Raw genomic sequence first — 72,089 nt, forward strand, 5'->3', positions numbered from 1 at the left:
TATAATGCCCTGCCCTGTGCACACTAATTCTACTGTGTTTTTTTCAATAAAATAATAATTAAGCATTTTTTAAAAACTCGTGATTGTCCAAATTGGCAAACCCCAATGGATGATAAGAGAATGTCACAGAAGAGAAAGAAAGCAAAAGAAAAGAGTCGAAGAAAGAAGAAAGAGAGCCCCCCAAAAAAAGAAAATTGGAGGATTCACAGAGGCTTTAAAGTGAAAGCTTGTAACTTTAAAATTTCCCACCTACAAAAAAAAATGGATTTATGTAGGATTCCCATCCCATCTTGCAAAATTCTGTCAGCAAAAACATGAAACATATGTACAACGTACAACCTTAGCTTGCCTGAGGTTTCTTTCCCATCAGTTTCCAATAATCCATAACATCACACCGACTTGTGGCCCTTTTGTTGTTGAAAACAAAATGAGCGAAAGATAATAAACAGTAAAATGAACTAAAATCATTATAAGCATACGGCTTGATTTTTTGTAATTAAGAGTATGACAAGAAAGAGATAGAGGGGTTAAAAATAAGGATTGAAGTGTATGAGATCATAAATTCATATCTTGAAATTTTAAAAAAATGATGATTATCATGGGAGAAAATATTCTTGTGGTTATATGGTTAACAAACATGATTACATTAGAATATAAAACTAAAATCATAGAATATATGCTTATATTATAACATAAGATGGTTATCATGCAAAATATGCTTACATTATAGTATAGGAAAAATTAATTTTTTGGTCCTTATAGTTTTGACACGTTTGTAACTCAGTCCCTATACTTTGACTCGGTGCAATTCAGTCCGGTTATAACTCAATTTCTGAAATTTGACTCGTTGTAACTCGATTCCTATATTTTTATCCATTTTATAATTTAGTCCCTCTTTTTATTAGGCATATAAATTCATTTTTAAAAAACACAACGACTAAATTATAAAATGGATAAAACTATAGGGACTGAATTACAGTGAGTCGAATTTCAGAGACTGAGTTACAACTGAGTTTAAATTATAAGGACTGAGTTGTACTGAGTCAAAATATAATGACTGAATTATAAATGAGTGAAAACTATAAGAATCAAAAGATCAATTTTTCCTATAATATATGATGACTATCGTCATATCATGAGAAAGGTTATTCATATGAATCCTAAGAATTGAGGCAGAAAAAGATCTAAGTAACTAGTTTAAAGATGTTGGGGGAAAAAAAGTAATTTGTTCAAATAAAAAATTAATCTGTAAGTCTGCATAATCTCATATGATTTTAATTAGATCTTTGTAGCTTTTTTTTTCTTTTTATCAAGTCTTTATAGTTTTATTAAGAAAAAAAATAAAAGTATATTTGATTTGATATTCTTAACTAACTAAACAACTTCCCCTAGTTAATAAATTTTATAGAGTACTATTAAAATTTTATAAAATCCACTCTGTGTTACAATATAAAATCAAACAAGGGAGATTGATTGGTCTGCTGAAGTGAATTTCGTATGTCATCATTCTGTCTCTCCACCTTTTCAGCACTCCATGCCTCCCCCATGTGCTTCTTGCTTCAGCTCATCACTTGAATTCTACTTTTCTCTTTGTGCTTTGCAGAGAAAATGATATCAAAATTTTAGTTTCATAACATGTCATTTCAAATCATTTTAAAATCACTCCAAAAGAATATACCTTTGACCACAATATTCTCTCTTTCTCTCACTATAATTCTATTTTTATGAATTTTGTTGATATTATGCAAATTAAACATGTCTATTTCTAAAATATCCACTAGTCTCATTTCAAAATTAAAGGCAGGTAATTAAAAAATCTACTAATAAAATTGTGGGTAAATTATTCTTGTTTGGAGAGAATATTAGACAAAAAAGAAGGGATGAGGCTATAATTATTGGAAGAATAGTAACTCTTGTACATATAATAACCTAATTAGGAAGAATTTACCTTTATACTTATCAGAGGAAATTTGACTATGCTCATGTATTGGAAATATATTAACCTTCATCTACTACCTTGAAATATTTTTCCTAATATATATCGTAGCTTTAAGTATTTTGTGACTTACTCAATACCTTGAATATTTTTTTTCAAGTAGATGTACCGTGAAAAAATAGTTTATGGCATTTGGCGAAACTTAACACTTTAAGAATTTATGGAGATGAGGATATACTTTATTTATTTATAAATATATTTAAAAATTGTTTACTACTCCCTCCGTTCCTTATTATAAGAGACGAATAACCGAATTACGTTGATAAAAAATAGTTAAAATTAGTTAAGAACAATCAATGTGTAAAAAGTATAATTTTTTTTCTAAAATACCCTCATTAATAATGAGAGAGAACAATGGTAAATTATTAAAAGAAAGAGAAGTGGGAAGGAGAGAGAGTGTGAGTTGGAGACAATAAATATGGGTAAAATAGGAAATCAACACAAAAAGTAAAGACAACTTTTAAGTGTCTCTTATATATAGGAACATGTCATAAGTATCAAATGTCTCTTACGGAACGGAGGGAGTATTTAGCTTCCTATATTCATAGCAAAATTTGAAATCAGGTTAATTTATCCGCGAGACAGAGACAGTAAAAGACAAGTTTGTCAAGTCCAAGCGTACGCTGTTAGCGAATGCATGATTTAAGCTCTGTCCCTCCCCTGTTTCTTTGATGTCATGATCATCATGCTTCCCTGTTTTCTTTCTTTTGCGGGCTTCCAACGCATTATGATCTCACACATTTCACAGTTTTACAGTTTGCCTCTGCTCTGAGAATCTTCCCCTTTCCCTTTTATCTTCTTCCGCCTTAACACTATTCAGGAAACCTGGGAATCTCTCTCTCTCTCTCTCTCTCTGTTTCTCTCTTGTCCTTTAATCCTTTTACATTGTCTCATAAGTTAACTAATTCAACAATAGTGGGGTTAACATTAATGGAGTCATTTCAGTTCTGGTGTGTGGGGCCTTGCTGAATCACAAACCTGATGCAGAATATATTCATCACAAAAAGGAACCCATTTAATAAAGGGTTTTTCTCTGTTTGATTTGATTTGATTTGATGCAATGACACCAGCTAAGTCCTTTTTATCAAAAAAAAAAAATTACCCCCTTGGCTTCTTGTAATGAAGAGAGATTAATGATTGCTATTAGATTCTTGGCATGATAATGGATTGTTTAGGTGACCTTATTGTTGGGCCATTTCTGTGTCAATGTGAAAATTATGTGATTCTTTACATTAAGAACTAGGTTTGTTTCTTTGAAATTGTTAATGAGATTTGATCAGAAAGTCACGGACTTGATCAGAAAGTTTGTGACTTTCAATTTTCTCCCGCAAGAAAATGGGGCATGTGGGATTCCCATCTTGTAAAATCATGTTGTGTCACGCTTTGAGCAAAAAAAACAAGTACCATAGAACCAAGTACAATCTTGTTTGCCTGGGCCTCAAACAACCCTTGCACTGTCACTTTGTATCTGCCCCATGTGATTCTTGTAATCTTGTTGCTCCTCATCAGAATTCTGACCTTCTCTTCCTGGACAAAACTTTTACTTTTGAAAAAAGAATTAGAGTGCAAATATACTCCTGAAGGATTTTTTCATAGGCACCTAAAAATATAAAAGTTTCTTGGACATAAAAGTACCATTGAGATTTTAAAATGGTCTGAAAAAGGCTATAGCCATTAAGCCAACTAATATTGATCATTTAAACAAACATGTTAGTTAAGAAAATTGTACAAAAAATATACATGAAGGTTCAAAAATAATGCAAAAATACTATAACTGTTAAGTAAACTAATATTAACCGTTCAGTAAATAGTCTGTATAGCATTTTCGCTTCTAACAACCTCAACCCCACTACAAATTTTTCTGCATGAACCCTCTCATTTTTGGACAAGGCTTTTATACTTGAAAAAATTAATGTAAAATTAGCATAACAACTAATTCAGGTTAGATAATTAGCAAGTGAAGGAGCTTAATGGTTATAATATTAGGAGTCATGAATGATTATGATGCAGCTCATATAGATTTTGTAATCTATACTAATAATATAACAATAATGATGGTGATTTATGGTGTGAAGAGAATGTTTGGACAAAGAGGGAATAGGCTAAAGCAGGGAAAGAAACAAGTGGGGCAGAAGGGGCAATATTCCAACCATATTGTGTTTGGCAAATGTAGGATTGGACCTCTCTCTGTCCCTACTCTGTTTCTTTGATGAATTCTCAAAGTACTGTTGCCTTTCTTTTACAACATGATCTCACATTCACAGATTTTCAGTTAACTCAGTTTCAGAATCTCTCTCCCCCTCTCTCTTCCTTTATCTTCTTGTTCCTTACATTATTCAGGAAACCTTGGAATCTCCCTTCTCTTTCTCTTTGTACTTTTTACTTTTGCATTCCCAACCTCTTCTTGTCCTCACCCAAAATTATTGATTTTTTTTAATCCTTGATGAACTGGATAATTATTGTGGGTTAGTTATATTGGGACTGGAATTACTTAATGGGGTCAGTTGATAGTGATGTTTTATTTTATTTTACTTTTCTGTTTGATTTGATCTCTCATATGGTGAAGTCATGCAAGCCTCTTGCTTGTACTGCGGAAATTAATTATGATAATTGGATTCTTAGCATAATTGGATTGTTTTAGTTGACCATATTGTTGTGGCTATTTTAGTGTCAACATGAAAATTATGTGATCTAAGAAATGTGTACATAAAAATCAGTGTTCTTTTATATGCACCGCTAATTTAAAGTAATATCATCTTTCAACAAAGGCAACTAAAGATAATGATATGACATTCATTATAAAAAGTTTATCAAATATTAGTCTAATCGTTTTTTTGGTAAAATATATTGATACAATCCTTTGATACGCAAAATAAAATACCCCTTCAATTCTAAATACAAAAATTAGATAACTAATTTGAAGGTACTAAAAAATAATTAACAAGTAGTTGTTTGTTAAAAAATTGTATATTCCCTCTCAACTATTTGCACAAAAAAATCACTCCTTTAATGAAAAATCTCCTTTGCATATGCAATTAATAGGGAGAGTTTAGGGGACAAAATTATAAATTTAAGAGTAGGGAATTGATGTCTTACAATTTATGATTAAATCAAATCCATTTACTTCTTTTCATATTTAGGGCAGGTGGGAGTGCATTAAAGTAATACTTGTATTATTGCAAAAATGTATTATATCATTAATCTTTTACTTTACGTATACCAAAAATAAAATTTTCATGACTCTAATCGAAGACCCTTCAGGTGTATTATATATGAAACTAATAAATAGCCTATTACTACGTTATATAGAGGAGTTTTAATCACTTTTCTTAAAGGATAAGATCTTGATCAAGAAGTTGTGTGGTCTCAAAATGCTTACTTAACAAATATCTGTAAAGTTCTCCCATCATATTCTCATATACCAAACCCCTTTTTTTTTTTGGCGGACAGAGATGCTTGCCATTTGGGAATCATCACAAAGAGGATTAAAAAACCAATGTTAGGCTTTATTTTTTTTATTTTGTATTTAAAAGTTAAGAGATAAGAACGAGGCCAGACGCTCTAAACTTAATCTAATATCAAAATTAAGAACAAAAAACTTATGCAAATATCATCACATGAGCCTCTGTTGTGTGGACCCTTTGTTAGGCTTTAAAGTCCCCAACATGCTGAGATATGCCCAAGCAGAGCAGGTCTGTAAGTTTCTAAGTAGCCCTATGATTTGGATTTTTGTGTTTTGAACTGATTATATTATTGAATTCTATATTTCTATTCTTCATTATCATGTTCTTCTTTAAATATAAATACAATAAAATAATTCCAAAGATGAGTCCACCTTTCTCCACCCACCTATGAAACATTGATTCACCTTGTTCTCTGTATTGTCCCCATCATTTACCTTAAATCGGACCGGCTTTTATTCATATATCGGGCAAGGCTATGAAGACCAAACCTATTGGTACTAGTAACTTGTTTTAGTTTAATGTGACCTTATTAGTTTTAGGTTTCACTTCCGTGTGGTTAAAAAATGTCACTTTTTAAACTAAAATATGGCTTATAAATTACTTTAGTCTTTCTTTAGTGTGGCAGAAAAAAGATTATTGTGGGTGAGTTGGTTGATTGAAGCCTTTTTAGTCTTTCAAGATTGATTTTGTTACTCAAAAGGTTGGTGATTTGGTGTTTGATGGTGGTTTGGATTTATGTTTATTCAAATTAAGGTGGAAGAAATTAATCCCTCATACTGTAACAAATCAAGGTCTGAATTTCAGCTACAAGAGGTGCCTTCATTTAGCATCCGAAAGTATTTCAAATAGAATTTTTTTTAAGGAGAGGATATCTATGCATAGGGGAAAAAAAAAAAAGTCCTCGATGGTAAGTTGTGTGCTCATGGAAGACAAAATTGGGGGGTTGGGGGGGGAATAATTTAGACCTAGATTTGGCATCAATTTTTAAACTAGTCCCTAAAAACATTTTTTCTTTAAAACCCAATCTCTCTAGTTTGATTTTGTTAGGTTAGGCCTTATAATATTTAAATTTTATAATTTGCTCTTTGAACTCATACATGCGGATAGACAACATCAAAAAATTTTGATGTATTTAAATAAAAGTGGCTTCTAACTCAACATAATCATGAACCTGACATACCTTTCTAAACACAATAAAGGCAAAAGCAAGCTCGAAACTCAAACTCGAAAGGAATCAGGGTTTGATCCTGCTCGCAAGTTCTGTGAGCTTGCCTACTCAAAAAAAGAGAAGGCAGCGCCAACTGGATCATGTTAAGCTTAGGAAGAAAAAGAGGACAAAGCATATATGAGATGCAGATAAAAAAATTGGCACTTGACTGGAGTTGGAAGATGTTGGTTTCTTGTTAGAAGTTTTTCGTTTGCTAGAATCATTTGCCACTTTGGTTTTGTGAAAAACGGGCTAATTTTAGTTTTGATTATTCATTTGGGAATGCAATTCGAGCCCACTAAATAATTTTAAGTGATGTTTAAGTATTTTGGGCTGGACATGTGTGATTTGGATACTGTGGGTAAAAGTGTTAGCCCAAGAACATATGCCCAACAGGATTAACTCTAAATCACAATGCACTGGCAAAACATAGGGACTAATATAAAATGATTTAAATTATAGGGACTGATATAAAAATTGAGAAAAAAAAATGTGGCCAAATGATTAGTTATTTCAAGAATAGTCCGCGGGTAGAACTTTTTTTCTTTCTGCTAAGCATACGTTCAGTATTTTTTTAATATACAATTACACAATCCAGATACGCATCTCTCAATTAGGAAAGAAAATGCATGCTTCAAGAAAATCTTCTAAGGATGTCTTTATTTTTTTTGTTTCGTAACAAAAATTTGCGTTCCGAATATAGCAATTTATATAGAACTATACCATGCGATGTATTTTGAAAAAACAAAGCAAAACAAAAGCGAGCAGCAAATTTCATTTCTAATTAAACACGCACTGAATTGGTTCTACAAAAGCCCTAGCACAGTAGGGTAACGAATATTAGGGCAAATCTTATTTCTTTCCACCCTTAGCTTCACCCAATAATTTGTCCGCTACTTCAGCAAGCGTGCCACAAAATTTGGCTTCATCTGTCAAAGAACTAACAACGTCGTCTGCTAATCTCAGCTCCTCATGGAATTCTGGATACATCACCAATGAAGCAAAATTCACATCAAGCACCAAACCAAGACATTTCCCAATGACTTCAAGCTTAGGAACCCAATCGCAAGCCTTCAGACCCAATGTTGCTGAGGCACTTGGACATGGCCCCACTTGTGGAAACCTCTGATATTTCCTCAACCACTTTGTTAAATACCGAATCAAACTCATCATCTGTTTGCCATTCAACTTGCTAAATGAAGGAGATAATATATCTCTATTGGCGTTAGATGATGCAAACAAATAATGCAGGCAAAGCTCAGATCTAGAGAACCCATCATGTGCCAGCATAAGCAAACCAGCAGCCTCCTTTGCCAAAGGCAAATCCCTTCCCTTGCGATCCTTTGCTTTCTCCAGAGCTAACAGAGCTTGGCTCTCCCACTCTTTCCTCACAACTTCCATACTGTCAAAAGCACCTTTTGGTGGAGAAAGAAAATACCTCAGAATGCAGAGCATTTCAGATGATCCAAGATCCAATGCATGCTTGATGCACAAGCAGAGCAAATCGGACCTCCTCTTCTCCATTAGTTTAGAAACCAAGTTTGAATAAGCAGAACGTTCAATAATACCATTAACAATCAAAGTCTCAACTAGTTCCCATATCTCCAAAGAAACACACCCTTCCAAAATCAGGCCAGCTACGTTTTTAGCAATGAAAAAATGAAGTTTGTCAATCAAGATCTTTGTATAATCACTATTGGACGAATCAATCCCACTTGAAACTCCTACATTGTCTCTAATGTTTTCAAGGTATGAATTCAAACTACTGACAAACTTGCCCTTATCAAAATCACTTGTCTTGAGCTTTGTCTTTAGCTCCACAAAGAACTTATTGCCAATAGCAATTTGTTCAGCATCAGTCTGCGAGATATTCCATCCAGTGAGGGGTTTTAGGATGGATGATGAGCTTATTTCTTCCTCTCGTTCGGGCTTTAAATTTGGGATAATATTATCTGTGTTTATAACAATTGGGTAGTCTGGTGGTGAATCATGCAGCTTCGGATTGACTGAAGCATTCTTAATGACCTCCAGTAAACTCATGATGCAATTACAAGGAAAACACAGCTGTGATGGAAGCAAAAGAATCAGCCTCTAAGTAGTACAATTACTCAAATAAAAGAGAATGAAAAAACTATATCAGAGTTTGATTTCATTTAACAATCTGCAAAAATTAGTTCACTATATATCTTGTTATCGGCATAAATATTGGCAATCATTACTTACGCTTCCAACTTCAAATCAATTGAGTTTTCGATGTTTAACAAGAGGGATTGAAAGTTACGAACAATTTGTTCAAAACATAATCTACCGGGATGACAAAAACAAGAAACCCAACAATGTTTATCATACACACATGTTTAAATCAATAATGTGATAACCCAGCAATAACCACTTCAATTAGTAAGTGAAAGAATAAAATGAAAGACCTTTTTCCCACAGGGTTATAATGAAATGATTTCAAGGAGCTTCCATGAGATTTCCATCATGAAAGTATGAAGTTACAACTTCCATTAACCAATTGAGCAACTCCACATATTAATAGGTGATAAACAAGCAACACAGAAATAATTCATTGAGCTAGAAAAGGCTCCCTCTAGAAACAAGCTCTTGTCTCTCGTGAGAATTATGACGTTACAACTTCCATGTAAAACTCCAAGTTTCAATTCGTCGAAACAAGTTCCAACCAAATTTGTGAGTTTCAGAATGCCCGACCAATTTCAATAACCAGGAGAACCTAGTCCTGCTACAACAGAGCTAGAAAAGACTGAAAACTCCCAAACCAATAATCTAAACAAAGATCTTGTGCCTGTTTTTTTTATTTACATTTTTTTTTAAATCCCTTTAAATCCCCAGCTGTAACCACTAAGTTATTTGCTAAGCCGTTAATTATTGACACATACTAGTCTCAATTCATTCTTTTTTCCAAATTAGTTCCCACTGGTCAAGTAAACCAATCTAGAAGACTAGAATTGAAGTGAAACAGAGTTAATTGATATGGAAAATCAAACCAATAGAAATCAAGACATCCAATTTTGAGCTTTCAAGACAAAGAAAAACTATTCATGACTTCACACAACTTTAAGCATTCCTCAAAAGTGCAACTATTTGATTAAGAAGTCAATTCATGCACTCCTCGACTTTACACTCCTTTTGGAAACCGACACAAAGGACAAAGTTAAAAGGAATACATAGCAACACCACATTCAAAAGCTTACTGCGAATATTGAGAATTTTTTTTCTGGCCTTCGAATTTAGCTACTATGAATCAAGCCCATGGTTCACTAAGCACAACAGGAAAGACCCAACTATTGCATCAATAGCATGATTGAAGAAACAATAGATAAAATCAAAACCCAGCTAAAGTGAAGCTGTTGCAGGAAAATGGAGAAAAATATTGCAGTTTTTGGGGGGATTGAAATAGAGTTAAAAAAAAGAGGCTGTTGAAGAGGAGGAGGAGATGGAGCTCTCGCCAGGCAGACCCCCTTGTACGCTCACTAAATGTTTCACATGGTGAAATTAAAGTAGGAAACAGGGGTTACTTCAATTCAAACTTAAAAAAAAAAAAAAAAAAAAAGCATCCTATTCTCAGGTCAAATGGAGGTTGTTATAAGAAACTGATTGCAAGCGGAAAAGTTAGGAGAAGCATCTAGAATACTCGAAATTCAAAGATAACCAGCAAGCAGAGAAAACCAAAAAAAAAAAAAAAGCAGAGAGTGACGAGCAGAAAGGACGAAGGAAAAGATAACGAGCAGCAAACAGAACAAAACAAGAGTAGAGAGGCGGAACCTGAACTGAAAAATCGTTTGCGATGGCAACTGGTGGCGGCGGTGGAGATGATCGCTGGGCTAGCGAGCAACGGACAGAACAAGATGAAAGCTCAGTGCGATATTAGGGCGTGAAGTGTGAGGGTGTGTTTCTAAAAGGTTTAGCAATCTATAGAGAAGAGGAGAAAATCCTTATTTCCTCCGCTCTCCTCCCCTCCCCCTGTATGAAACAAGCTAGGAGGGGAAATATGACTGTTGAATAAGGCTAATTTTGTAAAGACAATTTTTATCTCTCACACACAAGAAAAACGATTTTGGAGGAGAGGCTAACTATGAGCCTGTTTGGCTCATCGGTTCGTGTGCTATAAGTTATTTTTCTGATTCTAAATATAAAATTTTTATACAAATACATATAAGGGTTTTATACCGTTATGTATAAGAATTTTATACTTAGAACCGGAGGTATAAGGGTTTTATATTTAAAACTGGAAGAGTTTTTTTTTTTTTACAGCAAGCACATTTGAAAATTCTATAGCGTTTGGATCCGCAAGGCAATTTGATTTTTACATAAAAAACTATAATAAATTATAAGTAGAAATTAACTGCTTATGATTTATAGCTTATAACTCTTGAAATATAGAGAGAGAAAAAGTTAAGAAATTTACTACCACTTCTAATTTTTATTATAAGCCTTAAATAACTAATTTGTAGATAATGAAAAATCAGTTAAAATTAGTTGAAAATAATAAATAAGTTAGAAATATAATTTTGTTTTAAAAATACCCTTATAATAAATAAAAAAAATAAAAAAATATATGAGATAAGTCATACTCAATTTAGTAATTTTACAAATTAAAATTACTTATTCAATTATAATCCAAACAACTTATTTTTACAAACTAACTTATTTATAAAAGTCAATCCAAACATAAATCATATTACCCAATCTAACTTTTACGTAATCATACTTTTCTAAAAGTTATATTATAAATAAATTATTTTTTCTATCACTAATCCAAACGGATTCATGTTTGTTGGTCTAATAACCCAGACATGGCTTCATGTTTGGGTCCGAAAAAGTTGTGACAGTGCATTATGGGAAAAGCTTATCTTCTTTTTGGAAAAAATTACACTCAGGTTCCACAAAAGATAATTAAATTAAAAAAAGTTTTTAAAAATCCAGAAATGATTTTGAAATCCTCAGGGACTTGTGTGTAATAAATTATAATTGTAAAATTACTTATTTACCCCTATTAATTTTATTGCAGCAATTCAGAGTGGAATGCCAAGGGCATTGCTGAGGTTGTCAACCATCTCTCCTCGAGTTGTCAACAGTCACTGCTGATGTTGTAAATGAATTACATTAGATTCAAATTAATGGGGTAAATAGGTAATTTCACAATTACAATTAATTACATACAGGTCCCTAGGGACTTAGTAATCATTTCAGAATTTTTAGAGACTTTTTTAAATTAATTACCTTTTATGGGACCTAAGTGTAATTTCCCTTCTTTTTTTGGTCCAGGCGCAATGGAAAAGATCTAAATGCATTTTTAAAAACCTCAATTGGACCTCAGTCCATAGCCCAACGCGTCAATAGTCTTCTTCAATGCGTGATAACATAGCAAAATTACTATGAAAGGTTTTTTTAAATATAAAAGGGGCAAGATTACACTTGAAATGTACAAAAAACCATAAAAACTACACTAGGTCGTTCCTAAGGCGAGAGAGATAATCAGCTGGTGGGTGCCACATCATGATCATTTCTTCTGTGAGCATATGTGCCTCCTTGGCGAGGTGGTCAGCGCATTTTATATTCATCCGAGATGTATAGTTAATCTTGATATCCCAATCAGAGTATATAAGACTTCTTAGCTTCAGTATGTGTGGTCGTAGAGGATGTTGGAGACCTCCATCTACCATAAGCATATGGTAAACTTCCATAGAGTCCGTGAAAGCCATAACTTTGCTAAATCCATGTTGTTTACAGATTTCCAGCCCTGTTAGTAATGCCATTAGTTCTGCTGCCGTGGAGGGTAGGAAACCCAATTTCTTTTTGAATCCAACGAGCCACTGTCCTGCTGAGTTCCTTACTAAACCTCCACATGTCGTGAGTCTCATTGCGTTGACAGATCCATCTGTATCCAACCGAACGTAACCTTCAGGCGGTGGGGTCCACTTGACTTCCTTATCTGTGCATGAGCCATATATTTGATGCTTGAGATCTCCCTGTTCTGCAGTCTCCATGAGCAGGTGTAGTCCCACATGTACGAGTTCCGTCTCATGGCTTCGCTTTCCCTCCATGACTCCTCTGCATCTGTTCTTCCATAGTAGCCAGCAAATCAAGGCGAAAACTTTTATCCAATGCCACTGTGCAAACTGATTATTGCTGAAATTCTCCATGAGGTTTTGCCGAATCCAATCCTGAAAATTTGAGCAAAAGAAAGACAAAATACGGTTAGGGTGAATAATTTTGAGCCAGACCAATCTTGCTATCTCACAATCTCTCAATATGTGCAGGGTGTTTTCCTCTCTTTTACACTCAAAAGGGCACTCAACATTGTTTGTAATTCCTCTCTGCACTCTTAGTGAGTTATGGGGTATTCTCTCTTGAAAAGCTTGCTAAAGAAACATCTTGATCTTTTCTGGTATTGGGAGTTTCCATAGCTTTTTTCCATTGTCTATCCTGGGGTGGCCCATCTTGCCCAGAAATCCATTGATAAGCAGCTTTAACACTGAATTTTCCATCATGTGCGTTTCTCCAATAATACTCATCATTTTCATTACTGGAGGGGGGTTTCATGTGTCTCAGAATGTCAATGACCCAACGTGGGAGGTATTTTTCCATTCCTGTACATTCCATCTTCCATCTGTTGTTACATAGGAGTGGACCGTATCATTAATGTTGAGTAGGTGTAAATTCCTGTCGGCCAGATAGATTAGAGGTTCATCAAGAGGAGACCACAAATCCCACCAAAAGAGAGTTTGGTTACCATTGTTCACATGTCTGCCAACCCCTTTGTAGAACTTGTCCCATATCATTGATATGCTCTGCCAGATTCGTTAAGCATTGTTTTTCTTTATTACCAACGGATATCTCCCATCACCACATTTATATTTGCTCCTCAAACACCGGACCCAAAGTGCTTCAGGTTTATTAAGCAGGCCCCAACATAATTTCATGATGAAAGCTTGGTTTTGACATCGCAGGTCTTTGATGCCCAGTCCTCCCTTGTTTTTTTCTTGTTTGATTCTTTCCCAAGCAATAAGATGCATTTTCCTGCCTTCTTGCTGTTGGTTCCATAGAAAATTTCTACTCTTCTCAATCTCATTAAGGATGCCAATAGGTAGAAGTGTAGTCTGCATTTGATAACTTGGAAGTGCTGATATAACAGACTTAATAAGGGTAGTTCTGCCAGCCATGTTGAGGAATCTCCCCTTCCATGAGGCTAATCTTTGCTGGACCTTTTGGATGATGGGGTGGTATAGAGTTTTAGTTACTCTTTTGTGCAGAAGTGAGACACCTAGATACTTGCCTAAATCGGCAGTTATACCAACACCCAACTGCTGACTCAAATCCTTAGCCCTGTTAAAGCAGACATTGCGGGAGAAGTAGGCTTTGGATTTTTCCAGACTGATTCTATGTCCTGAGATTGTACAGAATAGAGCCATGGTGTTTCTCATAATCTCCATCTGACCCCTATTGGCTTCCCCAAAAAGCAATAGATCATCTGCGAAGAAGAGGTGTGAGATAACAGGGCCTCTTGTGTTAAATTTCAGCCCTTTCCATCTTCCCACATTGACTTCTTTGTGGATAAGTTGCCCTAATCTCTCCATACAGATCACAAATAGATAGGGGCTGAGAGGGTCACCTTGACGAACACCCCGAGTAGGTTTGAAAGGAGTAGACGGTTCACCATTCCATAGGACACGCATGGTAGCTAAGGAAGTGCATGTCATGATTAGGTTTATTATATTTTCACCTAAGTTAAGGCTTGTGAGAGTATCCTTGATGAAACCCCAATCCAACCTGTCATATGCCTTTTCCATGTCCACTTTAATAGCTACATAGCCTTTCTTTTTCTTCTTGTTTCTCATTGTGTGGATGGCTTCTTGTGCAATGATAATATTGTCTGCGCTTTGCCTCCCTGTGATGAAGCTGCACTGCTGCTGTTGGATTAGATAAGGCATGACAATTCTCAGCCTATTTGCAATAATTTTGGTGATGATCTTCAGAATTACATTGCAAAGTGAAATGGGTCGAAAATCTTTCAATCTTGTCGGTTGATCCACTTTAGGTATGAGGATAATGTTGGTGTGGTTTACTTCCTGTATCATCTTATGATCTCTCCATGCCTTCTTGATGAAGTCACAAACTTTGTCCCCAATATTGTTCCATTGGGTTTGAAAGAAATGTGCTTGGAGGCCGTCGGGTCCCGGAGCTTTGAAAGCCCCCATAGAGAACGCTGCATTTTTAATTTCTACTTCACTCACTTCTTGGTGAATAGCCTCCAGATGTGTCGTTTCGATAGCTGGAAAGGGGATTGGCCATTCAACTTCCTTCATCACATTAGTATCTTTCGAGTACAAATTTGAAAAGAAAGTTCTAGCCATATCTTTCAACTGTACTTGGTTAGTAACCCAGTGATCTGAATCATCTTGCAGGGAGTTCACAATCTGTTTCCTTCTTTTCATCACAGCTGAGGCATGGAAAAATTTTGTGTTTCTATCTCCCCACTGTAGCCATTTGCATCTTGCCTTTTGGTGCCATATGAGTTCTTCTTGTGCTGTAAGTCTATTGTAATCCTTCCATAATTTTTGCTCCAGTTTGAAGAGCCCATTGGAGATCTTGTTTCTTCTTGCTTTGTCAATACCCTCCAATCTTCTAATTACTTCATGTTTCTTTTTTGGAATATTACCTACCACAGTATCATTCCATTTAGTTGCTTCTTCTTCAAACCTCCTCCTTCCTGCACACCAATCTTTATTATTCCAGGAGTTGAGTACGACATCCATAAAGCTATTTTCAAGTGCCCACGCTGTCTCGTATTTGAAACTTCTCTCCCTTCTACTTGTAATTCGGTTGCACCTATCATCTGTGACCAATATCAATCGGTGATCTGATTTATACCTGAGGCCGTGGGTAGTGATACTGTTGGGCTGTTTTGTCTCCCAGAGGTAGTTCCCAAAGACCCAATCAAGTCGTTCCTTTACGTCCTTCCTTTCCCATGTAAAATTTTCGCCAATAACAGGGAGCTTGTGTAACCCTGCCTCTGTAATACAATTGTCAAAATTCTTCATATCAGAGTTATTTAGCAAGGCTCCTCCTAATTTATCTTGTGGAGAAAGAATGGCGTTAAAATCACCAAGCACCAGCCAAGCCTCGCGTGTAAGCGAAGCAATTTCCCCTATTGTTTGCCACAAAGAATTCCTCTTGGTAGGTGAAGTTTCCCCATAGACAAAGGTGCATTAAAAAGGGGAGGAATTATTTTTATTCTGAATTCTACAATGGATTAACTGGGTGGTAGACCCGATATACTCTAGTTGGATCACATCTTCATTCCAAAGGATCCAAATACCTCCTGCAAAACCTGAGGCTTCTAACCGAATCCAATTACTGAACCCCAGTTTGCGAACAACTAGATCAGCTCTAACACCACTGATTCTTGTTTCAATAAGACAGAACACATCAATCTTCTTAGTCTTGACTAATTCCCGAAAGGTTCTAGGAAAGTTTCTATTCCCAGCACCTCTACAATTCCATGAAGCTATTATCATGATTAAATCAAACAGGGATAAGGAAGGGCAAGACTTACTGGACAGTGGACTCATCGTCCATCCATGTTGGGTTCTCATTGATCCGGAGTAATCTATCTCCCTTTGTCTCATAAGGAATTGTCTCCACATTCCCTGATGTTACAGTGCCCCCTCCGTCTTCAGAGTGTATTTGTGACTTTTGTATTACAATCACCCCTCCTAAGATATCCTCTTGACTTATGGCTTCTTTTACCGTCTCCCTTCCTTTCTCTAGATTGAGTGTCTGAGTTGCAGTAATATTGGGTTCCATGATTTTAGATGGGTTTGATTTGATGCCAGATGAGCCCATTTGTTTCAGATTCCCACTAATAACCACGTGTTGACGCTGGCCTACGTGTAGTTCCCCATGATCCAGTTTTGGATTTCTAGGCCCAAGTGTCTCACAAGTTCTCTCAACGGCCAACTCACTATATTGGGCCTTGGCTTTGAATTTGAGCCCGCTAGTAGAAGGTTTTAAATTTTCTTTGCCACCAGCCTTCTGTGTTTCTTTTTTGTTCCCTCTTTTTTTCATGTTGCCCCCTATTCCTCTTTGTACAGCATTAGGTTTCCTTTCGCCTCTATAAGGTCGGCTTTGCAGGTTGCTTTTTGGGTATTCCGATCCCATATCTTCATTAGAAATCTTTTCTTCTGACACATCATCTTCCTCTTCTATGTCATTCAGGATGTCAAATTTCGTCTGAAACTCTCCCCCCTTTCTTTGTCTGACTGACTTTGGTCCTCTTTCATGACTGCTGCTACTGTCCTTTGTGTACTCCTTTCTCATTGTTCGAGGTTTGCTGTGTCCTCTCACTAGCATCCAAGCACCAAAGGTTTCACCGGCGTTCTCACTTTTCTTCTCCGGCGAAGGTGTCGGCGGCTGAGGGGGTGCCGCTGTCTGGTCCCCATCTTTATTTCCTTGTGTGTAAGTCCAAGGGCAGTTTTCGCGTCGATGACCATATCTTCCGCACGCAAAGCATATTAAGTTCAGACCCTCATATTCAACATTATATACCCGGTGGGCCGCAACAACTCTGGGTACAAGCTTTTTCTGCAGGTTTAGTTCGACGCAAATTCTAGCGTAACGTCCCCTTTCGACTCTGGCTCCATCTGTCGCCCCTTCTATCAGGAAGTTGGTATTCATATCTACCTTCAGCGTGCGCCCAATCCCATTCCCTAGTCTTGAAATGAATTCTTTTGAGTAGCATTGCATAGGAATATTGGGTATGCGAACCCAGGTAACGATTCGTCCTAAGGGGTTGCAGTGAGGATCGAAATTTGGATTCCAGCGCTGAACCAGGATACTATGCTGTTGTACTGTCCATGGTCCTTCATATAGAACTTTCTTGTACAACTCTGTCCAACCCTCCTTCTTTGGGAACCTTACAATAAAGTAATTGTTTGGTATGTTTATGAGTTCAAAATCCTCAGTTCTCCAGATTCTAGTCAGATGGCTTTTAAGATTGTAGACATTATATCTTCTTCCAAGCACTGTAATCACCAAAGCGGTATTCCATGGTTTGCACCACTCGCTATATTCTTCAGGTTTGACCCGAATAACAGGGCATTGTTGCATGATTGCCTTCACTTCCTCTATGAGTTCAGGCATTTCCCATTCTTTGCTTAAGACATCATATAGGAGGTCATCTTCATCCATAAAGTTACCACTATTTGCCACTCCATTAAAACCCAGAAGCGAGTCTCGGTAGGAGCAAGGCGTTCGTTTTGGTTCTTCCGTTTCACTGGTTCCCCCCCATCCTGGTTCATGGCTTCAGGTGTATCAGTTGCCTCGTGTTCCTTTGCTACATCAGTCATAGTGTCATCAGTATGAGTCAATAGGAGTGGGGTATTTTTCTTTTTCTTCTTACTCCCACTCGCTAGAGCATCCGAAGGTCGATCCGGTGGTATTTTCCGGTGAGCTGATTCATCCATAAGATCGCGGTGTTAGCTGGCACGCAGTTCAAGAGAGAGAAAAGTCCCACTACGAGTCCTTTAATTGTAGTCTCTTACTATGAAAGGTTGAATTTAATAGAAGAGACTAATTTTTGATAACGTGTTAAACTGAGATTTGAATCCACACTAAAAAAGGTGACCATGTTTAGGATTGCATGGAATAGGAAGATATCTATACTTAGGAAAAGAGGAAAAAGAAAAAAAAAAAGGCACACCAACCTCTTTTTTTTTCTTCAGCCCAATGCATCAATAGCCCAAAACGAATTGGAATGCAATGCATAAACAAAAAACATACTCAAAGGGGCCTCTCGTACTCCTTTTAATGCCTCAACCTACCAATTTTTTTTTCTTTTTAATAATTAAATTCTATATAAAATTAGAGACATTCTAATAACTTATGGTGATAAAAGAGTATAATTTTATATTTTTATAATTTTTAAAAGAAAAGTGTGCAATTTTGATTTATTTGCTTTGTAAAATTGTAAAAACATATCACTCTAGTCCTTACATAAGTCACTTGTAGGAGAAACTTTAGGTCCTAAATATAAAACACTTGTAAGGTATTCAATGATTTTTTTTTTAATTTTACCTTTACTTAATTCTTATTGAAAAAAGAGAAAAAATGTGACAAACCTGTGAGAATTATTTGTAAATATATAGAGAGAAAAAAAAAATGCAATAACAAAGGAGTTCAGTTTAACAACTACTAGCCTGAACAAAATTATTCAAGTCAGAAAGCATCTAACTCAACAAAAATACAACTAAAGGGGTAAAGCACCGGAGAACACGATAAGACTCTTTTAGCAGGAAAATTGGCAGCCTCATTTGCACCGTGAACGATGGCTCGAGTCCTCACGGTCCAACCTCTATCAATTGGGAATATTTATAATTTAATGTATCTTTTTTTGTTTGTTACAATAATTTAATGTATCTTTTGGCAGGTGAGAGTGAAGTAGGAGTGACTTAATAAAGAGCGGAGTGGTATAAATTGTATTGTTTGATCAGCATAAGATATTAAGATATCTTTGACATTATATCAAGGGAAAAAAAACCGGACCGGACCGGACCGGCCGGTTCAACCGGAAAACCGGTGAACCGGTCACCAGTCCGGTCTGGTTTTCTTAAAAAACCGGACCATGGTTGAACCGGTGAAAAACCGGTTCAACCGGGAAAAACCGGTGATGAACCGGGAACCCACCGAACCGGTGGTTACCGGTTTAACATTTTTTCACCAGCAAAACGAGACCGTTTCTCAGCCAAAACCCAAAATCCTCCAACTTCGTCTTCGGTCTTCTCGAGTTCCCTTCGCAGATCTGAAATCCCCTCCCCAAAAATCACAAATCGCCTTGCTCTGTCTCCCAGATTCCAGCCTTTCCCTCCACGGAATCCATAGCTTCACTGACGGCGACCTCTTAGTTCGGCCATTTACTGACAGTGATACCCAGTCGCAAGTCTCCTGTCTCCCTCGTCGCCTATGTCTTGCTTCGCCTTCATCGTTCACTGGCGTCGTGCTTCCCTGTCGCTGCTTCGCCTTCGTCGTTCACTAGCATCATGCTTCCTTGTCGCTGCTTCGCCTTCGTCGTTCACTGGCGTCGTGCTTCCCTGTCGCAGCTCCTATCGCAAGTTGCACGAGAAGTCGCAGCTCACCGGTGCCATGCTTTAGCTTCACTGATGTTTTGCTTCGCCTTCGCCGTTCACGGAAGCTTCACCTTCAGTCCGTGCATTGAGTTGTGGCTTGTGGGTAAGCTCAAAACCTTCCCCTTAGTTTGTGTTTGTAGGATTAAAGAGTTGCTTTGTTCCTTCTTTCTCGGGCTGTTGAGAGATTTGGAAAGGGAGGAGAGTACTTGATAAATTTTGTTACTGAAATAATATAGCTTTTGATTGCTCTGGATTAAATTGATTCTGGATATTACATTTGCATATGGAATTATGGATATAGAATTAACTTTTTACAGAATTCATGTTTTTCTTTTCTGGATTTGGAGAATGGCAAATCAAATATCAAAAATTGGGAGGGGTAAAAATCGTTCAACTATTGATATTTCAGTCCATACCAATAATTTTAATGGTGATTTTAAGTGATCATTATTTACTAATTTTGTTTTCTTTTAATATTATGAATTAAATTTTATTATTTTAATATGACCGGTCCGACCCCGGTCCGACCCCGGTCCGACCAGTGACCCTTGACCCACTGCCTGGACCGGTTTAGTTTCCGGTCCGGTTTTTTGTTCCTTACATTATATAAACTTTAAAAATCAAAAGAAATAAGATAAAAACCAATGGAAAAAAAACTAGACCAAATTGGATGGTTCAACCAGAAAACCACTAAACCTGCTAGTGATCCGATCTGGTTTGAGTATTGGACCGGCTAGAAATTGAACTGTCATTCAACTCTTAATATTTCAATCACTATAGATTTGAATAAATTTTAATGATGATTTTGGTATCAATAATTATTAATTTTAGTTGTTGAAGAGTTGTAAAGATTAAAATTCTCATAGTTGTTGTACTTTATTATTGTTGCAATCAAATTGTTGTTGTATTTTCTCTTATTTTAGTATTATGGATTATTAATATTATTTTATTTTATTATTTTTAATTAAATTATATTATTTTAATATAACTGCTTTGATTTCTAGTTGATCCCAATCTAATCCACCCGCGTCTTAAACTACTACCTCAATCTTGAATGTACAATTTGATAAGTCTGATCCATGTCCGTTAACTAAAACGTGATAAGACGCTGTTCATGCACATTGTAAGACTATTCTTTGGGATCTTATGCTCAACAAATTATTTTTGCGTAGTCCCTTCAACAAATATTCACGAGACGTTTTTGATCATATAATGCCTATGTTGTTAATATAAAAACTAAATAATTCTTATCGGAAAAAAAACTAAATAATTAATTTGCAAAAATTTTAAAAATTACTTAAATTAGTGTTCCTAAAATACTCATCAATCATGTGTATTTGAATTACCTCTTGATATAACTCACTAACATGTTCAACGACCATAAGAATTACTTGAAAACAAAATGAATAAATATGAAAAATAAAATAAATTAAAGTTATATATTTAATACTAAATTAGCTTGAAGCCTATTGGCCTCGTGGCACGCAGGGTGTCCTTGTGGCATTAGGAATCAGGGTTTGATCCTTGCCTGCAAGTTCTGTAAGCTTACCTACTCAACAAATTAAGTACTAAATTAAATATCTAATTATCTATTTCTTACGTTAAGGACTGATGGACAATAGGCAAGACAAACTTATTTCTCTTAAAATGTTGGGAATTCACTGGCCGTTTGACCGAGTGGTGTGTGTTGTGGATTCGATCCCACCTCCTTGTAACAAAAAAAAATGTTGGGAACTCATGCATGAATTGAAATGTCAAAGGACCAGAACAAGAAGCATCCTAATCTGAGGAAAACAAATATGAAACTCAACTGTGCATTACATGTTTCAGTTGGGCACTGCTTCTTAAATCTTAACGTATTTGACGATGTGAGGGTTTGAAAAGCATGTTCCACGGGTGCCGACTTTGACCGAATTCCCGTTTTGTCCTCCGTCCTTGCACACACCAAGACATCTACGTATGTAACTAAAATCCTAATTAGTTTCTAATGCGAAACCAAACATGCTTTTTGTAGGAGTGTTTATAGATTATTTACTAACACAATCCTTCTGTTAACATTCAATACTTAGATTTGAGCTAATTAATGAGTGCATAGCTCAACCAGTCTGAACTAGTCGAAAATACTGTAACTTTCAAAAATCGATAGGGTTTGATTTTGGAAGAAGAAGAAGAAGAAAGCAAGGTTTGAGACCTTGCCGTGAGGGGAATGGCGGATAAGCTTACTAAAGTTGCCGTTTTGCTCTCTACCTTATTCACCCTTCCTTGTCCGTACTCAGTATGCGTGAGAACTGAGAAACCAATCCCCTTTCATTTTCTGTAAACTTTTACTCCTCCGGTCCTTAATATAGGACCCGATTCTTGAGTTGGTTTTAGTCCTAAATATATGACTCATTTCTTATATTTATCAATTTTCTCTAAATTACCCCTATGGATACTCCCTCAACTATAATCAAGTAGAAGAGGGAGATGGGGTATTAAAAAAGATGATTATGGTGTTTTAGGAAAAATGTATCACTTTTTTTATAATTAACTAACTTATCTAATTTTCTTAATCTAATCAAATTAATTAAATTGGTCTTATATTAGGGACCAGATGAATAGTACCCTCCCCTTACTATACTATAAAATGGTTTGGCAGTGTAATTTATATTAAACAAAGCTTATATTAAAGACCCAAAAAAATAGTTAAAATACCTCCGTATTTATAATTGAAATAATTTAAAAACTGAATTATTTTGAGTAGAAAAAACTGTATTGATATAGTTTTATCAAACCAAAATTTAAAAAAAAAAAAGAAAAAAGTTTTCCCCAGTTAATTATCGAAATTGAAGAGTTTTGTGTAAAAAAAAGTTTCAATGTTATCTTCTTTTTTTTAAAAAAAAATATGATTATATTATTATTATTTCATAATATTTATATATATAAAATAATTTTAAATTATGACCACAGTAACTATTGTCGGTTATAAAATATGATAAAATTTAAAGAGGTAAAGTTTTTTTTTTTCTTTTCTACACATGGAAACAAAAATAGGGGTATGATTGGGCTACTGCAAGTGTCCGATACAGACGACAAGTAATGGGTAAAAGCCCAATTTGCGTGCAGGTCTGAAATCAGCAACATGGTAACTTGCTTATGCATGCTGTCTTGTTATTTCGCCATTCCCCAAAAATTTCATGTGTCCCTTGGCATAAAACAAAAACCATATTATCTCCCCTCTTAAATATAAAAACTAATTAAAAATTTAATTTAATTTTAAATATAAGATTTTAATTTATGTTTCTTTTCATATTTATTCAAACTTTTTTTCAAAATAGTTCTTACAATGATTATACATGTTAAAGAGTTTCATTATAATATGATTAATAACATCATTTTAGAAAAAATAAAAATTATTTATTACAATCTAACTGATTTTCTTAATATTTATAAATCAGTTATTTAGCTTTTAGATTAATAACTAGAGATAGTATTATTTATTTTTTTAATATAAAAGCTGACATATAATTTTAAAAGACAACAAAGCATTCTCAACAACTGACATGTGTAGTTGTTACAAAAAAAATTCATCATTTCAAATTAATGGTATCAATGACTAAAAAAAAAATATTTCGGTTAGAGTTAGATAACTAATTTGAATATATTTAAAAAATTAATTAAGTTAGTTATCAGTGATAAATATATTTTAATTTTCCTAAACTATTATCTTTAGTTATGGGCATTAAACAATTATAATCATCCCTTGGTTGCAATCATTTTATTAAGGAAAGATAGGAAATAAAGTTGATTGAAATCTTACATTTATAATCATATCTAACCCTCTATTACTTGTTATAATTTAGATAATACTCTTCCGATCCTAAATATAAAACATATTTTATAGTGTAATTTTTATTATAAATAAATCTTATATTTAAAATAGCAGGAGTATTTATTAAATTTGAAGACGCGTGGGAGATGGTTGCAAACTGCACAATCCTTCTCTCATTTTCTGCCTGCAAACTGTGATGGCGCCGAAAGGGTTGAGTTGTGACCTGTGCGCGCGCAAGGGTTAGTATTCAATACTTAATTGATTAATTTAAATAAATTAAAAAATAATTAAATTAGTTATTTGTAATAAATAAATATTTTTTTTCTGAAAATATATTTACTAATCATGTGTATTAGTTAGAATTATCATTTAATAAAATCTTTAACATGTGCAAATTATAAGGACCACTTTGAGGAAAAATAGATAAATATTAGAAACAAAGTGAATTTGGATCTTATATTTATAATAAAATAAAAAACTAAACTAGCTATTATATTAAGGATCAGAGATAGTAGTATGTTATAATTTTTTTTTTGCCAAAATTTTTATAATTTTAACTTTAAGTTTGAACGGACTAATCACTAAGATTAGATGAACCAGAGTTCTTAGATTAAATGGCTCAATCTAACACCCACGAATATAAAACGCTTTATTCTAATACTCTTAAATTATAAAGTTTTTGTGCGGTCCATATGGAAATACAAATACAATATTCTTGCCTATCTCATCGTTTCTAGTAACCTTTTTTTTTAAAAAAAATAAACAAATGAAAAAAGATCTTGACTCGTGAAGTTTTGTATTCTTCCCAGATTAGGACTTGATTCTCAAATCACTTCTTGGGGTTGACGGTATAAAATAAAACATCGGAATGTTGTCTCTCTTCAATTATCAAAACTTTCAGGTCAAAAAACAAATCAAGACTCTTTTTCTTTTTCAAACAAACATGAACCGATAAAATTACTTTTCCTTTTTCCTTTTCTAATAAATTTTAGTAATTTAGTTCCCACCGAAAAATATCATGATTAACTTTTAACTTTCCCCCTCAATAGGAATTGAGATAATTAAAATTAATTCAAATTGGCCTATGAACTAATAGAAACCGATTATTTTTATTTCATTAATTTTATTTAAGGTATTGCTTTTGATAAGTTATATCTATATCTATATACTACCTCTTACCTTAAATATAAGAGCTAACTGACTAATGTGAATAGATTAAGAAAATATGTTAAATTAGTTATTTGTAATAAATAGGTGTTTTTTTTCCTAAAATATCCTTACTAATCAAGTGTATTGAGTAGAAGTATAATTTTTAGAAGGACTATTTTGAAAAAAGTACACAAATATAAGAGATAAAGTGGTTGAGATTTTATATTTAGGACTAAAATAAAAATTAAATAAGGTCTTATATTAAAGACCGGAGGTAGTATAACATAAAATGTATAAAAATTTACTTATAAATTACGCACAGTGTAATTGATTTCAAAAAGCTATACGCCACAACATGAAAGTTGCAATAAACATTTGAATGAACATTGATGTACAAATATAGCTTTCCCTGATGAGAAGACAAAGGCAATCATTTCTTGAACAGTTGTTTGCATGTAGCTGTTTATTGGATCATTTGCGAAAGGCGCCTTCATGAGACTGCACAGATTCTTTAAAAATCATATACATCAACAACAAGTGGAGTTTCAATTTGACAGCCTTCCATCATCATCAATTAGTCATTTCATAGGATTTGAGAATAATATTTTCTATATGTTTTCTAATTATATACGGCCATATTATGAAGAAACTATATGTAAGGTTATCTTTTAATATCATTTTGACTTTCATTTTTAAAAAAACCAAAATCTTTTCTATAAGATTATATTAATTCCATAAGCATACTATATTTCTTTAAAAAAAATATATCTTTTACTGTTAAATATATTCTAAAGTTATTACGCCGACTAACTAGATCATGCACTTATTTGTAACAATTTAGACAAATCACAGAGTAATTATATTCCAATGGCACTCTATGTGCAATGCATAAATATAATTGTAGAGAGTTTTAAAGCATGACACCCTAATGCGAAGATTGTAACTTCTTAATTCTTTTCAATGAAATAGTATCTCTGATTTCTAATATAAGACCTAGTTCAGAATTTTATTTGGTTATAACTATAAAACATCAATATATTTTGTCTCCTAAATTTACAATTCATTTTCTAAAGTAACCCTATTAATTACACATATTAAGGGCATATTAATTACAAATACTAAGGGCTTTCTATCTAAGAATAGTTACAATTAAAAGGATATTTTAAGAAATTTAACTCATATTTGTTACAAATAATTAACTTAACAAATTTTTTTAATATGCTCAAATTAATTAAGTAGCTCTTATATTAAAGAGTAGAGGTAGTAATTTGGTAAACTACCGTGATTTAAAAAAAGAAGAAGAAGTAAACCCATCAATATAAGGGGAAAAACAAACCAAACTCACGTTGACTGACAAAAAAAAAATTAAAGAAAAGGAATTCCATGAACACTCAGAGCATTAAAAATACGATATTCAAGTGGACTGTGGGGAGAAAACATTTGAAAGCAACCAGTTTGTTTGTGGGGAAGTTCAGTTTCCAATTAACTTATACAAGTCAAGTGCCATTAGAATAAGCAATCTCCCTTTTGTACTTTGCTCCTTCTCACTTGTTTTCAAATTGCTTGTTCTTGTTGCCTGTATTTCTTAAATAATACTCGTAGTAATAATAATACGAACAACAACAACTCTCAAGTTAATTTATCTGATATGCTATTAAAATATAGTATATTTGTTATTACTTATTAGTAAAACCCGAGCCCATTGTTAAATATATGACATATATGATTTTATCTTATAGTGTTCAATTTCATACTAATAGTTTTATTAATACGCAAATGAGCATTATTTGATCTACAAAACTTGGTTTATTAATTGAGTAAATTACTCGCACCTAACTCACATAAACTCTTAATTAAAAAACATAATATCGAATTATTTATATTTTACCTATAGTAATAAATTTAAATTTAAAGGCTACAAATAAGTGTACATATGTTCATAGCTTATAGGGAGAATTAAAAATAATTGTTAAAAAAATCTGAATAACAAGTAAGCGTTTAAAACATGTTATTTTGTATTCTTAACTTGTCATTACCAGCCTTAGTTGTCATAAGACTTTTATGTGAAATGTGAATATCTTCCTTTATTAGAATCTTATTGCAGTCCTCCCCAACGTTTATCTCTTTTTGAAGTTTGAACAATAGCACAATAAGTTAATTAATTTTAAATCTGGCAAAAAAATAATTATTAAGATATTATTAGTAATAAAAATTTAAAATTAAAATCATGTGAAAAACTTTTCACAGTCCGATGCTTTTGTCTCCGCGCTTTCCTGCGTCACGGGGCACTGACTCTCACATTTCATTGGGAAATAAATTTGCCCTTTGCCGAAGGCAATTTTACTCTGTTCACCAAATTAATATTTATAACAACAGTTTAATATTTAAGAAAGTATTAAAGCATAAATTTGATCCAAAAATTTTCACTAAAATCTAAGGAGTACTAAGCATCTGAAAAATTTTTTAGATATAACTTTATTTCAAAAATTAAAAATCGTATTAATTTTGCCTTTATAGTTAAAAAAACTAAGGTTAAACCATGAAGATTTTTAATAGTAGGGACAAAAAAAATTAACACGTTAATATAATACTTCTCCGGTCCTTAATATAAAACCCATTTAACTAATTTGATTAGATTAAGGAAGTTAGGTAAGTTAGTTAATTATAAGAAATGTGACACGTTTTTCCTAAAATACCATAATCATCTTTTTTAATACTTCATTTTCCTCTTCTACTTGATTATGGTTGAAGGAGTATCTATAGGGGTAATTTAGAGAAAATTGATAAATATGAGAAATGGGTCTTATATTTAAAACCAAAACCAACTCACCAATTGAGTCCTATATTAAGGACTGGAGGAGTAATATATTATTATATTGATTGTTAACTAATATTACTAATTCCCAATTACTCACATGATTGACTAAGCAACATTCTTGGTCAGATCCCCACGCGCATACGCTCGGATTAAGCTGTGGAATCTTTGAATTCTCCTATATTGTATCAGAGTATCTTTAGATTTTAATTCGTCTCCGCACAAGCAGGCCAGGAAAATAAATAGTCACACTCGAATTATTTTTTTATTCCCAACTAAGGTAACCTTTTTGACTAGAAAACAACGTTCATTTGACCATTCCAGAGTGCTATTTGGTCGGCTTATAATAAGAGTCTGCGATTCCATTCAAATATCTTTTTTGTTTTTTTGGCCACCTATTCAAAGCTCAATTAGTAATTAGGTACTAGTATTATAAACGTCATTTTCATAATAGAAATACAGGAATTATTTAACAAAAATTTCAGAAATGTGAAAGAAAATTCCAATGCGAAGAAGAAGGAGAGCAAAAATATAATGGTTGAATATTGGTGACGACCAATTAGGAGCACGTGTTATTTTTTTTTCCTTCCGTTCTTTTCTTCTTAGCCAACGTTTTTTTTTCCGGCTTCCATTCAAACCTAACAAAGCACACGTTTTTGTCTGTGCACTTAACCACTATTTATTTGAGAGACCGTCAATGCACATAGAATTGTTGCAATCAATATGTCAACTATTTTTTTTTTTTATAGAACTCTGTTCTTATTTATAAATCACTTATATGAAAAAAAGTTTGTTTTTAAATATTACTAGTCATTTGTAGGGTAATTGATGAGCTTTGTCCAATTTTACCCCTATTGATTTAAGTAGGTGAGAGAGAATACAAAATATATATTTTAAATACCCTTCATTTAATAAGGACAAAAGATGGAAAAAAATTATCAATTTGATGTATTTTTTGATTTGTGGATTTGAGATACAAGTTACATATAAATAGGAATAGAATAGTGTGTGTGTATATATATATATAGGAGTATTACTTATCAATGGTGTAGTAAAACAAATGAATTTTATTTTATCAAAATGTCAATGCCTTGCAGGACTGAAAAAGTTTAATGAATTGCTATATTCGTATGGTATTACTATTTAATTTCAGAGAAAAAAATTATCTAATTGTTTCCTTGATCTTTCTGAAAAGTGGTATCGTGACAAGTAAATTTTCAATGAACCTGAAGTTATTAAGATTGATCGTAACGAAGTTGTAAAAGCCCTTTGGCTTAATAGTGCTTGAGATATATTACCAATTAACTAGCAATGATGTCGGTATGTGTCTATCTTGACTTGCGTCTCTGATCCTATTTATAAGACACTTCTAACATATTTTATGTAAATCAAGAAAAACCTTAACCTGTATTAACTCTTCATTAAAATATAGCAACTTTTCAACTTTATCCCTATTTAATATATAATTTTTTTTAAAAAACAACTATCTACACTATAATAAATGAAGGACAATATGATACATTCATGGTAAAAATTTAATGAAGTAACATACAAATAGAAAAAAAAAGCTTTCTCTCTCTGCCTTATAAATAAGACCAGAGGGGTAGTTATTAGCAGCTGAATATTAGTTTGTGTTGATAGATTTTTTAAATCCTTTTACATATACTTGACAAGCCATGTAATATCTCAAATATAATGCTACATGTTTCGATAAAAAGAAAATGATAGTGCCAGTTATTCTACATTACTAAACTTTAGGGCGTCAATTGCTCCTCTATAAATACTTTACTAGCAAAAATTTTCCAGACTTATTTATCAGTAAGTAGTGAATAAATAATGTTACTATTTTAATGCTTGAAGGAAGCTTCCGTTGTAACGAGTCAAACTAGTTTAAGGGTCAAAATGCCCTTTAATGCTATTTAATTCAACTAATGTTCCCTTATTCTTTTAATATGATTAAAAGAGTTTTATGTACTTCCTCCATCCCTATTTCTTTGTTCTGGTTTGGATTTTCATTTTGTCTCTACCTAGATGCATAGCATTCTGTTCCAAATTTTAAGGTATACTTATTACTTGTTTTTAAAAATGATATCTCTGTTAGATGGAGGGTAAAAATTTAAACTAGTGCCGTGATAAATGAAGGGCAAAACTGAAAAATAAAAAAAAAATTCTTATATAATACATGGATTTTTTTCTTCTTCCTGGCATGTTTATTTTTCTTTATGAGGACAAATAAATATGGACAAAAATAGTAGCTAGGGATTAGGATATACGGCAGTAATAAAACAACAATGGAATATTTTCTCCCATTTAAATATAAGATAATTCGACATAAAACACAATTATTAAGAAAAACAATGGGAAGAGGATGGAAATGGACAATATAATATCAATAAAGATTGATAATCAGAAGCAGGTAGACGAGGGATTTTAGGTGAAAAGATATTAGTTCTTCTTAAAATTTTCATTAAATGCTATATATATATTTTTGGATCCATTTTATAAGGAACTTCAAAATTCAAAGAATAATACTTGGTTCTTATTACAACACGCTGCCTGGAAGAATAATTTATTATATTTGTTAATTGTTAATATTGCTTTTTTTGCCCCAATCATGCTCTTCCCCCCCCCAAAAAAAAGTATTTCCCTCCTTTTCTCATTAGAGCATGAGTGTGAATATGAGTAAAGTTGATTTTTTAATTTTTAAATAGAATCAATAAGTTTCTAAACAAGATTAATAAGTTAACTTCTAGTGAAAAAGACGAAAAAATTAGTTTGTAAAAAAGACGGGAGAATATTGAAACATTAAGCTATACTTAAAAATAATTTTTATATAAATGAGAGTTGAGTCTAGTAGAAGAAACTAATTTTTATAATACAGTGAACCACCAAATAGAAGGATACATGCGACTAAAAAAAAAGACTTCTATTTAAAATGGTGGGAGTAGTTTTTATTATGAGGTGAAATAAAAAGATGAATTTTGGCCCAAAAAAAATAAAAAGATGAAAGTTTGCAATAAGGACATTAGTGGAAGAGGGACAATTTGTGCTTGCAATTTGCAAAGCGCATTCTTGCCTTTTTTATGGGGCCACCCCAAGGTATTTGATCAGACAGCCATGAGTTTTTATATTCACGTTCCATGGTTTTCAATCGCACACGTTCTTTTCAAAGCCTGTGCTCTGAATCCTGTGATCGTGAGTCTCAAAATATCTACAGTTGTTTTTGAGCAATTGGCTCATCTCCAGGGAGATTTTGGGAAACGGAGATCCTGCGGGCTACGGATGCTCTTTTTTAATTCCCTGCCGTTTTCTCTCTCTCCTCCCCCTTCTCTCGGACCGATTCCATCATTTAGATTTCTTAAACACCATATGCGATCCATAATCTCGCCTACAATTTAGTGGCATTATTTGGATATTTCATGTTTTCATTTCATTTCCAGTAACAAACATAATAAAGGAACTAATTTTAGCAAAGTGTAATAGCTTTTCTCGGTTTAGCCTTTGACTCCCCCGTTCAGAGCCAGCCTTGCTTCAACTTGTGGGAGTGAATTTCATATGAGAAAATTTGTCTGTATTATTGTCAGCAGATTGAGTTAACCTAGCCGCTGCGGCTCTTATTAGAATTGAGCCCTTTTTTAAAAAAGAGGTTTTTTGCTAATATTTTTTGTTTTGGGTCAGAGAGGAGTATAAAAGATATATATTTGTTTACTCTCCTTCTTCCTTTGAGAAAACCATCTTCTCCAGCCTCCCCTGAGCCGCGTTATCTCTCTCGCTATCCTTGCCCTCCTTATCCGTGTCTCTCTTTATGCTCTCTTCTTGAAGCATCAGATTATTGGTTTTCTTCAAGGGACCTAAGAGGGAGACATGGACGCTGTTCTTCAGACGAGAGGGCTTCTCTCTCTTCCTACCAATCCCAGAAATAGGGTTCTAAACCCATCACAGGGCTTAAGGCAAAGATTTTTCTCTCCGAAACCCAAAATCCTTGGTGCTTCCTCTCTATCAACAAATGGGTTCCAAAAATTTCATGGCTTTGCCTCAAAACCCAATAGCCTTCTCCAAAAGAATAGAAATTTTTTCATTTGTAAGGCCGAAGCTGCTGCTGCTGCTGCTGATGGGCAGCCCCTATACAGTGAAATCGAAATTGAAAAACCAAAATTCTTGGGTATTGAGGTTGCTACCCTTAAGAAGATTTTACCGCTTGGGATGATGTTCTTTTGTATCCTCTTCAACTACACAATCCTCAGAGACACAAAGGATGTTCTGGTTGTGACCGCCAGAGGAAGTAGTGCCGAGATTATTCCTTTCCTTAAAACTTGGGTGAATCTGCCTATGGCTGTTGGGTTTATGTTGTTATACACAAAATTAGCTGATATTCTACCCAAACAAGCTTTGTTCTATACTGTTATTGTCCCCTTCATCGCTTTCTTTGGGGCGTTTGGATTTGTTCTCTATCCTCTTAGCAACTATATCCACCCTCAAGCATTCGCAGATAAGCTTCTCAACATCCTTGGGCCTAGGTTCTTGGTCCACTCGCTATTATGAGAATCTGGAGCTTTTGTTTGTTCTATGTCATGGCTGAATTGTGGGGAAGTGTGGTGATTTCAGTGCTCTTCTGGGGGTTCGCCAATCAGGTATATTCATCTCTTGGACTGGCCTTGTTTGTTGGTGTTTTATCTTGATTGTGTGATAAGAGCATATTGTTGTATCGCATTGTGATTTGGTTTCTGATATGATATCCCACACATGTATCTTCATTACCTGTGTAAGGATCCCACGTGGGCATATTCTGCTTCCTCCTGTTTTAAATGAGAAATCTCTTAATTGAAACTGTTTGGCTGAATTGCTGACGAGGTTGCCTATCATCATCGGCTAATGAATCATTTTACTTTTCATCGATTCCTATTGGCATCTGTACGCAGTTTTGAATTTTAATTTCTTTTCTCCTGGTTTGAATGTTCATTTAGTTAAATCCTCTTTCTTCTACCTGGGCTGGCTGGTCAGATTCCGTGGATTGTCTTATACGGTGAATTACTTTATAATATCTTTGAACAATTCCTTATTCTTTATTTTGCTAACACCAAATCCTTATCTGCTATGCAGTTTTCAGGGTCAGTTTTTTTTCTTTTAAGGATTATTTTGTGTATCTTAAAGGATGCCCTGGGTCCTATTGTAGAGTTATCAGTGTTATTTGAGTTTCTGTTGTTTGTTACTTGATAGAGCATATGAAGAAAAACACGGTCATGTTGCTGCACTGGGTTTGGCCAATCTTTGTGGATGACGGTTTATCATTTTCATCATATATATCATTCTCCTCAATCTAACTATTGAATTTACGCAGTTGATATTCTGCTCTAAATATTAAGGGTTCCCTTGTTTTTTTGGTTGTTGACACATTGTCATATATTGTAAAGATGACTCCCTATTTATCATCAATTCATCTTTTATGCCCTTTAACAAGGGCCATAGTTGACTTTCCACATGAAAGGAGAGATGAAAAGCTACCATTATAATTGGCATGTTAATATGAAGAAAAATGCGTAAGATTTTGTGGCAGTTTTTGAATTCTTCTTTTCTTTCCTCGTGTATTATATCTGTCAGCTTCTTAGCTGAATGAAAAGATTGTCAGATGACTTATTTTGAATATTTTTGCGAGAACAGTACTTGCTTTGGATTCTTCTTACTGGTTGTGTTCTTTTGGCCAATCTTGCTAGTTGTTAACATGTCAGTTTTCAAATTCTAGATGTCTTTATTGCTTAATTTTTCGTCTATCATGGGGCTAGTGCCTGGATTTGCTGATTGGATAACGCTAGTAAACCTTGCTGTTTCTGCAGATAACTACCGTTGAGGAAGCGAAACGTTTCTATCCTTTATTTGGATTAGGAGCCAATGTTGCCCTTATATTCTCTGGTCGGACGGTGAAATACTTCTCTAATCTGAGGCAGAACTTAGGTCCTGGAGTTGATGGTTGGGCCGTATCTTTAAAAGGGATGATGAGCATTGTGGTGCTTCTGGGTGCTGCAATTTGTTTCCTGTACTGGTGGGTGAATAGACATGTTCCTCTTCCAACACGAAGCAAGAAGAAGAAGGTACTTTTATACAAGTCTTTCTCACTTTAGTCTTTTAAAGCAAAATTATATAGCAGTTTTCTAGTTATCCATAGATCATTTGCTGTTAAAATGGTGCAAACTATGCTCTCTCTCTCTCTCTCACCCGCTATCACTATACATGCTTACAAGCAGGCGCAGCCACATTTTTTAATTATTTCCATGCCCTAGATGTTAGAATGGTTTTATATAAATCATGAAACACATTACTTCCTCTGAAATAAGTTAACCGAAGCTTGCCCCTGCAATATATCTATACAGGAAAAGGTCAGAATGGGAACAATGGAGAGCTTGAAATTCTTGGTATCTTCGAAATATGTTAGAGATCTCGCAACCTTGGTGGTTGCTTACGGAATCAGCATTAACCTTGTTGAGGTGACATGGAAATCAAAGCTCAAAGCCCAGGTAAATATCAAAGGACAAGCTTTAGTGCAATGTCTTTCTGGATGTTAACTATCCAGTTTTCAAATTCTTTCTCATGCTATGATTTGTCTAGAAAATCTGCTTCGAACACGAGGAGCTAAAGATTTTTCCAATGTCAAATGACTTTATTTCTGTTTTGGCTTTTGTTTCATAACTGGCGATTTGATCATACCCCTCCTTTTGCTTTCTCCCTTGAAAAAATTCTGCAGTTCCCTAGTCCAAATGAATACTCTTCTTTTATGGGAGACTTCTCAACCGCAACTGGAATCATGACATTCACAATGATGCTTCTTAGCCAATTTATCTTCAACAAATACGGATGGGGAGTTGCCGCGAAGATCACACCCACAGTCCTGCTTCTGACAGGAGTTGGATTCTTTTCTCTTATACTGTTCGGAGCTCCACTTGCACCAGCTCTTGCACAATTCGGAATGACTCCTCTTCTTGCAGCTGTATATGTTGGTGCCATGCAGAACATTTTCAGCAAGAGTGCTAAGTACAGCTTATTCGATCCTTGCAAGGAAATGGCTTACATACCCTTGGATGAGGATACCAAGGTTTGGACTTCTCTCCCTTCTGAATCGTTCTTAAAACCAAACATGAATGACCTTCTTTCAAGCTGCAATGCCTGATATGGAAAAACTTAGGTTTAATTCTTAATTGGTTAGTTTTAGCTTTTTCAATCAAAGCATATCACATGGCATAAATTCTTACGGAAGAATCAAGAATGTGATGTTGAGCTGTAAAAAGTGTTCACGTGATCTAGCATATGTACGTTCAAGAAACTTACCTGAATTTTTCCGTCCTGAGAATGGAGTTGAAAGAGGTCATGTTGTGCTATGAATTTGTGCAGTTTTATCTTGTATTGATTGGATAATAAGGCTGCCATGTGGAAATCCAGCATGCTTCTTATCTGAATTTATCTTCATTGCTCTTGACATGCTTGCTGATTGCTATATATAGGTTAAAGGGAAGGCGGCCATTGATGTTGTTTGCAACCCATTGGGGAAATCTGGAGGTGCTCTGATTCAGCAATTTATGATCTTGACCTTCGGGTCCCTCGCAAATTCGACTCCATATCTGGGAGGGGTGCTTCTTGTGATTGTTCTTGCCTGGTTAGCAGCAGCCAGGTCTTTGGACGCCCAGTTCACTGCATTGCGCCAAGAGGAAGAGCTAGAGAAAGAGATGGAAAGAGCGTCAGTTAAGATACCGGTGGTGGCTGAAAATGAATCCGGGAATGGTTCTCTTGGAAGCGGATCGCAGCCCCTGAGCGACTCATCGAGTAGTCCGTCCGAAACACCAACTTCTCGCAACATTTAGATACTTCTCTTCCTGGAAAAGTAATGTGAAGCAGAAAGAACAAGAAGAACTGAGGAGATCAGTTTAGGTTAAACGATTTATTGTAGGTTGATACTCTTGCTTATAGAATAAGTTAGCCTGGTGACTCTTTTGAGCGCTTTAAAATTTTTTTGTCGAATTGATTTACTCATTATTCTCATTGTATCCTGTTTTGTGGAATCACAATGATTCTTGGTCAAAGGAAGAACTTGTATCTATGTTTGCTTTTTCTGCATTTTGGTTTGAATGGCGTGAATATTGTGCAGTAACATTTACCACTTTGGGTGGAATAAGGTAACAGAAAGTCCTCAGAATCTCACTAAATTCACCAAATCAGATGCTCATGTTTACTACTGTGTGCTGCATTGGATGAATTATGTTGTGGTTATCTAATTCAATATTTGATATTTTTCCTTCGGGGGAAATTATTTTCCACTTTTGGTGGAGGATATTACACATCTCACTGAAAAAATTGATATTTCAGTAATCATATTGATTTTTTCGGCCTCTTCAATCTTATCATTTCCTTTGCTCGTTTTGTCTTAGAATCGTCTGCTCAACGGTAGGGGTGGAAAGAAATAAATAAATAAATAACAGTAAGAGCGGAAAGAGGTCAAGTTAGATCAGGTTTTGTCTTTAACAGGCCTGGTGTGTGGCCTGTACAAAAGCCTGGCCTGGTTTGAGCCTGTTAAAAAGGCATGTAGTTTTAAAATTTTTAAAATACATAATTAAAAATATGTTTTTTAACCAGCATATGGTAAAAATATACGTGGACGAATGGAAAAAATATACATATTGAGAAAAAAATTATTTTTTAAGATTGTTTTTATTTAAATTTTAATGTCATAAGTATCATTTTAAATCTTAATTGCAATTAATATTATCAAAAATAAGTTATAGTTACGTGTTAAAATTTCGATTAAGATTAAATATAAATAGAAAATTAAAATTAAGACAAATAAACAGGCTAGACCAAGCTTGACAGGTTTAACAAGCTTCTTCAAAAGTCTAGACCTAGTCTATTAGATTAAACAGGTCTTCAAAAAGGCTGGGCCTATTATAATTTTGGAACAGGCCAGGCTAGAGGCCACTGATAAGCCGCCTGGCCTATTTCCATCTTTACTCAACAGGGATTGCCGAATGATTCTCAATAGAAGGGATTTTGATTTCAGTCAATTGTATACATCTGACAATTTAGTTTAATTTTTTAAAAGCTTTCATTCAAGTAGTTTAACTTTTTCTATATATAATTATAATAAAAAAATTATTTTTACAGAATCAATCAATAAAATATATTTCAATTTTACCGTTATCTTTTAAAATGAAGCATTGAAGTGCAAACTTTATTAGAACATAAAGGGGATAATTAATTTACAAGTCTTTATAATTTTTTGTTAGATTTTTATTTTTTCTTTTTTTCACATTCTCATAGTTTTGCCTAATTTTTAATTAATCTCAAGTGATTGATGAAAAGGGAAAAAAAATTACTGAGATCTTATGAAAATTATATGAAATTCTAAGAACCTGATAAGAAAAAGACTATAGGGATATGATTAAAAACAAGTAAAACTATAAACACATGATAAAAAGATATATAAGGATTTGATTAAAAATCAGTTAAAATAGAGTTCATTTGCTTCAATAAACCTATCAACAGCTGCACCTCTAACTCGCTCTATCCCACTCTTGGTAACAAGGTGCTGCCAGCCTGAAAATTTTAGAGAAATAGAAAGTAGCTTTTTTCTAACATGATTTTTTGTTTAAATTTTTGAATTTGCTTTAATATTACAAAATGACACATTAAATTAAATATTGTATAGGAAATTAATATAGCCTGCTTTGTTAAGACCTCAAAGTTTTAACTGGATGGGCTTAAAAAGCCCTGCATGGTCATACAAATGAGAATCCGGATGGAGCATCACATTAATTATGAGGCCCAGGCTGGTCTTACTGGACATCCCCATGGGCTTATGAGCCTGGGTCAGGTGCTCAGGGACACCAGAAGCAGGAAAACTTAATTGGGCCACGTGGCCCATTAAAACAGCTTCAATCGCTTTTATTTTTTTTGATACAAGCTTCAATCGCTTTCCATCTGAGGGTTGGCAAGAAACCATAATGGGCTGGATAGAATATTTTAATAAATGCGGTGGGCCCATTGTGTCAGGGAAGCAGTCGTCTCCTTCAAAACCAACAAATAATCAGCATGTTCACGAGAGCACGCATGGTGGTCAATTGTCATACATGCAACGCGCTCACTTCCCCATCCCACGTAACATATGGGTTTAGGTTATTTTAAATGATTTTTTACTGTATGAAATAAATATATGAAAAAAATTTTGTCTTATAAAATGCAAAAAAAAATTTTATTTATAAAGTTAGACAGTAACAATTTGAAATTATAAATAGAATTAAACTCACAACCTTAAAAGTTTTATGCTATCAAGACGGAAAAAAGGGCTTTTTTCTGGAGTAGCCAAACAAGTGAATTGATTAGAAATGGTCTCTTTTTTTGGGAATATTTGGATGAAACCTAAATCATGGTTTTAAAAGTGATTTTACAGTATACGAAGTAAATATGTAAAGGAGTTTATCTCGATTTACCAAAAAGTGCTTTTTAAAACACTTTTCTCAAATGCCAAATACTTCCTTTCTTGTTTTTGGCCCCTCACTTATTTTTTCCTTCTTGTTTTCTAAACAAAATCCAAACGAATTTTTACTGCTACCAAACAACAAGAATTCATGATCCCCAAGCTATATGGACGTTGTGTTGTTATTAATATAAGGAGGGAAACAAAAGTAACGGATAGAAAAACAGTAGATTTATCCTATTTGGATGGCTTGGAATGGTATGAACAGAGAGAAGAAATCCAATTTCCTTACGCAATGCTTGAGAGATAAGGAGCGAAGAAAAATGTGTGTTTCAGAGTCAATTCACGTTAAAATGTGTCATAATTAGTTTTGTTGTTCATGGGGGATAATATAAAGCAGCAATTTTGGCCTCTTCATACATAGGAAAGGAATAAACCATCTACGTGGTCCTCTCTCCAAATTATTCCCACCTGCATTCACTTTGCTCATGTGAGAAAAGTTGAGCTATGAAACTTCATGAGAAACACCACACTAGGTCTCCCCCAATTTAAAAAGAATTTTTTGGTAATAATTTAAAAGGCATTTTTACTAGTGGAGTACTTACTTATTACTTATTCATAATGTCTATATATTAATATCTAGAAGATTTAAATCTATACCATTATGAAATAGATATATAGGAGTTACATCTTTACTAATAAAAACTAATGGCTCCCCCATTATTTTGGTACCTAAAATTCAACTAGAGAGTGTGTGTGAGAGAGAGAGGAAAAAAAATAGGTTTGTGTTTTACATGTCCAAAATTCTCTCTCTTGCAAATGATAATCTTGTTGTACAGTGAAACACAACTTTTTTATACTACCTCCTGTCCTTAATATAAGATATTGTTTGACTTTTATTTTGGCCTAAATATAAGACTCCAATCCATTTTATCTCTCATATTTATACATTTTTTTTCTAATGTAGTTCTTCTAACAATAATAGTTTTAACCAATATATTTGATTAATAAAGATATTTTAGGAAAGACAAATCTATTTATTACAAATAATTAACTTAACTTTTTTTTTTAATCTCCTCAAATTAATCAACTAACTCTTATAATTAAGATCAGAGGTAGTATTTGGAGTGCGCATGATTGATCCCACTTGTAATTAATCTCATGCATGTCATTGATGCCAACCTCTCTAATCTAAAATTTTTCTTTCCTTGTTGTCTCCTCTTAAAATTTTGCCTATGATTTTTATTTTTTATTAAATATTTCACCTCAAAATTTTTACTTCATGCAACACTCGGTTTTTAACAAAGAGCTAGATAACTAATTTAAAAAAATTAATTAAGTTAGTTATTTGTAACAAATATGTATTGACTTTCCTAAATTACCTTTATTTAATCATATACATTAGAATTACACTTGATAAAAATACTTTACAATTAATAAGAGTATTTTTTTAGAACACATTATTATAGATTTGAAACATAAAATAAATTGGAGTCTTAAATATATTTATAATAGGAAGAGGTAGTAAAATGCTCTCGCCGACAACCTTATTTACATTCCTTTACATTGCAAAATTTGGCTATATATGTGCAAGACGCACACTAAAACCAAAACAGCAACAATCAGAGAGAGCGACGACTCTGCTCAGCTCAGCCATGTTTACTGAAACGAATAAGACGTCTCAGCCGGAACAGCCCATGCTAGCAAAATCGCCGTCGCATTTCTCGTCGGAATGCTGGTTCGAGGATGCATGCATACTCGACATGGATTACTTCATCAAAACCCTTTCAGGCATTAAAGCGAAAGGCGTGCGTGCGGACCTAATCGGCTCCATCATCATCCACTACGCCTCCAAATGGCTCCCCGAACTCTCCGACGGCGGCAACAACAACGGCGTCTCCGACAAACCCTCCCTCGCTCAACTCCAAGAATCGCCTGAAAGCGCGACGGCTTCGTGGATGAAGAAGCGATTCTTCGTTGAAACGCTTGTCGGAGTTCTGCCTCCGGAGAGGGATTCAATCCCTTGCAATTTCCTGCTTCGTCTTCTGAGAACGGCGAATATGGTCGGCGTGGAGCTGAATTACAAATCGGAGCTGGAGAAGAGGATATCGTGGCAGCTAGATCAGGCGTCGTTGAAGGAGATAATGATACCGTCGTTCAGTCACACGTGTGAGACGCTGTTAGATGTAGAGCTAGTGATAAGATTGGTGAAGAGGTTTTTGGGGCTAGATGTGGACGGAGGTAATAAGAGCGGGGTGGCTCTGATGAAGGTGGCCAAGTTGGTGGATGCGTACCTGGCGGAAACCGCCGTCGATGCGAATCTGAGCTTGTCGGAGTTCGTTGCGCTCGCCGGAGCTCTTCCCCCACATTCCAGAGCTACCGATGATGGCTTGTACAGAGCCATTGACACTTATCTTAAAGTATGTCTTCTTCCTTTAATCTTCGACACAAATAACTCCACCAAGCATTCTTTTTCCCCATTTAACTCTACAATATGATGATTTATTCGTATTAATAATAAACAACTATGGTATACTAATGATTGTTAGGTGATACAAAGAAATCATCCAGAAAAGAGTTATTTCAATTTTGATCATTTACTAGTAATACTTGATGAACATGATGAAGGAGATATAACATGTAAAAGGAAAACAACTGTAGCCAATTAATCAGATTTAAACTTAATTGTTTTTCTAAAGCAGCATATTGAAATATTTTATTTCTCAAATAACTATTTTATTTTTAATGAATGATTAAATTTAATATATTTAATATATTGTAATTTTAATTATTTATCACATTTTCTATACAGAAATTGTTTCTTAAATATTTTTAATAAAATAGTCTTAAATTTTTATAAATTAAGAAAATAAATTTAAGAACATATTTTTTTTTTAATAAATTTAGTAATAACATGTCATGATTTTTAATTACGAGGATTTTATATATTTTCATAAAACAAAAAATATATATATTTAAGAATAATATAGGTAACCTGTGTTGTCACCACCACGAGATTCTCCTCTTCATCAGAAAAGGATTTCTGGAGCGAGTAAGAAAATGGAGTACGAGGCAGAGGCGAGAAACCAAATGGGCATGAATGACCTTTAGGTCAGCGGGTTATCATGTAACGACCTATCATATGTATTCGTTTTTTCTACTTTGGCTTTTTCTTCGTCCGCTTTGATAAAGCTAAAAGGTGGTGGTGGTAGTGTCTTATTCATATGATACCTCAATATAATATTACCTGCATTTCAAGGCACTACTCTCCCAATTTTCATTAGAAAATTCCTAAGAAAAGAAATTTAATTACCAAAAAATCTTAATGATAAGTGACTATTATGAACCTGGATCATTCTTTACTTTAAACTTGTCATTGCTTATTCTTCATTTGTCAATGATTTTTAAAGTAATTAAATCTTTTTCTGGGACCTGATTATAATTCTCCCAATTTTATTTCTCATCCAATCATTTCTTATACATATATTGTAGACCATATAACTATTCACACACACAAATACAAACATATATATATATATATAGCCCTTTTCTTGTACGTATAACTACTCTCCCTTTTGCTGTATACATATGTTTGTGTGTGTGTTTCTAAAAGCTCTGTACAGTTGCTGAAAATCATATATATACCCAAAACTTCTAAGGACTTTGCATTTTGATATAATATGCAAAGACCATTTTTAAGATTTGTATTACGCACATGCAACAAGTATCAAACAAAATACAGAAACTACCGGAGAAAAGGATAACATGTTATCTTGTTCAATTTGCAGAAAAGTGATGCATAGTGGTGGGCGAGTCGAGTTCACGACCCACACACACGCTGCGATATCTACTATATAAAAAGCTTACACATATATTTTTCATGAGAGTGATTTAATTTGTTTGGTGTGATGATATATATACATATATGTATATAGGCACATCCAGGGGTATCGAAGCAAGAAAGGAAAGGTCTGTGCAGGCTGATAGATTGCAGGAAACTAACCCCAGAAGCCTCACTTCACGCAGCTCAGAACGAACGCCTGCCTGTAAGAGCTGTGATCCAAGTCCTTTTCTCTGAGCAAACAAAGCTGCATCAGAATCGTCAGGTGGACTGGAGCGGCTCCTTCGGCGGCACAAGAAGCCCCAACGGCGGTGGTGACTTGCCGGCGCGGTCGTTCTCGAAGCGGGAGATGTACGCGCAGCAGATGGAGATAAGGAAACTGAAGGAAGACGTGTACAGGCTTCAGAGCCAGTGCAGTGTGATGCAAGTGCAGATGGAGAGGATGATGATGGAGAAGAACAAGAAGGGTTTCTTCAAGTGGAAGAAGTTTGGGATAACTGGGTTTGGTAAAAGTGTCAATGTTGTGGCTTCTTCTGTGGACAAGATTCAAGAAGGGATCGTTGAAGGAGAAGATGAGTTTGAAGTTAGACAAACTCCTTTGGACATGAAAACCAGATCATCCGTTAAACCCCGGACTCCTCACAAGTGGAGGAAATCTATGTCTTGAAAGTTGAAACACACAGCCTGGTCTGAGCTAGAGAGAGCTCAAGTTAGTTTGGATTTGTTTTGAGCTTGTCTATATATGCATGTATGTATTGTAATTTTATTTGTTTTGTTTGATGTTAGCTAGACTTGCAGAATTGGTGTCAAGTAAGAAATAAGATCATGAGAAGAATTTTGTTTTGGTCCCAGATGAGTGATTCCTTCTAGTTCTTTTTCGTTGTGAAACATATCGTGCATATAATTAAGAAAAATATTAAAAGACTGTTAATTAATATTGCGGGGGATATCATGATACTTATTCTCATTATGGCCCAGAAAGAAAGTTTGTTTTTGATTATTCTGTTTGTGATTGGCATATCTGGAATGAATTCAATTAAAAATAAAATTGATACCTAGGAATTCAAAATTTGTTATATTATTATCTATTAAGAATTTTCAAAATAATTACATTTTCAAACATATTAAATATAAATTGTTGGCCAAGAAAATCTTATTACATGAGTTTTTTTTTTTACAATTGTTTTAAAAATTTAATCGTTAACATTTTTTATAATATTTTTTTTTTATGAGAATTGGGATTGTAGGAGTAATTTCCACTTACATACCAGAGAAATGTCCCAGGATTAGTTGCTTCTCGTTGACAGGTGGAGATAGGGTGTTTATCAAACCCGCTAACCCAGTATGCCCACCTAAGCCTGTAAAAAAATAGCTCTGCCTAGCACAAAAAAAAAACAGCCTAAAGAAAAATAGGCATTTTTGGGCTGGGCATATTATGGGCTGGGCTGGGCTGCAGGCAAGGTATGCTGCCCTGCTCGTTTGGCCCTGCCTGTGATATATATATCTATAATTCTTTTTTTTTTTGCCAGAAATACTTATAATGATATATAATATATAATAATATATATTATTCTCCCCTCTTCCGTTTGCCCTAGATACATTTAGTGGTATGTGTAATTCTTTCTTCTTAGTATCTTTTTAATGTTTTTCTAATATGGTTTAGTATCTTTTAGTTTGTTTTTATTGTTGATTGTCTTGCAAAGATGCAAAAGCAAACTCACTTTAGTGTTGTATTAAAAGATATATCAATTTAAGACAAATCAAAGTTATTGATTTGTTGAATTTATTGTTTATTCAAGTATTTATTTCTTTATAATTGTTATAAGATACCCTTACTTCAACTAAAAAATTTCTCACCAAAGTATCACTATTTGAGTTTGGAAGCTCGTACTGCCCAGCCGGAAAATGGTTAGGACTTTTATGAAGAGGATAGTTTTACAACCCGTTTATTTTTTTGGACTAGGCATCGGACGGGGGCACGTCCTGCCCAGTTTAGGTGGAGAGTTGACCACTAACAAATCAGATGAGGTGCCCGTTCACAGTTTACACTGTTCCCGTACAATTTCAAAACGTAAACGCCTTTTCCCCCACTTGCTTTTAACCGATAAACCTCACCCAAAAACCTCCGAGACGCAATGCTCTGTATCTCCAATGGCTGCTTTTGCTAAAATCTCCTGCATCCATGCTCACAGAAACCATCTCATTCACCATCCTTCTGGCAATTTCAAGGCCAAGACTTTCACTTCCTCTCATAATCTTCAGACCCACCATCTGTCGATTAGAAAATCCGATGGAATCAGCGTTTCGAATTCAGTCTCCAACAGTACCTCCATCAGTATTCAGAACCCAAGTTCGAATATTTGCCAATTATGCCTACTTGGGAACCTGGAACAAGCTTTGAGTTGCTTAGATTCTATGCATGAACTGCAAATTCCTGTGGAAGAGGATGCTTATATTGCTTTAGTTCGGCTCTGTGAATGGAAGCGGGCGCGAAAAGAAGGTTCTAGGGTTTACGCTTACATTTCAAAGTCGATTTGTAATTTAAGCCTTAAATTGGGAAATGCTCTGTTGAGTATGTTCGTGAAGTTCGGCAATTTGGTGGATGCATGGTATGTGTTTGGGAGAATGACGGAGAGAAATTTATTCTCTTGGAATGTTTTGGTTGGCGGGTATGCCAAAGCTGGGTTCTTCGATGAGGCTTTGAATTTGTACCATAGAATGTTGTGGGATGGTATGAGGCCTGATGTTTACACTTTCCCATGTGTTTTGAGAACTTGCGGTGGGATGCCGGACATAGTTAGGGGTAGAGAGATTCATGTGCATGTTATTAGATTTGGGTTTGAGTCAGACGTAGATGTGGTTAATTCGTTGATAACCATGTACGTAAAATGTGGTGATGTTGATACTGCAAGGTTGGTGTTCGATAAGATGCCTCATAGAGACACAATTTCTTGGAATGCCATGATTTCTGGGTACTTTGAAAATGGAGAATGTTTGGAGGGACTAAGATTATTTTCTATGATGCTTGACAGTTCTGTTGATCCAGATTTGATGACTATGACTAGTGTGATTACTGCTTGCGAACTACTTGGTGATGAGGACTTGGGAAGGGAAATTCATGGGTATGTGATGAGAACGGTGTTTGGGAAAGATGCCTCTGTTTATAATTCATTGATTCAAATGTACTCATCTGTTGGACTTATTGAGGAAGCCGAAAAAGTCTTTTCTCGAACAGAATGTAAAGATGTGGTGGCATGGACTGCAATGATATCAGGTTATGAGACTAGTTTGCTTCCTGAGAAAGCTTTAGATACATATAAAATGATGGAAATGGAAGGTATCATGCCAGATGAAATCACGTTAGCCAGTGCACTATGTGCATGTTCTTGTTTAGGGCAATTGGATATGGGTATGGCCCTTCATGAAGTTTCCAAGCAGACGGGGCTCATATCATATGTTATAGTTGCAAACACACTCATTGATATGTTTTCCAAGTGTAAACAAATTGACAAGGCTTTAGAAGTCTTCCACTCCATGCATGACAAGAATATTATATCCTGGACATCTATCATCCTTGGTCTTCGGATCAACAACCGGAGTTTTGAAGCTTTGTTTTTCTTTAGGGAGATGATGCTTGGGCTAAAGCCAAACTCTGTTACCTTGGTTTCTGTCCTATCTGCATGTTCTAGAATAGGAGCTTTGACTTGTGGAAAAGAGATTCATGCCCATGCATTGAGGACTGGACTAGGTTTTGATGGTTTTCTGCCCAATGCAATTTTAGACATGTATGTAAGGTGTGGAAGAATGGAGTCTGCTTGGAAACAATTTTTCTTAGGTGATCAAGATGTTGCAGCATGGAACATTCTACTGACAGGATATGCTGAACATGGGAAAGGAGTGCTTGCCATTGAACTTTTTCAGAGAATGGTAGAGTCAAACGTCATCCCTGATGAAATTACATTTATATCCCTTTTGTGTGCTTGTAGCAGATCTGGTATGGTGGCAGAAGGATTGGAATATTTTAACAGCATGAAACATAAGTACTTCATTACACCTAACCTGAAACACTATGCATGTGTGGTTGATTTGCTTGGCCGTGCCGGAAAATTGGATGATGCTTATGAATTCATACAGAAAATACCAATGAAACCAGATCCAGCAATTTGGGGAGCATTGTTAAACGCATGCAGGATTCACCATCATTTTGAGCTTGGGGAACTTGCTGCTCATAATATCTTTCAAGATGATACAAAAAGTGTAGGATATTATATTCTTCTGTCCAATCTATATGCTGACAGTGGCAGATGGGACAAAGTTGCAAGGCTAAGAGAAATGATGAGACAAAATGGACTAGTAGTAGATCCTGGATGCAGCTGGGTGGAAGTCAAGGGCAAGGTGCATGCTTTTTTAAGTGGTGATTACTTTCACCCTCAAATGGACGAAATAAATGTAGTTTTGGAGGGATTTTATGAGAAGATGAAGGAAACTGGTTTTGGAGGGCAAGAGAACAGCCCTTCAGACGTACTTGAAGCTTCTAAAGCTGATATATTTTGTGGCCACAGTGAAAGACAAGCCATTGCTTTTGGACTTATTAATACTGCCCCGGGTATGCCCATTTGGGTCACTAAGAATCTGTATATGTGCCAAAGTTGTCATGATACGGTCAAATTTATCTCTAAAGTGGTTCGAAGAGATATTTCTGTTAGGGATGCTGAACAGTTTCACCATTTCAAGGGAGGCATCTGCTCTTGCATGGATGAAGGTTATTGAAGTCAGAGAAATTAGCAGAAAAACTGGAAGATATATATGGCATTGTAATAGAAAAATTATAGTTGTTGGAAACTTCGTGTTACACTGTAAATGATAACGGGGTTGTGATGAGAATGCTGATCAGCCCCATACATAAGTGATGTGAATGTTATATAGAAAATAACAGATTCTCCTATGTCTTGCACATAAATTGTTTGTTGAAGCATATAATTTTTGTTCAACATTACCATCCAGGAAAAATCAAAGTCAAGGAAGCTGTCCCTATGACCTGAAGTAACTTGTAACCTGCATTTTGACAAGAATAGATTCGTGGGGTTTGACTGTGGAAACTTATTTAGAAATGCCTTGCGGTAATATGTCGAGTCAGAGGTGAAGGTATAAGGATGCCATGGTCTTAGATGCTGAAGATTAAAGATGTCCATGCTTGGCATATGCCGACTAAAATTCCTTTGACAAATGCACATATCTTGTACCAGCATGTTACTTGTATAGATATTTGATGAATTGTGATGTTAATTCTTCTATAGAGAGAAATTATGTGCCACTTTACCAGCATGTCATGTTGGTATGCTATTTTAGTACTACTAGGTCTTATTAGTTCTGCTTCTATAACAGCATGTCATGTTTTTGTACAATTGGATCTTATCAGTCGAGAGAATTTTCAAACCACAATTTATAAAACTTCTATTTAAAGGGCAACGAAGTTGGCAATATATATTATATATATGTGTATGGCGATGAAGTAGGAAAGCTGGAAGAAAGGGAAAAAAAACTGTTATCACACATATTTGACACTAGATATTATACACAAATCAAACAATTGAATGGCGATATTTTACACAATTATTCTCGTTTTTTTTAAAAAAAAAAATTTCTTACAACACAATAGGTTATTCAACTAGCATCACTCCCCAGTTTTAGAAGATTAAAAAGGTAAAACCCAATTGATAGAAATCAAATTTTCACTGCTTTCTTGATTGTCTTGAAGGAAGACCTGATAAAGCTGTTTGCTGAAGAGTGATTCTCATCATTGCCCTTTCTAATCCCAAGAAGCAAGGATGGAGAAGATGGGATTCGCCTCAAGGCTCTGGCACTCTCTGACCTGGCAAGCTTTTTTTCCTTTCTATTGCATTCCGTTCGTTCCATACCGTCAAAACTTTTATTGCCATTTTCTTCACTTATGCAAACTTCTTCTCCTGTGTAAATTTTATTTTCTGTGTGAATAAAATTTGTACCATCTTTCTCTGTCCAATCATTCTTGTCTTGAGGAACTGGCACCTGCTTCTCTTTATTTTCATTTCTTGAAGCTGTTGGGGTTTTTGGCTCTTGTTGTGGGTACTTCTGGTTTATTTGTCTGATTATTTCCTCAGTCCCACTAGTTTCATTTCCATGAGTTTCTTCTAATGGATCCATGTCTTGACTATTTTCTAAAAGAATTTGAAGCCACTTCTCCACATTCCCTTTGCCACGTTCCTGCCTGATATGTTCATCTTCCTCAATTTCTGTTCCTTGAAAAACTGGAAATGAACTCTCACAACTTTCCTTACCTACCTTGATATTTAGCTTTTGAAGTTTTCGCTCAATTGGGCTTTCCTCCTTCAAGGCAACACTTGATCCCTTATGCTCCTCAAGGTTCTCTTCTGCGATGTAATGAGTTGGTATTTTCAGTTCCTGATTCTTTTCCTCTTGATTTTTTTCTTCATTTGCAGATAAACCAGCTTCTGATGCTCTTTGTTCCTCCTCCAAATATACTCTAAGCTCCTTGTGCAAAGGAGTTCTTGGCCTGATTGCGGGCAAGCAAAGGAGAGGTTTACTGTCTCTCTCTTCATCAAAGGTGGAATCACCATCTATTCTTATTCTCTTCCTTCCTTGATCCCATTCAGGCCTTATCTGCTTCTCTATTTCATCTCTCTGTTTATACCTGCGGTGGAGTTCTTTCTCTGCATTATCACAAATTGCCTTCTGAGCTTCCAGTCTAGCCATGAGTGCATTAGTAGCAGCCTGGTTCAATCTAACCTGTTCCTTATAGATGACACTCCTGCAACAACAATTTTCAGAAGGTAATATTTAAACACTAGCAAATTTAAGTATCAACCAGATTCTCATAAATAGTTTCATATAATTTTGAATGAATCTTCACATGTATGTTCCTTTAGGGCTAAAACATGAGTGATAAGGATTAAACTTCTGACAACTTGATTGTTGAAAACTTTGATGCAAAAGTTTAAATAAGAAAACAAATTCTCATGGATAAACTTATTGAGGAAAGATACAATGTGTTCCCTTGAAAATATACCATTTATGAGTCATTGGTGTATTTATATAAGATCCCTGAAAGTTTAAAACTAGTTATATGTGTTATACGTGTGCACTAAGTTAATTGTCAAAATATACTAATTAAACAGTTTCGGTTTCATAGAGTGATTAATCTGACTATCTTTCAAGAGATTAATTCTCAAGAGTTAATTCCAAATAATTTGCATTTTCTCTAAGATATAATCTCTAAAGAAATAATTTAATCTTACTGGTGCATGGTGTCCCTGATCATCTTCTCTAGCGTGGTTCTATAAGAAGATTGAGCCTCAGATAACCGCCTGCATTTTTCTGCCTTTCTCCTGGCTTTTATGAGTGCCAATTCCAGGTCTTGAATTATGAGCTTCTCCTCCTCATTTGTGAGTCTCATCTCATTCACTTCGTCATCAAGCTTCTGAATTTCAGCCTGCATTCTTGTAGCTTCTTCTCTTTGCTTTAAGGAATCTCTAGCCATCACAATGGCCTGATATGGGTTCTTTGCAAAATCTGGATCTTCATTTTCTTTTAGGAGTTTACCCTTGCCTTTTCTTGCAGCAACTGATTATAGAATATCAAACAAATGCAAACAGAGAATGTTCAGCAAATCCTGAATTATGCCCTCCAATTGCGTAATTATGATCATTTTCAATGATTTGAGCTTATTATTATTTTAATTAAGTTAACTGATTGTTTCTATAAATGGCTCTCTTACGTCCAACTAGCATGTTCATCCAGTGAAATATAAAACAGTAGCTTCAGCAGCACAAGAAACTAGTCGTTGTGGATGCAGTTAATTTAAGACTTGCGCTTTAGGAAGCGGATTCTTTAGGGAATCTACATTGTAATAATTAATCTACAACTTGAACTATTGGAAGCATGTGGAGATACAGTACCATTATATCAAAGAGAAGGTATTCTGAGGAGAAATAAAGATCCATCAAATCAAGACCAAAGATCAAATATAAGATTTACTCATTAAATCACTGGGTAGAGCCAAGTTCAACGAATTGAAGAAACAATTCAAAATGAAAGAATGGTCGTTGAGGAGAGAGTATTAAATATTAACCAACTCTCTCAAGAACCTTCTCTTTAGATTCTACTCACTTTGAGCAAATATTTTCTTTCTTTGTTAGGTATTTCTTCCTATCGCCCCAAAGCTACTTGATGGTGATGACACTGAGATATATCTAGAATAAGGTAGCCTCCTAGGGAAACTATTTGGAAACGGAATGAAATTGGGTGCGGAGCAATGAGGAAAAGATGTATATAAGTGATAGCTTTCTCCTTCTCCTTAGATTCTTCTCACTCTTTTAGCAGATGAATTTATCATAACAATCTCTCCCTCAAGTGTGAGTCTGTGGTTGATCTTATATACAAGCTACCCTATACTGAAAATCCCATAAACAACAATTCCCTGCTGAAGTTAAATCAGGTCCAACCCAATCTTTGGACTTCAAAAAGTGTGCAATTCTATTCAATGTGTGACTTCCCACATCAAGCCAAGTCTGCTCACAATTGATACATACTAACAGAAACCAAATTGGTGTTGGGTTTGGGCTTCTTTCCTACGTAGAGAAAGGCTCAATTATTTGAAGCTCATTTGTGTCTCACTTAGAGAGGTTAGATTAGGGTAAGAGTAAGAGGTCTTATTGGGCAACCATTTGAGAGAGAAGAAGATAGAAAGTCATTTTTTACATCTTCATAGGGAAGTCTCAATAAATCAAAGTTCGTGTGCTTGGTAACCGCTAGATTGAGCTGAAATTTTATCAACGGGTTTGGGATATCTAATGCATCATTTTCAATGGTTGGATCGTCGATTTGTCTTAGTGTGAGAGATATTCTGTTCGCCCTACAACCTTTCTTGTGGTTGTTTGTCTGGTTATTTGCACTTTTTAGGACAGTAAGATTCTTTTATACCCTATTTTGATCACAGTGGGGCTGGGTTTTCATTGGTATGGATGACCTGTAGTTTTTACCATCGCTTTAAGGGGTTTTCCATATTAATAATTTTGGTGTCTTTTGTGCTACTTAATTTCTTCCATATATTATCACTCCTTAAATATTCTTGCAAGCGATGAGAGTTTATTTTCGCTGTGTATAAGTCATTGGCTTGAGTTGTGTCTTTTTCTCATTATAGTAGTACCAGACCTAGGTTATCTAGTTATTAAATTGTTTGACTTACTTGAATGATGGAAATATATAAATGACATTATTATCATTTATGGAAGGGCAAGATGAAGGATTTGCTTTTTATTAAGAATATGCATCTTCTTGTATTTGCTACTGAAAAGTCAAATTCTAAATTTGATGTGGATTGGGATTTTGAGCATTAGCATGTGTGATTTTATTCGGCAATGTATAGCAGATAATGTTTATAACCACATTGTTGATGAGACACATACAAGAACCTTATGGAAGAAGATTGAGTCCTTGTATGCAGGAAATAATAAATTGTATTTGTTGAGATGTCTAATGAATTTGAAGTACAAGGATGAGACTTCTATTTTGGATCACTTGGAAGAATTTCGAGGGCTCCTAGATTAATTGTCAGGAATGTGTATCAAGTTTGAAGACGAGGTGTTGGGACAATGGCTTCTAAATACTCTACCTAAGTTTGTTACACCAAGAAAGGAGTTCTCCACATCTTACGCATCCAGTTACTTTGAGGTGTTAAAGATGCATAATTGTGGCTTATCGAATATGCTTGGAGTTGGTCATGTTTGTTTTTAAACAAACATGTGGAGAACATGTTCCAAATGCTTGTTTTAATTTGACCTCTGTTATGTGCGCGTGTTGATGATGACAATTTTGATAACCACTTTGGCTTTGGGATGGGTAGAGGAGAAATTTTTTCTAAACTGTATATGACAAAAGCTAGACAATGTAAATGCCATAGAGATAGAGGCATCAAATTTGTGATATCGAAGGCTTGATCATATAAGTGAAAAATGGTTAAATTACTTGGCCAAAATGGATGTACTTCTTGGATTGATGAGTGCATAATTGGAAAATCATTCTGACCGCACGGATGGCAAGCAAATTAAAGTATCTTTCAAGAAGCATCCTCCTTTAAGAAAGTCAGAGTTGCTTGAATTGGTGCATTTTGGCATTTGTGAAAAGTTTGAACATTCGTTAACCACTAGATCAGGCTGAAATTTTGTTAACAGGTTTGTGGCATCTAATGCGTCATTTTCAATGGTTAGATTGTCCGCTTGTTGTCTGATGCGAGAGATATTTTGTTCACCCTACAACCTTTCTTTTGAGGGTTTTTTTAGCTTCTTCATTCTCTATTATAAGGTTTTTGCTTTGGTTATCTGACTAGTTATTGCACTTGTTTTTGCATTTGGTTGAGACTCTCTTGTACCCTATTTTGATAATAGTGGAGCTAATTTTTATTGGATTGGACAAATCGTAGGCTTTTCTTTTTGTATTGAGGGGTTTTCCATGCTAATAATTTTGGTGAATCCCTTGCTATTGAATAATTTTTTCCATATATTTGTTTAATTGCTCCCTATATTTTCTTGCAAGTGATGAGAATTTATTTTCGCTGTGTACAAGTCATTAGCTTGAGTAGTTTGTTTATCTAATCACTTGGGGGAGCTATATATGTACACGTGATGGTTGGGTTTAGAAGATGCATGTGAGTGTAAGAGTTAGAGTGGAGAGCAGGCAACGAAACAAGAGAGTACGAAGAGAGTTGAGTGTCAAGAGGTTGATGTACGAGTGAGTGAAAAGACAAAAGTGAGTGAAATATAAAGCAAATCATAGTTTGAATGTGGGATGAAAATTTACTTTTAAGTCCTTATCTTTTTTTTTTTTTTTTTTTTTTTTTTTTTTTTAAGTTTTCTCATAAGTCCGTATCTTTCTTCACAATGAAGAGTTAAGTGTCAAGAGTTAATGTGTAGGTGAGTGAAAAGACAAAAATTAGTGAAGTGTAAATCAAATCATAGTCTGAATGTGCGATAAAATTTCCTTTTAAGTCCCTATCTTTCTATTAAGTTTCATTACTTAGGAGAATATAAAGAGAGTTAAGTGTCAAGATAAACTCCGCCTATGTTGTATAGCCGGTCCCAAGCCCGGATAAAGGAGGAGGGTTGTGTTAGGCCCTCGACAGCCAACGTAAAAACCCGTCGAATCTCATGAACATGGATCAACGAAGTAATTATGCTAATGCTAGGTCGTTGCCCAGATGTGACGCGCTGTATGGCTCGAGTACAGTGAGAAATGAGCTAGAGCCGCTGCATCGTCGCCCGGATGTAGTGTTAAATGAGCAAGGGCTACCGCACTCTCTTGGACGGAGGCGGCTAAAGAAGTTAGTTCATGAGACTGAGATTAGATTTGGCACTTGGAATATTGGGACGTTAAATGAGAAATCTATGGAAGTAGCAGGAGTTATGAGGGACAGAAGGATTAATATCTTATGCCTCCAAGAAACCAAATGGACTGGAGAAGCTGCCAAGGAACTTGGAGAGTATAAACTTTGGTACACAGGAAAGGTGAGCACAAGGAATGGGGTTGGTATCATCGCTGATGGGACATGGAAAAAAAACGTAGTAGAGGTTAAAAGGTTTGAGGACAGAATAATATCGTTAAGAGTAATTGTTGGAAAGGATACTATCAATATCATTAGTGCCTATGCACCTCAGGTTGGAGCAGAGACACACCTTAAAGATAAGTTTTGGGAAGATATGGAGGCCATACACTTGTGCAATAGTGTAGAGAACCAGGAAAAGTATCAGTTGGCTAAAAAAGAGACAAAGAGAGCAGTGAGCGAAGCACGTACTAAAGCTTATGAAGGGTTTTATCAGGAGTTAGGAACAAAGACGGGAGAAAGAAATATTTACAAGATCGCGAAGCAAAGGGAGAGAAAAAGAGAGATCTGGATCAAGTTAAGTGTATAAAGGATGAAGATGGTAAAGTGTTAGTTACTGATGGTGATATTAAGGACAGATGGGAGGCTTACTTTTACAAGTTGTTTAATGAGGGAAGCAATTATGCGACTCAGGACTTGCAGGATTTGCTAATTAACGAAGATGATCGGAATTTGGCTTTCTACCGCAGGATACGTATCGGAGAGGTTAAGGCGGCTCTCAAGAAAATGGACAATGGAAAAGCCGTTGGGCCTGATGGTATCCCTATTGAAGTTTGGAAATGTTTGGGCGATGAGGGGGAGGTATGGCTAACCAAGCTTTTTAATGAAATTCTACGCTCTAAAAATATGCCGGATGAGTGGAGGAAAAGCATTTTAGTTCCTATTTACAAGAATAAAGGAGACATTCAAAACTGTGCAAGCTACAGGGGGATAAAACTTATAAGTCATACAATGAAGTTGTGGGAAAAAGTGATGGAATATAGATTGAGGTTGGAGACTTCTATTTCGGAAAACCAATTTGGATTTATGCCAGGGAGATCCACATCGGAAGCAATCTATTTACTAAAGGGGGTTAATGGAGAGATATAGAAGTAAAAGAAGAGATTTACATATGGTTTTTATTGACCTGGAAAAGGCTTATGATCGTGTGCCAAGAGAAGTATTGTGGAAGGCTTTGGAAAAGAAAGGTGTACGGGTTGCGTATATCAAAGTCATACAAGATATGTATGAGGCGGTAACTACCAGTGTAAGGACGCCTGGGGGGGAGACAAAGGACTTTCCTATTAAGATTGGCCTACATCAGGGATCCTCTCTGAGTCCGTACTTGTTCAACGTTGTTCTGGATGTTCTAACTAAACCTGTTCAAGAAAGAATCCCTAAGTCCATGCTCTTCGCGGATGATATAGTTCTTATGGCGGAATCAAAAGAAGAGATTAACACTAGTTTGGAGTTATGGAGAAGGACTTTGGAGTCGAAAGGTTTCCGTTTGAGCAGGAACAAAACAGAATATATGCATTGTGATTTTGGAGGGAGGCAAGGTAATAGGGATTTGGAGGTGAGGATGGGAGAACAAATTATTCATCAAGTATCAAAGTTTAAATACCTAGGATCCATTATACAGGAGGATGGGGAAATTGACGGAGACATTTCTCATAGAATACAAGCTGGCTGGTTAAAGTGGAGGAAAGCTACCGGAGTTATTTGCGATAAGAAGGTACCTGAGAAACTTAAAGGAAAATTTTATCGGACTGCTATAAGACCAGCTATGATGTATGGTAGTGAATGTTGGGCAATAAAAGGAAAACAAGAGCACAAAGTCGGAGTAGCAGAAATGAGGATGTTGAGATGGATGTGTGGTCATACAAGAAAAGATAGGATTCGAAATGAAAAGATTAGGACAAGAGTCGGTGTGGCACCTATCCAAAAGAAAATGGTTGAAAATCGCTTAAGATGGTTTGGACATGTGCAGAGAAGGCCTTTGGAGGCCCCGGTGAGGAGGGTGAATCAAACAAGATGGAGTCCCATAAAAAGAGGCAGGGGAAGACCGAGAAGAACGCTGAATGAGGTCATTGAACGAGACCTCCTAATCAACAACATATCTAAGGATTGGGTTGTTGACAGAGCACGATGGCGTCGTGTGATTCATGTAGCCGACCCCACCTAGTGGGATAAGGCTTGTTGTTTGTTTGTTTGTTTGTTAAGTGTCAAGATAAATTGTGTTGGCTCTGGTACCACTCCAAGATGTTAGCTAAACAAACCAAGCCAACATAGTCTGATATCCAAAACTTTAGTCCAAATAAGACTACTCATTCTCAACTCATCAACGGGTCACGTCAGGACTTTCATCTTTGAATACTAGATGTGCAAGTGAGTAAAGTATAAATTAAATCATAGTTTGAATGTGATAGCTTAACAAAGCGGATTATATGGTCACCAATTTAAAGATCCATAATATAATCATGCACTAACCTATTGCAGGAGACATGGGCCTCGGCTTCCGGTTATAATCCAGTTGCTTCAAAGCTAATTTATCAAAAGATTCCCTTCGGCATTCCACGATAGCAGCGGGAGCAAGCCCAATTTCTTCTTTCAATCCAATGAAATGCTGAGGAAAAGAATGAGAATCCACTATTTGAGAGGCATTCAGTTCTTCATTTTCTCCATCAGAGAATAGATATGAGAAGGCCCTGTGCCTGTGGTAATTTGCAAAAATAGAAATTTTGTCACCTACTCCATTTAATGTCCTGATTTTATTTATAACTGGACTAGAAAGCTGATTTGTCTTGTTGGTTATTATAGTTTTATAGTAAAATATGTCTAGAGTCTAAAAAAGAATTTGTGTCCTATGATCTTAGTGATGGTTAAATTTTTTTACTGTGCCATTAAGTTATACTGGCTTGGTTAATTATCCATCTTTCCAACAGTTCGAATATGCATAGTTCATACTATCAAACTCACATCACACTCACGAGTGATTTTCACTGAATCATGTACTTTTATCTATTTTGTTGGTAGGAATAACGCTTGGAATGCCGAAATTGGTACATGATCATGTTAATAATATTTAGGAGCAAACTAATGAATTAAAGCATAAAGAACTAATGACTGAGTACTAGAATACTCAAAGCTAAACGACAAGGAATAGATTTAAAATCTTAATACTATATGAATCTAATTTAAGCATATTATAACAGGGACGGATAATTAAAAAAAGGAAGAAGAAGAAGAAAGAGTGAAGGAAGTACCTACCTGAAGTCTGAGTTTGAAGAAGCAAAAATGGAGAGGAATTGATTTACAGAGAGACCCAATTGGAAATCCCACCATGGAACTAGGAATTCCAGCTTATTCTTCCTCTTCTTGCAGGCTTGCCGTTGCAATATCCTCAGATTGCTCAGAACAGTCAATCCTCCTCCTGCATATTCGTTTAACCCAGCAAGGCAAAATTAAGCTATTACACCTTTTACACATTCTCAGAGGGGTTGAGCAGGGCGGGGAAGAGAGAGATTACTTGAACAAGGAAACCAGTGATCGATTTCCCAAGCAAGAGGAGAGGCTGAATCAGCATGATAATACAGGACATTGCCATAAGGATCTACTCGAATTACAGCAGGATCAAACCCGGCATTCCTGAGATTTTCGCAGATTCAAAAACTTCCAGTGTCACCCAATTGAAACCTTAAATTCCCTTTCGTGCTCAGGTGAAAACTAAGTTAAAGATCTTACCCCAAATGGTTTAGCTGCTTCCACAGGAGACTGACAAAAATCTTTGGCTTCGCGGTTGGCTTCGCTTTCGGATCGATTATTGGGAACATCATATCTAAATCCCTCGCCCTCGCAGCCTAATTATTATCTCAAAGAGCAAAATCAAATCACAATCATGCAGAATATACATATATATATATCTTTGACGCTGATCCACAAATGAAATCAATTTTCTTACCTCGTCTTCCTCCAGAGCGTATGGCGTGAAGATGAACGGAGGGCCATGGCTGTATGGACTAAGACAGCGATCGTGGCAGAGCTTCGCGTAGGCTTTTGGATAACCAAGGTTCTCGTTGACGGCCATTTCCTCCGGCGTGAACCCGTAATCGTCGGCCATCGTCTTGAAGGTACTTGTTGGTCTGTACCGAAGTTGTGATGGAGACGCACAGAGTGAAGCGGAGGAGAGCGTGTTTTGTTGATGAAGAACTAACGGTCGAATTGAACTAATTTGAAAGGCTTCCTTCAAAGTAACCAAAATATTCAAAGCGAGAGATGGGAGTGTCTTGCTCAAGCCGCGTAACGGCTATATGAGATGGTGGATATGTGACCGACCCCACAGGGCCCACGCTAATTAAAAAATAATAATAATAAATACGGTGATAAAGTTTGTTGTGTGACTATGAGATACCCAGATCAAATTTTGCACTAACTTTGCTTTTTCAACAATTTCAAAAATGTCTTCGACCCAAAAAAGATACTCGTCCCCTGCTTAATATAAAAAATAATTAGAGTTAATATTAATCATATATATAAGATTCATTTCATATGTTTATTAATTTTTTTAAATTAATCTTATTGATATTTTCTTAACAATAATTAAGTAGAAGAGAAATAAAGAAAATTAAAGAAAACATTTAACATGTTTTAGTACAAATACATCATATTAATTAATTTAATTAACATCTTTAATCTATTTAAATTATTTATGTAAATCTTATATTAAGGATCAGATGAGTATTTAAATATTTAATCTGATTAAAAAATATTTAAAGATGCTTTTTTTTTGTGTATTGTCTAGAAATTTAGTTAGTATTTGATTTAATTCGGAAATAATAATTTTTTAACCAACGAAATAATGATATTACTTTCATAGGATTGGAAGCGTTAAAGTATTAGAGGCATTGAATTATTTAATTTAAAAAGTTACCTATCAATTGAACAATCAACTGGGGGCGTTCAAATTGGTTCAAACAGCAACTAAATTGACAATAAGAAAAGGTAAAGAAAAATAACTATGATTAAAGAAAGTTAAAGTGTCGGGTATTAGGTAGATAATGTCACGTTTAAATTTTTTTTCAAAAAGGGAACTCAGGAAATGATGGGAGCCAAATTATGAAGCAAAATTTTAGGGTCAGAGCCATTAAAAGGAACTAAAAAGTTCCTTTTAGTTCAAAGTACACCTAAAAAAGGAAATCCAAATTTGTGAGGCTTGTGTCCCCATGGCAATAGATATTGCACATTCTCCAAAATTTGGATGTTGCTGAGATTAGATTGGGGGGAGCTTTTTCGTGGGCGGTGTAAAGCTATATGGCATATATTCTTCATGTCTTTGGTCAATTTTTTCTTTATCTAATTTGAATTCTTCATGTTTGTGGGCCACCAACAAAAAAAATCAACCTGAGTTACTCTTTCGGTTCTTAATATAAGATATATTTAACTAATTTGATTAGATTAAGAAAATTAGGTAAGTTAGTTAATTATAAGAAATATGACATGTTTTTTCTAAAACACTATAACCATATTTCTTAATATCCTTCTTTTCTCATTTACTTGATTATGGCTGAAAAACTATCCATAAGGCTAATTTTAAAAAAATTGATAAATATGATAAATAGATTTTATATTTAAGATTAAAATTAACTTTTATATTAAGGAGCATATGAGTTTTTTTTTTTGGGTTCTTGCTAATTTCAGTGATTAATTGATTATGCCCTCCTCCCAAAAAGAATAAAAAGGAAAAGAAAATGGGTGATGAAGAAGCAGCCTCAATGATATCTCTATATAATGCTATTTCTGGTGAGTCTATAGACACAGAATATTATCTCGTCTCAACATTTGTGGATACGAACTCGAATGGGCCTCATTCATTTTTTTGGGTACAATTGTTTATTTAATCTTTTTTTTTATCAGCCAATTGTTTGTATAATGTAAATCTAAAATTTTGATAGGAGGGAAACTTGGCCCAATACCAAATCATCCCATGAGTTGACCTATTTAAATATAAACCAAAAGGAGAACCACAATTGTATCCAAAAAAAAAAGAACTATAATAAGATCCTAAGGAGAAAATATACTGATACAAAAGTCTCAAAACAACTGAGTAGTTTATAATGACAAACTCTAGAATAAGAAATGATAATAGGTTTCCTAGTCATAATTTTAATTTTTTTGTAAAATATTTGTTATTTATCATGGGAAATTTTCTTAAGAGTTGATTTATTTTGCTCTCTGTAAGTGAAAACTGTATTTTTCTCAAAGAAATCATTTAATCTTTAATATTATTTATTTTATTCCAGAATATATGATATTATAAATTAAATTAGAGTAACCAGAAAATAAAAAGTAAAGATTTGTTGGCATAATTTTCTATTCAAAAAATCGAATATGAAATCTTAGTTAAGGGCCAATAACAATTTTTTTAACCCATCAAGATAACCCTTAGTAATTAGCTGGAAAGGGATAAGGAGTGGTTTTAATTAATGAAAGAAGCGCTTTTTTAATTATTATTTAAGATAAGTAGTTAAATATTTTTTTCCAGCACTTACCCAAATGGGGTATATATAGGGAACACTTTAATTTAAATTAAGTACTCCTCAATTAAATTACCATTTTATTTATTGTCATCGTTTTCTAATCATCATACATGCATATGGACCAGCAGATCAGAGAAAGCATATAATACACACATATATAAATATATATATTTATATATATTCGTGTGTGTGTTCATGTTCCTAGCTACGTATGTTATATTATATAGCTTTCAGTCATTTTCTGCCGTTTTCTTCTTCTAGAAGATAAACTAATTTCAGCCTTTTCTTATCAGCTTGATGAAAAGATCTTGAAATTCATGTGATTTTCTGGGTAGCCAATCAAACATGTGCCACCGGTTTCTGTATTACTTCAATTTTCAATTTTCACACGTAATGGTGTTCCTTTGCATTCAATTCGATTACCATCTTTTTTTTTTTTTGTCCTCAATTACTTTCTTAATTTTTCTGGCCCTTTGAATCTGAATAAAATAGCTTCTAGAATCGTGTGTGTGTGTGTGTGTGTGTGTGTGAAGATTTAGGTACACATATACACTAAGCACCTAATTAATGTATGACTCGATGTGTCTAAACCAGATCACATGTACATACCTGTGCCTGTTCATAATAGTATCTAAATCTTATCAAAAAGTTTATATTATTATTATTATTATTAAATATTCGATTTTCTTTTTGAATAAGTTAGTGATCGAATCTTGTGGGGAAGAAATTGTGAATTACCGCTTTAATTGGATTTAACAGTATACATCCAATTAAATTTGGTAGCATGGCGCATCGAATAAGCATAACAAAATAATTATATATAAAAAAAAAAGTAGAGAGACGTCCAGCAAGTTAATTATATCCTCTAGTTCTATTTATAAGAACTTATCAATAATTTTATTAAATTTAAAAAATTAATTAAAATTAGTTGTTTTTATGAAATATCAAAATTGTCCTCCCGAAAAGTCATTAGTTAGAAGGGCTTGTTTAATTAGTTAAAATATTTATACTACTTCCAGTTAGGGGTGTTCAAGGTCGGCCCGTCCCGGTCGGCCTGTTCCGGTCCCGGTCTTATTGGGACGGGACGGATCCGTCCCGAAATTTTTCAGGACGGGACAAAAAAGGGACCGGGACGGGACGGGACACGGGATGGGGTCGTCCCGTCCCGGTCCCGTCCCGGTTCCTTTTTCTTAAAAAAAAAATTAATTTTTTTAATTTTTTATATAATATCATTTTTTTCATATTTTTTTTAAGATTTGAGACTATTGTATGGAATTATGGATATATTTATTTAGAGTTTTTATTTTGTTAATGATTTGAGATTATTGATGATTAGAATTTTTAGCAAGTTTTTATGTGTTAAAAGCTTTTGTTTAGAGTTTTTAATAACTATTATATGTAATATTTTGAGCTTTTGTTAAGAGTGCCCAAACAAATAAAAAAGATGTTTTTATAAGATTTAAGCTCAAAAAAATATAATTAAAAAAATCAGATTTTTTTTTAAAAAATAAAAATTAAAAAAAATTAAAAAATAATAATTTCGGGACGTCCCGGTCCCGTCCCGGATCCGTCCCGTCCCGACCGGGACCGGGACAACCTTGAGACGGGTCGAGACACGGGACAAAAAATCTGTCCCGTTACTATTCACCGGGACGAACCGGGACGGGCCTGTCCCGGTCCCGATCCGTCCCGTGAACACCCCTACTTCCAGTCCTATTATAAAACCTAATTTGTAGACTACAAACGGGATTTTATAAATAGGACCAGAGATAATAATTGGTAAATAGCCGAGTCACTTAAATATAAAGTTTTGAGTTTAAACCAAGTCATGTATATTAAAAAGAGTTTGTTAAAAGAGGCAAAACCACTTCAGTGACTTTTAGGGATATTAAATGAAAAATTATTACTTTAGACAAAACGTGATGTGGGAATTCCTTTTATTTTTTTAAATATCAAATATATTTATAAATATAAAAAGTTAGTACTCTTCTGGTCCTTAATATAGGATCCAATTATTGAGTTGTTTTGGTTCTAAATATAAGACCAATTTCTCATATTTATTAATTTTCTCTAAATTACCTCTATGGATACTCCTCGACCATAATTAAGTAGAAAAGGAAGAAGGGATATTAAAAAAATGATTATGATATTTTAGAAAAAACGTGTCATATTTTTTATGATTAACTAATTTACCTAACTTTCTTAATCTAATCAAATTAGTTAAATAGGTCTTATATTAAGGATCGGAGGAGTACAACGTAACATGACCCCAAAAGTATAATAAACAAAAGATAATAGCACACCAGACACAAATTTATACGTGGGTTCATAGAATCATAGGACTCAACGATACGGACATAGCAACTACCTTTTGTGTGGTATATGCAAAAAATATTTTCAAAAAATATTTTCACACAAGTCAAAACAAAACTCTTCTCACGTATTTATCTTATATACTGTAAAATTATGGTTTTATTTCTATCTAAAGACTCTTTTCAACCATGTCAGTCAAATTAAAAAACCTGTTAGGAACTAATATATGGAGTATTTTGTGTTTATTCTTTTTTTCCCCCCCTATGAACGGCGGAGTTTTGACGCAAGTTGGGGGGTGGGTGTGTGTGTTTTTCTTCTCTGTTTTTTTTGGCCTTTAATGTAATGTAACATGCCGGTTTGAAGTTTATTAATTATAAAGATATTTTAAAGATGTTATGATTATTACATGGTTGAAAAATTAAGAAAAATTTCAAAGAAAATGACATGAACTGCATCATCGTGGTGTAAGATGGTCCATTAACATTATCTCTGGATGAGATCATCACTTTCTTTTTTGTCTTGCACGATTTTCTTGACTCTTATCATCAAAAGCTTTAGTTAATCTAACTTCTCTATTGGCTTTCATACTTGAAGTCTGAAGGTTTCCTGCTTGCGTTTATTTGTCAAAAGAAAAAAAAATTAATTTGTTATGGTGAAGTAGTCCAATACGAAACCTTGCTAAAAAGAATATTGAAGAAATAAATGATTATTCTAGACACTAGACTCACTCATATCTTATACAAATAATATAGAAATGAATTATTATTGATAGTTATTAAAGTAATATAATCATCTATAGTTTTTTCAAAAATAAAATTATAATAAGATTATTTTTTATATGATAAAATTAATTTTGATCTATTTTATTTATTACCCATGAAAAAATTATTGAAATTTTACATAACATATTATAACTTTAGAAAGTATCAATTTAATTGATAATAAATCATTGCAAAATGGCCAGAGGAACTATAATTCTTGTTGTACAAGTTTTATTAAGAGTTAATTTGTTTGGTCAGAAAAAGTTAAGAGGTAATTTGTTCATATTGCTAACATGAACAGGATATTAATTGTTGTGGACATGCCGTTTCCGCAAGGGTAGAGAAACGAAAATATTTACTAACTCTAGTTGAATCAAGTAGAAGAAACTTTTTTTTTTTTGACCTTGAATCAAATAGAAGAAACATAATTCTTCGTAAATATGATTAAATTGTATTAGATTAAAATAATTATATTGAAAAAACTACTAACAATATTTGAATATGATGATATAATATTATCAAATATTCAAATATCAAATAGCTGTTTAGGAAAAGGAGAAGGAGGGAGAGAAGAATATGTCACTAGCGAAATTAAAGCTGCATAGCATGACCATGTACTATCTCCGACTAGTTAACTAATTTATGTAGGTTAAAAAAATAACTTAAATTATTTATTTGTAATAAATAGGCATTGTTTTTTAAAATATCCTTGCTAACGAAATTTATTACTAGAACTACTACTATTAGAAAGACTATCTCAAAAAAAAAATAAAGACAAAATAAATTATGGTCTTATATTTAGTACTAAAATAAAAATCAAACGAACTATTATATTAAAAATTAGAGGCAGTATATCTTAATTAAGTCTTCACTAAGATAAGGGGAGATATAACTTCCAGTCCTAAATATAAAAATTAAGTAATTAACTCATGAAATTAAAAAAATTTGTTAAGTTAATTATTTGTTATTATTATGTAAAAATTGTGTGTTACTTTTTTTAAAATAAATTTTTTAATGTGAGTATTAAATATGGGGACAACTAAAAGCGAGAAAAAATTATAAAATCAAGAAGGACAATGTGAGGGGAAACCTGTTAAAGGAGGGAAATAAAATCAATTAAAATCATATATATATATATATAGGACCAAACTGTATCTACCAATTAGATTTTATACTTAGAATTAGAGGGAGTAGATGGTAACATTAATTTCTAGTAACTCTCATGCATTGCATCATGTTTTCAAAGACTTACAAATATGATTTTTTTTCATGAGTCATACGTCTTAAAAGCAGAAAATCATGGGAGGCTTTCTAGGACTACAAGAAGTGGGGAAGAAAACCAACCATATGTATGATGACTAAATATCGTAATTGCGTGGACATAATTTTATTTTAATAAGTTTGGTGTAAATAAGGATATATTCAACTCCTAAAGTCAGAGGCCAGCTCCACTTTTCAAAGTTTGACTCTTCAAATTTCCGGCTGCCATCTAGAGCACAAAAAGTTTGTTTGTAAATTATAATTAGAATGAAATCTAGAAAAGGAGGAGAATATTTAATGAAGTCAATTAATTAAACAACTTCCAATTTTTTCCTCAATTCATATTCTTCAAGTAAATAATAATTAGAAATTAATATTTTTTTTAATTAAATTATCTGTTGTCTGGAAACTATATGATTGAGTCTCAACTATTCTGGGCCGAAATAGTAGTTGTAGCTTTAAACTCATATGGAGCGCATGTATTTTTATTTTTAACATAGGATATTTTAAAAAATTTTAATATTAAAAATATCAATAAAATATTATTTTTATAACTTATAAATTGCAAATTGAAATATTACCTAGAAAGGGGTGAATGGAAGATGATTCATTAAGAGGAAATTAATTAATCAAAATATTCCCTCCAGTCCTTTTTATGAGATCCTACTAACTAAATTACATGGTTTAAGAAAATAGTTAAAATTAGTTTAAAACAATAAATATATAAAAATTAAAATTTTTTTAAATACATCCTTATTTAATGAGGGAGCAAATAAGAAAGAAAAATAACAGTCATAAGATAAAAGATAAAAGAGAATAGAGAATTAATTAGGGATAAAATTAGTAAAAACATATTTAATATTTAGAGAATCCTTAATATGATCTTACAAAAAAACCCAAACCAATTCAAATTTTGGATCTTATAAATAGAGCAAGAGGTAGTACTTCACAAATAATCAGTTCAAGTTGACTTAATTCTTAACAACAAAAACTAAACTCACAAAATAATAAAAGAAATAAAAGTAGGAGAGCTATACACGGAAAATAAAAAAAAAAACAAAAAGAAGAGCCATAGCATCAAGAGATTTATCAAAGTTTGAAATTGATACTTATCGATCGTCATTGTCTAGTTCCCTCAAAAATATTCTAGAGACCCAAGGTAGGTTTCATGAATTAAAAAAATTTATTCAAGTAAAGGTTATCCGTAAGTAAGACCTTCAACTTACAGATTTAAACTCTTTTTTTTTTTTGTTGAAATATGACTGGCATTCATATTAATTACTCCACCAACCCTAAATATAAGATCTTTTTCTAGTGTAAAATACACTATAAAAAGGGTCTTATATTTAGGACCGGAGTAGTATATTAACATCTATTGTCTACTTTTCCAATGGATCTCTACTACTCTAAATTTAAGATGATACAAATATTCCATTCCGATCTCCATAAATAACATGCATATATTATCACCAAAAAAAAAAATTACATGCGTATATGGATGTTAATATTAATACAAAAAGCAATGCAAAGTAAATTGATCAAATAATAATCAAATTTTAATTGATCACTTTTTCCTCATCATAATATATTATATAAAGGACATTAATATTGACTGGATGTTTTTAAAAATAATATTCCATGTAAACACGTTCAATATAAGATTGAAGCTATATTGAAAGTTCTGCCAAAATAAACCCATTGAAATTTGAAAATCAAAATCAAAATATTTTAAAAGAAAATTTCAAGACCAACACAAACCTTGATCCAATTAGTATAAGAGGAAAGCTTAATCTAGAATGTTCAAATATTTCCGTATGGGTATGAAAAGAGGATAGATACCGTACGCGTCTGGTATTATAATTTAGTTCAACTAAGCCATAAGTTGATATGTATAATTAATTAATTAATTAGAATGAATCTATATGCTTTTACACGAAACTCAGGCATCCATATTTTTTAAAATATTAAAAGATAGAGAGAATATTATAAGAATGAAGTGTTCACACAGTCAGGCACTCCTGACCAACCCAGAAAGTTGAAACATTTCATTCTTGAATCACTTTTTTATATCTTTGTCATTCCCAATTTGGTCCCACCTTAGTGCCAAACTAGAAATTCTCGTTTTTCTCATGGCAAATTTTTTTTGGATTTCCTTAATTTGTGAGTCATCAATATTAGAAAGAAAATGTAGCAAAATTTGGTAAAATTTGTTTATATTTTTCTATATATTTTTTCTAAACGTAAAATATTATAAATGGACAGTTTCATTTCCTCCCATAATTAAAGGTAAAATTAAAAAAAAAAAATCAATGTTAAGCTATGTAGAGAGATATCAAATCTTTACTCATTTCTTTAAAGAGTTTTTTTTTGACAATCATACTTAGGCAATCCATCACGTCATCAATGTATCCGTTCAACCTTTTCGTTTTTAACAAAACAAGCAAATTATCTTGACATTTTATTAAATAACTCTCATTTACAGCGTACATGTACATACACACACAATTCTTAGAGATTGGATACTAATTTAGCATGGATTCTAAATCTCTATTTGCGAGTTTAATTGCTAAGCAAACATGCACTTAGACTTCAATTTTTTTTTTTAACTAACATTGATATATAACTCAAATGACAATAGCTACTACGATCTTTGAGATTTTATTAAGTGTGAGATTGTGAGTTCAAATTCTTTATAAAAAGTATCATAGGTGCATGAGTTATGATTTAAAATAACATATGCATATATCATAATGAGTATAAATTAGTATTTATTTATATAATTATACAGTAAAGAACTCAAATTTTTTCGCATGCAACGCATCTATCTCCCTTTCATTAGTATACAGTACACACACACAGCCTCCCCCTATATAGAGTATCGTTTGAAAAAGTCTTGATAAATTGTTAAATATCTCCTTCTCAGCCATTAATGAACATTAAATGAAATTCAGGATTTTAAAATTAATAATTATAGATATGGAACTAAAATTGCAACAATGAGTTAATAAGTTTTGACGGATTTGTCATATGGCCGATGGGCGATCGCATCACAGCCTATAACTATGGCAACAATAAATAATAATCAATTTCATATTATAATATAAACATAATCAATCATACTAATAAAATTTATCATTTATAGATGAATCTCATATCTCTAGGAACGTATAATATTCTCTTTTTTCTTTTAATGTTTATCTTTTTCTCTCCATTAATTAATCAATACGCTTGAGGAAACATACATAATTATATACATATGTCGCATTTTCTCCCCTACTTTATAGAAGGAGGAAATGGTCAAAACTCACAACACGTAATATATATATATATAGCAGAGCATGTATCCATAATAATAGATACATAGTCTGAGTTGCAAAAGTTGATATATATGTCTGTGTGTATTCGTCTTCTGTGTGTTAAAAAACAGTTCTAACCACTGCTAGTGCAAGAAGCTATATTTGGCCAATCGTCATAGGGTCCACAAATTTATGTGAACCTTACCACATACTGTGTCTTGGCTTCTCTGTCATCTTCTCCTTAAAACTCTCCTCCTTTTTCAATATTCAAAATCTCATAAATTTTCTTTGTTTTTTGAGAGTTTTGACGCTCCCTCAAGTATCAAAAACCCTTTTCTCACAAAGAGTAGTTTCTCAGCTATTCAGTTCCATAAATTTTCTATATTTACACACACACACACACACATATGATCATTTAATTTGGTTTCATTAGAATAGTTAAGACGTGTTTGGCTACAACAATGATGGAGGGTGGTGATATGCACAAAGCTAGTAGCAGTTTTCGTGCAAGCGGTTCTTCAGTATGGAGGAATACGTCCATGGATGCTTTTTCGAGGTCTTCTCGCGAGGAAGACGACGACGAAGAAGCTCTCAGATGGGCTGCGCTTGAGAGGCTTCCTACTTACAATCGGTTAAGGAAAGGTTTGTTTACATCTTCACATGGAGAGATTAATGAAATCGATGTCTCCGACATCGGTTTACAAGAAAGAAGGAAACTTCTTGAGAGATTGGTCCGAGTCGCTGAAGAAGACAATGAGAAGTTTTTGTTAAAACTCAGGGAACGAATCGATCGGTATAATTAATCTTCAATAATTCTGTGTTTTCTGATTTTTTGTTGATTTTAATCTCAGAATATCTCTAGAGGAAAAAAAAATTATATTAAACCCTTTTTTTCTTTGGATTTTCTGAAGAGTTGGGATTGAGATTCCGACGATCGAAGTTAGGTTTGAGCATTTGAATGTTGAGGCAGAAGGTTATGTGGAAGTAGAGCGATGCCGACATTCTTAAACTTCGTGGTCAATATATTCGAGGTAAGCATGTTTATGATATAATTATGTTTTACGTACTTTTGGGGTTAATGGAGGTGTTTCATCTATAATTACAAGGGTTAATATAATTTTCGACCTGTTAAGTTTGTCCCAATTTTGATTTTGGTCCTCAAATTTTAAACTATAGGTTTTTGTCATTTATGGGATAAAATGGTTTAAGTTTTTATTATTAAATAATAAGGACTAATATTTTAAATAAAAAAAATTTGAGGGAGCAAAACTTAAAATTTGAAATTTGAAAGACCAAAACGATTGAGGACAAATTTGAAGGACCAAAGTTGTGTATTAACCCTAATAACAATGAGACTTAATAATTATATTCTGAAAATTTTGTATCTCTTGATCATCCAGAGTTGCTTGAATTGTATTCTTCCAAGCAAAAAGAGGCATGTGAATATCCTTAGAAAAGTGAGTGGAATTGTGAGACCTCGTAGGTGAGCTCCAATGTTGCTATTTCATGTGTTACTTTATCTGTGTCTCGTGATAATTCATTAAAAATTGCATTTTCCATTCTTTTTAAGGATGGCACTACTTTTGGGTCCTCCAAGTTCTGGAAAAACCACACTCCTTTTAGCTCTAGCAGGAAAACTTGATCCAGACCTTCAGGTAAATAAAAAATGAATCCAATCGATCATCAGTTAATATAATTACTCCTCTTAATTTATTTTAATCAAGTGTTTTGATTAATAAGTATATATATATAATAATAATCCTCCAGGTTTCAGGGAAAGTGAGTTATAATGGATATGAAATGAATGAGTTTGTACCTCAAAGAACAGCGGCTTATATAAGTCAAAACGATTGTCACATTGGAGAAATGACAGTAAGAGAAACCTTGGCTTTTCTGCACGGTGCCAAGGGGTAGGATCACGTTATGGTTAGTCAATTAATGGCCTTTTGTCTCTTTTTCTGTCTTATCTCTTTCTGGGTTATTCATATCGCTTTCTCTTTTAATTTCTTATTCTTAATCTAATTTAATTTGGCTCATTGATCCTTTATCAATTGGTACTTTACAGACTTGCTTTCTGAATTATCAAGAAGAGAGATAGCAGCAAATATCAAGCCTGATCCAGATATTGATATCTACATGAAGGTCAAATCATAAGCCTCCTGCCTTTCTACTTTCTACATAGTATTTTCTCATACTAGATTTATTATATCAATATCTATAATTAATAATATATTAAATATATGGATCATCATCGTCTTGTATCTGTTCATTTCGTTTGATCAACTCATTTACAAGCTCTGGTCAGACTTATTGGTTGAGATTTTTTCCCCCTATACATAAGTTTCATCATTATCTATATAGCAGGCCCCACTTAATTCAAATTAAAAGGATTTTAAATTTTAATCTTTTAAAATATTAAAGTTGCCCCTAGATTTTTATGAAACTTGCTCCTAACATTCAAACAAGTTATGATTAAGTTTTAGTGTTTTAAGTAATCTGCTGTAAATTTTCTAAAATTTAGTATTGTCTTTCTTAAATTTTTCACAACCAGTTTTTGCAAATAAAGTGTAATCTTTAGGATTCTAATTTGGTCAAAAAAAAATCTTTAAGATTCTAGATACAATTTTCTCTTGCTTTTCAAACTCAATAAAGGTACGTGGTACCTACCCCTAATATATCTATACCAGCAAAATATAACATTAATTGGGTGGGACCCACTGATATACGTTGCTAATTGATCTCACGTGTAGACTTAATTTGGCTTAAAACTTTTAGTATTTTATAATACATTGTCCCTTTCAGTTTATAATCACTAATATAGTTCTAATAACCAGGCAACCGCATCTAAAGGCCAGGAGGCAAACCAGATGATGACTGAGTATGTGCTTAAGGTATAAATATAATATCAACGAGGTGTTATTGTTTTATTCAAAGTTTAGTAAATTAAATTAAGAGTAATTAGCGATAAGGTTACAATAATTTGTAGATTTTGGGGCTGGAAATATGTGCTGATACTATGGTAGGGGATGAAATGCTACGTGGCATATCTGGTGGACAAAGGAAACGTGTTACTACAGGTAAATGATTCAATTTCCTTGCCCAGACATTTTTTTGGGTCTGTTTTTTCCCCTGTTAAACCCCATCTTCAAGTTAATCTTTAATCTTTGATTACATTAAAAGCATTAAATATAAATATCATGATATTAGTATGTTTGATTATGGAGATAAAAAAGATTGTCAAGTACACCATAATTAAGTGTTTTGACCTACTGTTGGATTGATCTCTTTAGGTGAAACAGTCCTCACATGTTCATGTGCATACAAAGTACTGCGCGTAAAATAGGCCTATTTTATGTGCATTTAGATAAGTGAAAAACTCAAAATCTTAAAGAGGAGTTTAACCTTTGAAATAACATATCCATGTTACCGTTTGGATTAGCTGTAGAGAAGTGATTTTAAGCTGTATGAGATAAATATGTGAGAAATAAATGTAAAAGTACTTAATTTTAAGTTAATCTAAACACCATTATATTATGCTTATGTTACGATTTTCTTCATCAAACCTGAAATTTGTAAATTGTAATGTTGCTATGGATACAGGAGAGATGATGGTTGGACCAGCAATTGCAATGTTCATGGATGAAATATCCACAGGCTTAGATAGTTCCACAACCTTTCAAATTGTGAAATGTCTAAGACAAATTGTTCACATTATGAATGGAACTGCACTTATCTCTTTGCTACAAACCTGCCCCTGAGACTTATGGGCTTTTTGATGACATTATTTTGCTCTCTGAGGGCCAAATTGTGTACCAAGGACCACGCGACCACGTCCTCGAGTTTTTTGAGTACATGGGTTTTAAATGTCCTGAGAGAAAAGGTGTTGCTGACTTCCTTCAAGAAGTAAGCCACTCTTTACCTTTTATCCAAGAACCTATATGTGTGTGTGTAGATAAAACTCAGATTTTCAAATCATATTTACCTGTTTTTGCAGGTTACTTCGAAAAAGGATCAAGAGCAGTATTGGATGCGTAGAGATGAGCCATACAGGTTTATAACAGTGACTGAATTTTCTGAGGCATTTCAATCATTTCATGTGGGTAGAACATTGGAGATGAGCTTGCTGTTCCATTTGATAAGAGTAAGAACCATCCAGCTGCTTTAACAACCAAGAAATATGGTATTAGCAAGATGGAATTGCTAAAAGCTAATTTCTCAAGAGAGTTCTTGCTAATGAAAAGGAACTCATTTGTTTACATATTCAAGCTATGCCAGGTACGCTGCTATGTACAACTCTTTCAGTTTCTCCAAAGAAAAAGATATACAGATACAGGCACAATCATGTGAATTGCCTTTTTTTGCTTTTAGCTTGCAGTAATGGCAATAATAGTAATGACAGTATTCCTGCGAACTGAGATGCACAAGGACTCAGTGGACCATGGAGGATTTTATGTAGGAGCATTGTTTTTTGCTATTATTATGTTACTGTTCAATGGGATGTCTGAGATGTCTATGACTATTGGGAAGCTTCCCGTTTTCTTCAAGCAACGAGATCTCTTGTTCTATCCCGCTTGGGCGTATGCCATTCCTAGTGGATCCTGAAGATCCCAGTTACTATTGCTGAAG

The 72,089-nt window shown here is 34.1% G+C and overlaps 5 protein-coding genes and 1 pseudogene across 6 annotated transcripts; 4 read left to right on the forward strand and 2 right to left on the reverse strand.

Moving 5' to 3' along the window:
* Positions 1-7,426: 7,426 nt before the first annotated feature.
* On the reverse strand, positions 7,427-10,605 carry LOC114738326 (uncharacterized). Of its 2 annotated transcripts, none has more exons than XM_028926364.1 (2): positions 10,454-10,605; positions 7,427-8,735 (listed from the first exon to the last, which is right to left on the reverse strand). In XM_028926364.1, the coding sequence occupies exon 2, from the start codon at positions 8,705-8,707 to the stop codon at positions 7,520-7,522; it is 1,188 nt and encodes a 395-aa protein (XP_028782197.1). In that variant the 5' UTR covers positions 8,708-8,735; positions 10,454-10,605; the 3' UTR covers positions 7,427-7,519. The 2 variants fall into 2 exon arrangements, with proteins under 2 accessions (XP_028782197.1, XP_028782196.1); XM_028926363.1 differs by having other exon boundaries at positions 7,427-8,731; positions 10,454-10,604.
* A 20,677-nt stretch (positions 10,606-31,282) lies between these two features.
* On the forward strand, positions 31,283-35,759 carry LOC114738331 (plastidic ATP/ADP-transporter-like). The gene is given in 6 exon segments (XM_028926367.1): positions 31,283-32,109; positions 32,112-32,221; positions 33,422-33,676; positions 33,956-34,099; positions 34,327-34,674; positions 35,081-35,759. Coding segments are annotated over 6 exon segments (1,869 nt in total). The 5' UTR covers positions 31,283-31,454; the 3' UTR covers positions 35,438-35,759.
* A 3,847-nt stretch (positions 35,760-39,606) lies between these two features.
* On the forward strand, positions 39,607-42,735 carry LOC114738330 (root phototropism protein 3-like). Its single transcript, XM_028926366.1, has 2 exons — positions 39,607-40,463; positions 41,979-42,735. The coding sequence occupies exons 1-2, from the start codon at positions 39,699-39,701 to the stop codon at positions 42,549-42,551; spliced, it is 1,338 nt and encodes a 445-aa protein (XP_028782199.1). The 5' UTR covers positions 39,607-39,698; the 3' UTR covers positions 42,552-42,735.
* Positions 42,736-44,175: 1,440 nt separating this feature from the next.
* Positions 44,176-46,839, forward strand: LOC114738327 (pentatricopeptide repeat-containing protein At1g15510, chloroplastic-like). The gene has a single exon (XM_028926365.1). The coding sequence runs from the start codon at positions 44,300-44,302 to the stop codon at positions 46,652-46,654; it is 2,355 nt and encodes a 784-aa protein (XP_028782198.1). The 5' UTR covers positions 44,176-44,299; the 3' UTR covers positions 46,655-46,839.
* Positions 46,840-47,608: 769 nt separating this feature from the next.
* LOC114738332 (uncharacterized) lies at positions 47,609-57,417 on the reverse strand. Its single transcript, XM_028926369.1, has 7 exons — positions 57,259-57,417; positions 57,042-57,157; positions 56,827-56,945; positions 56,615-56,730; positions 55,788-56,142; positions 49,180-49,504; positions 47,609-48,692 (listed from the first exon to the last, which is right to left on the reverse strand). The coding sequence occupies exons 1-7, from the start codon at positions 57,415-57,417 to the stop codon at positions 47,609-47,611; spliced, it is 2,274 nt and encodes a 757-aa protein (XP_028782202.1).
* A 10,357-nt stretch (positions 57,418-67,774) lies between these two features.
* LOC114738329 (pleiotropic drug resistance protein 1-like) overlaps positions 67,775-72,089 on the forward strand; it is a 4,341-nt pseudogene continuing 26 nt past the window's right edge.

The sequence above is a fragment of the Neltuma alba genome, unplaced genomic scaffold (genome assembly GCF_004799145.2).
Source record: "Neltuma alba isolate B1F8T4 unplaced genomic scaffold, ASM479914v2 tig00013580_pilon, whole genome shotgun sequence".
NCBI lineage: Eukaryota > Viridiplantae > Streptophyta > Magnoliopsida > Fabales > Fabaceae > Neltuma > Neltuma alba.

What these genes read in the sequence shown, in the direction of transcription:
- LOC114738327 (XM_028926365.1), top strand. Translation starts at nt 44,300, where the DNA reads ATGCATGAACTGCAAATTCCTGTGGAAGAGGATGCTTATATTGCTTTA.
- LOC114738330 (XM_028926366.1), top strand. Translation starts at nt 39,699, where the DNA reads ATGTTTACTGAAACGAATAAGACGTCTCAGCCGGAACAGCCCATGCTA. An exon ending in CCATTGACACTTATCTTAAA is followed by an intron (nt 40,464 to 41,978) that starts GTATGTCTTCTT and finishes ATATGTATATAG; the next exon opens with GCACATCCAGGGGTATCGAA.
- LOC114738332 (XM_028926369.1), bottom strand. Translation starts at nt 57,417, where the DNA reads ATGGCCGACGATTACGGGTTCACGCCGGAGGAAATGGCCGTCAACGAG. An exon ending in TCACTGGTTTCCTTGTTCAA is followed by an intron (nt 56,731 to 56,826) that starts GTAATCTCTCTC and finishes ACGAATATGCAG; the next exon opens with GAGGAGGATTGACTGTTCTG. An exon ending in ATTTCCAATTGGGTCTCTCT is followed by an intron (nt 56,143 to 56,614) that starts GTAAATCAATTC and finishes ATTCTTTTTTAG; the next exon opens with ACTCTAGACATATTTTACTA.
- LOC114738326 (XM_028926364.1), bottom strand. Translation starts at nt 8,707, where the DNA reads ATGAGTTTACTGGAGGTCATTAAGAATGCTTCAGTCAATCCGAAGCTG.